This window comes from Malaya genurostris, chromosome 1 (genome assembly GCF_030247185.1).
Source record: "Malaya genurostris strain Urasoe2022 chromosome 1, Malgen_1.1, whole genome shotgun sequence".
NCBI lineage: Eukaryota > Metazoa > Arthropoda > Insecta > Diptera > Culicidae > Malaya > Malaya genurostris.
The window spans coordinates 78,755,820-78,827,908 of NC_080570.1; the positions used below are offsets into that span (position 1 = coordinate 78,755,820).

General features: G+C 36.2%; 2 protein-coding genes across 3 annotated transcripts; one reads left to right on the top strand and one right to left on the bottom strand.

Annotated features, from left to right (window-relative positions):
* The first annotated feature begins 16,432 nt into the window (after positions 1 to 16,432).
* On the top strand, positions 16,433 to 18,281 carry LOC131440556 (uncharacterized). 2 transcript variants are annotated; one of them, XM_058611937.1, is made up of 5 exons: positions 16,433 to 16,646; positions 16,736 to 16,983; positions 17,045 to 17,308; positions 17,361 to 17,648; positions 17,712 to 18,281. In XM_058611937.1, exons 2-5 carry the CDS (start codon positions 16,737 to 16,739, stop codon positions 18,188 to 18,190), a joined length of 1,278 nt encoding a protein of 425 aa, XP_058467920.1. In that variant the 5' UTR covers positions 16,433 to 16,646; position 16,736; the 3' UTR covers positions 18,191 to 18,281. The 2 variants fall into 2 exon arrangements, with proteins under 2 accessions (XP_058467920.1, XP_058467919.1); XM_058611936.1 differs by having other exon boundaries at positions 16,434 to 16,983.
* Positions 18,282 to 26,296: 8,015 nt separating this feature from the next.
* LOC131440557 (isocitrate dehydrogenase [NADP], mitochondrial-like) lies at positions 26,297 to 55,608 on the bottom strand. Its single transcript, XM_058611938.1, has 4 exons — positions 55,348 to 55,608; positions 27,008 to 27,704; positions 26,697 to 26,948; positions 26,297 to 26,640 (listed from the first exon to the last, which is right to left on the bottom strand). Exons 1-4 carry the CDS (start codon positions 55,439 to 55,441, stop codon positions 26,355 to 26,357), a joined length of 1,329 nt encoding a protein of 442 aa, XP_058467921.1. The 5' UTR covers positions 55,442 to 55,608; the 3' UTR covers positions 26,297 to 26,354.
* Positions 55,609 to 72,089: the final 16,481 nt, after the last annotated feature.

A 72,089-nucleotide genomic window follows, 5' to 3' on the forward strand; every position in this document is an offset into this window, starting at 1 on the left:
TGATTAGTCGATGAACTGTTGGTTGGTCTTTGAAAAGCATGCAAATTTTACCACTTTCCTTTTATATCCACTGAATAAATCAACATGAAAAAAGTTTCGCCCATTTTCACTCTGTTTACTTTTATGCTTCCTGCCTGAATTATGAAGTTACACCCTTGCGCACTTTTCGTGAAATTGGTTCGTTTTCGCGACTACGACAAATCTGCGGGTAACTTTATCGTCTCATTTACGATTTTCAGTAGTAGAAGGTTCGGAAACCATCTAAAATAAAGAAAATAAGTAGTTTCGCCCTTCCTTACTAGCAATTGTAGTATCGCACTGTTTGTTGGCATGAAACACGAAGGGCGAAACTTACGTAAACAAACGGAATGACAGTTTCGCCGTTTATAGTTCTTTGTATTACTAAGATTGAGATTTTTGTAGAATCCGAATTTTTAGACGAAATTGCAGGATTTTAAAGCATTTATTGGTAGGTGAGAGAAACTCGATTTGTTTATTTTTGTAAGATTCGCCCTTCTTTGAAAAACAGCTGATTTATGTAAAAATCTAGGACCAAGCAAGGATGCCAGGTCATTTTTTTAAAAATTTGTGATCGAACACACTTCCCATAACATCATTGCTGATCGAAATCGTTTTGGCGAGCAAACAAAAAGCTACACTGAAAGAAAACGCCAGCCGCATTTTGGATGAAACTTCATTCAATACGATATATCAGCTGTTTTTCAAAGAAGGACGAATCTTACAAAAGTAAACAAATCGAGTTTATCTCTCCTATCACTGAATGCTTAAAAAACCTACAATTTTTCCTAAGAATTCAGATTCTAAAGAAATCTCAATCTTAGTAATACAAAAAACTATAAAGGGCGAAACTGTCATTACATTTGTTTACATAAGTTTCGCCCTCCGTGTTCCATGCAAACAAACAGAGCGATTCTTTTTTTGTTAGTTTTAATTGGCATATTGTCGCAAAATTGAAATGTAGAGGCGCTGCTTGTTTAGCAATGATACTTTCAGCAAGAGCTGTCAAATCGGTAGGAAAATTTAATTGTGCGAAATCTATCTTTTATTCAGAAAAAAGCATTAAACTTGGTTTGATATTATTTTTCAAATACCTGGAAATAACAAATAAAGTATCCAAAATAAATAGTACGCGATCGCTATACATTCTAGTACTCGAGAAATCAACTGGTTTCTTTAAAAAAAATGTTGATCCGAAAAAACCTAACCTTACCAAATTTTACACATTTCTGATGATTTTCTATGTTTAATCGTAGTTTACACAAAAAAAAAGTAGTAGTAATCACTCCGAGTGTACTTTTATTTCTGATATCTATTTGTACTATTGAATAAACGATAAAAATGTTGCAACTACTGCCGATATGGAAATTTCCGAAAGAATCCTCCTTTTCGTGGTTCCATTTTTCATTGACAGGTGTCGCTACCGGTAAATCAGCTTTGCGACAATGTGCCAATTATACAGGCTTCAACATTAATGTCATTCACCTCTTCGGGCCAGAAAAACTTTCTGACCCTATGTGCGGAGTTGGGAATCGAACCCAGGCGGGCTGCGTGTAAGGCATCGACTTACCCATCACGCTATACACGTCCCCAGGGCGATTCTTCAATTGTTAGTAAGGAAGGGCGAAACTATTTTTTCTTTATTTTAGATGGTTTCCGAACCTTTTACCACTGGAAATAGTAAATGAGACGATAAAATTACCCGCAGATTTGTCTAAGTCGCGAAAACCAGTCATTTTCACGAAAAATGCGCAAGGGCCTATCTGTATAATTCACACAGGAAGCATATAAGTAAATAAATCGAAAAGGGCGAAACTCTTTTTTGTTGATTTATTCAGTGAATATAGAAGTAAAGTGGTGAAATTTGCATGCCTTTTGAAGATAAACTAACAATTTATCGACTAATCATAATTTGATCTGAGAATATACGATAATTTCTAAATACGATTCGAAACCAAAGTTGAAACATTCATCGATGTTTTTCTCCATTTGCTGTCAATGTTTGATTCGCCTTTCTTTAAAAAAACAGCTGGTATATTTTTTTCATTTTCCAGCAGAGTTGCCATTCATACAGAATTACCTGCGTAATGTATTGATTTGTATCAACGTTGTCAGGTATACCGATTTCTCGGTATTTATTACAGATTTTTGACCTCTATATCGCAATACAGATATGTACTCCCAAAATACTGATAATTCACGAATCATATAGTTAAGGTGAAATGTAGCGGAATGCGAAAATCGCGTTTGGGATCAATTATTCAAAAACTAGACCGATTTTCGAAAAACCAAAAACACTTAAGTTTTCGAAATCAAATTTATCGTAACTAAGTATTCTTAGAATTTTGAAATTTTGCTTTGCCGAGCCCTAATTGGTTTTTGAAATGAATAAACGGTCACTGTTCCGTCCCACGGGGATGATTATAGAACTGAAAAGTAGTGTTTGTAGCAGAATTTCACAAAGAATCTGAAAATGCAACTCAAAATTATAAAATTTTAGCTAAAACAACTGAAAGTTGAAAAAGTTTACATACACTTTTCTGCATTTTTTTTATTGCTTGCGCGCTGCTGTTTCGTATTGAGGTGGTGTGATAAATGCACGGTGATCACGGCGGCATTATATCGTGAGCAATAATTCAATATCAAATAATGACGCGAATTTATGGAGCACTGGGTTTTGTGTTGAAATAAAACGAGTTGAATACAATTAAATGAGTATTGTAAGAAATCGTTTATTTTCTAAGTAGCTGTCATTTATAATGCTAATAATGTCCAACTCTGTTGAGTTGAGTTGAGCATTGATGTTGCTGAAGCAATAACGCTTGGCTGTGTAATATCGTAAAACAGGTATTATATTAGTTTGTAGCAATTTTTATAGTAAAACTAAAACTTCAACATTGACAAGCTACTGAATGAAACGAATACAAGCCAAATATTAACCTGATATACAAACAAAGTGATAAACATTGAGGGTCAGCTTCGAGCCAGTCAGCATGGAAAACTTATTGGAATTCATTGGTTTTTCAATTATTATGAATACAATGAATCAACGCTTGATTTTGCTTTCAAAATCGATTGAATAATAAGGAACTACGAAATAACTTTATATTCAATTTCGTGCCCCAAATATGTGCCTGAGAAAAGATTCACTAAATAATTTTAACTGCATGGTATGATGAACTTTTATTTATAATTGGAATGTATTCCAATAATGTAATCTAGAAAATTATTAAACCATTGATGATTTCTGGCACCGGAGGCCAGAGGCTGTTTGGTCTTCAGATCGTTATCGTTGAAACAGACATTTCTAGATTCATCATGCTATATAATTCCGAAAGTCGCTTCCGAAAAAAAGTTAATGGTGAATACTTTTACGTAAATTCTATCTTATCGGCGGGAAGGGTCTGGTGAACGACTGGCAAAGATATCGAAAATACTTGAATGTTCTCTTGTCTTCAATCGTTCTTTTGTAGGAGAAACCATGCTTGCTACTAAACTCAGGCATATACATGTTTAGCAAGTTAGTCAATACATATACATATAACCTAATGTTAATCATTCATAATTACTCATGATTTATAGCTCTAATAATCTAAGAGTAATCACTAACAATAATGAATAATGAATTAGCATATATTCAAAGTATGAAGAATTCAAAAATCCATTACGTCCAGTCTTTTTTACAAGCCAATATAACGAGAGGTAAGCCCACTGCGCTCAATCATTGAAAAATGTTCTTGTTTCTATGTGTCCGTTTTTCCTGGTACGCTTTGTGCGACGGTTCGTTCAACTGAAGCGGATAAAATTTTGCGCGCATTTTATGACGCTACATTTCACCTTAAGGTAGCGCTTCGCCGTGGTCACGGGAGTTCGCTGCCTATCCCGGGGTTTCACGCACTTTACCCAAACTTGTGAGAAAACGGAGAAGAAAAGAGAAATTCCAAGAACATACGATTCTAGATAATTAATTTTTCTATCGATTCGTATATAAATTGTGCCTGATAAACGTTTTTATCGAAAGATTTCGGGCGAGTTTTAAAAATTAAATGAGTTTTTCCTTATTCTTTCGCACGCACACAATGTCAATGCATGCATTGGGGTGTGTAAAATGCCACATGCGGTAGACGCTAAGAACATTTCTTTTGTTTTCGTTGTCCGTTCTCTCTGCGTAAACGTTGAATATAGATGAGTAGAAAATGTAACTAAGTGTTACTACTTTCTAAAATAATTTCTATTCATGTTTCAGTAGAACCAGAAATCAGTAATGATTTTCATCGCTACTAGCTTTGACGCTTTGTTGAAAACGTAGCACATCCCTACATATGCGAGTTGTTTATAGCGAGAAAAGGAAAAAAGAAAACAAAATGTTTAACAAAACTCGAACGAAATCTCGCGAAAGAAAAGCTTTCTAGCTGGTATTTTTCGCCAAATGCATAGTAAGATCATTCACCTACAATCGTATGTTTTTGATTTTTCGTGAATCGGGCTAGTATTGGAGAAATTTGCAATTTTGCGTGAAATTTCGGCGACAAAGCAAGAGGAAGCAGTGAGTTGTCTCGCTTCGACCTGACCACGGCGAAGCGCTACCTTAAGTACCGATTTTGGTTTTTAGCTTGAATAGACATGAAAAAAGTTTGTCCTGGGACCTTTTTTACTCACCTTTTGGAGACGTTTTCTACTACTTATATAGAAGAGATTCTGATACCGATATGGTACAGATAGATTTTTGCGCCGAATACAGATTTTTGGACAAATGACCTGGCAACGCTGGTATCGAGTCCAAAAAATTCAGCCTCCTGCTATGACGTAATGAAACTGAGGCCAGCATCATTCTGCAAAAACCAAAACAATGAAGAAGAACGGCTAACAAAAAATTGGACGGAAATGTCAATCTGAGTGTCGACGGTAATAATAAAAAATAGTAAAGCTATACACAAAACAACCGTTCTGAACGAAATGGAAGATGGCGTCCAGCTTTAAAAAGTCCTAGTGCGAGTAGAAAATTTTTATCAACATTGTTTGTGAAATTACTCTAAAATATCGAAAAAGTGTGAAATACGATAGCCCCACAGGAAAAGTTTTATTCGCGACAATTATCGGACCCATGAGATGTGGGAAATCGGAGTGATTAGCGATTCTTTTTTGACGACGCCAATAAAAAAGCAGGAAAATTCTCATTACTGGTGTGCGTGAGAGTTCAACAACGTATAATAAAAAGGAGAAAAATTGAATTACATATACATATATATATATATATATATATATATATATATATATATATATATATATATATATATATATATATATATATATATATATATATATATATATATATATATATATATATATATATTTATATATGTATACATATATATATATATATATATATATATATATATATATATATATATATATATATATATATATATATATATATATATATATATATATATATATATATATATATATATATATATATATATATATATATATATATATATATATATATATATATATATATATATATATGTATATACGAAGTAAATTTGAAATTAATAATTTTTGAAGATAAAATCGAGGAGGAAAACAAAAAACTGGGTGAGTACTGTCAGAGACGTAACTGGATGTCGTGAATACTAATAAAATTGACACACTTCCGAATATCAGTCAGTTGATCGATTGTGTGAATTTTACAAGCATTCCTTTTCTTCACTACTAGAATTTGAAACGATGCACCTACACTGAAGTACGGATAAGTTACATCAAACATTCTGCCACACTGGTTGTCTGTGGATGAGATACTGAGAGGCTTGGCGTAGGTATACCGTTCACAACCGTTTAGAAAAGTTTAATTTCGAGTTATTTGAGATTATGTCACACAACTGAAAATTTTATCATAAAATCCGATGGAATGTAGCAAAAATTATGGCGATACGTAAGATACAACAAGAGATATTCGCCCCATAGTAAAGTAAGTCGTATTCACGACAAAAATAGACGGAAATGACGAAAGATACTAAAATACAGAGAATAATCGAGAGTCGAAAAATTACCGGAAGAATAACGAGAACACAAACAAGAAAAAAACAAACTAATGATCAAAACTTACAAAATGATAAAACAGGACAGGAAAAAGAAGATGAAAACCTAGATGTTATCATGGAACTGAAGGACCCGAATGGCACCTTCCCATCACACCCTGTGCATGTCGGAAGATTGTTAAGAGAAGCGGGAATAACAAACTTCAAAGATATTACAATGATTCGAAAGTTCAGGTATAAAATAACAGCAGAAAGTAAGATAGAAAAGGAAAAAATCAGAAAACTAAATATCGAACATCAGAACTTAAAAGTTTACGAACCCAAAAGAAAGAATATTACAATCTGCTTTGTCAAAGAAGTTCCAACCAACCTCGAAGAACAAGAAATTTTGAACAACGTGGATAGCAATGTTGAACCGCTGAAAGTAGAAAGGATAAAAAGACGAACAAAAGACAACAAACTACAGGATACAGAAAATATTAAACTTACAGTGAAAGGAATAAATATTCCAGAAAGAGTGAAAATATATGGATGCTGGTTCAAAACGGAGTTGTACATATTCCCGTCAAACAATGCAGTCAATGCTGGAGATTCGGACATAGAAATAAGCAATGTCGATCGAGACAGAGATGCAAGAAATGTGGAGGAGGGCATCAAGAAATGGAATGTAATTCAATGGAAAAATGTGTAAACTGCGAAAGGAAACATGACGCTAGTTCAAGAGACTGTCCGGAAAGAACTAGAAGATGGAATATATGAAAAAAAATGAAAGAGGGGAAAACATATCAAGAAGCAGAAAATACATACCCTAAAACACAAAAAGAGGAAGGAAAGACGAAAGAAAAATGCGAAGAATTGAAATAGAAGGAACCCAATATTTACAAACAACAGCACAGAATTTGGGAGAGATAAAAATAACGTATGCAACACTTGCGAGAGGAACCCATACAACGTAACGGAATTCGAGAGGTTCGTGGACATACTAAGGAAGCAATTCCTTACAGAGACGAGAGCAAGGAAATGGATAGACCCTCTAAAAGCAATCCACGAAAAAATAGTAATAGGAACGATAACAGAAAAAAACGAGCTAGAAACAGACAGATTATTGATAGAAATAGCAAGAGAAATACAAGAACTCATCAACATCAATACTGAAAACGATCAAAGTGTGGAACCAGTAGTCAACAGAATAAATTATTCTAGCCACAGTGTCGTGTAGAAAAATGTAATATTTTTACAAAATAACGTCCAAAGCATCAGACCTACAGAGACAAGAGAAGAACTACAATACTACTTAAAGGAGAATGATATAGACGTTGCGATATTGCAGGAAATATGGTGGAAAAAGGAAGAGCATTTCATGATACCAAATTACAAAATGGAGTCAAATAGAAGAAACGCAGGATATGGAGGGATAGCAATATTAATAAAAGAAAACCTATATCACGCAAAAATTGATTTGGGATGCTTTCTACCAGTTGAAGTGGTTGCTGTAAAAATAATAAATAAGTTCTATCCAATCACACTAATCTCCGTCTATGTACCACCGGACTACGACCTAATTCAGGAAATAAAAATAAAAATAAAGCATACACCTGGCAATTCTCATTGAAATTGACATAAATATACCAATAGTCAGAAAAACGACAAGCAAGATAAATATAAAAAAAGTGGCGGAACTGATTAACACAATACAACCACAATATATCTATGACCCCCATGACAATGACTTTCATTTTTGATGAAAGCGTAGGACAAGCAAAATACATAATAAAGAATAAAAAAGGAAATTGGCTAAAGAAATGGTGGACGCATGACATAAACATCGCATACAAAGAAAAAAGAGCATCTTTAAGAAACTACAACAGGGAAAAATCATTACAAAACTGGCTAAAACTCCAAAATAGAAGGGCGGTGCTAAAAAGGCTAATAAGGAGAGAGAAAAGAAGATATTACCAGGAAATAAGCGAAAAAATAAATGAAGATACCCCAAGCAGACAACTTTGGAACATAATCCGAGGTTTAGAACAGCACTAACAAAATCTGTGGAGTACAAAGCGAAAATTAATATGGAAGATGGAACCAATTTTATGGCACACTACTTCAAGGACAAATACAAAATATTGTATGTACCGAACGTGGAAACAAATTCGGATTTAGAAGGATTCGAAATGGTTTTAGAGGAGAACGAGATTCTAAGGAATCTGAAAAAAAAAAAGAAAACACATTCAACACCTGGACAAGATGGAATGTCGTATGCCATTCTAAAACTAATAAAACCGGAGATACTTGGAAAAATATGCGAAATGCTTAATGAAGTTTTCATTACAGAACAAATTCCTGAAAAATGGAAATATACGGAAGTAAAACCTATACCGAAACCAAAAAACACGGGTGGGTAATGTCAGAGACATAACTGGATGTCGTGAATACGAAAACAACTGACATGTTCCTAAACACTTCCGAATATCAATTAGTTGATCAATTGTATGAATTATGCAAGCATTTCCCTTTTCCACATTTTTCGCAAAAACAAAGAAGGCTTCACTTGATCTCGATTGCTGTGAATTTCACACAGCGAAAAGTGCACAAATCTAACCAAACTGTTCTAGATTTGCACTAAACTGAGGATATTTCCTTTCGATTTGCGAACAACAAATCCTAATAGTTCTTTAGAAAACTTTTAGAGCCATTAGAACGGCTGATTTTGTGTAATGCTCTCCACCGTTGCTATTTCACCAATGGAAATGACTGGCATCTGTGACGAAATCGCTCTTGTCGGAATCGAAACTAGTTTTGCAAACGACACAAAATACATCTGCTCGCAGTGGCGATAGAATCCCAACTGATTCAATTTTTGTTGAGAGGCTTGTTTTTACCTGATTTCGTTTGTAGCTTTTTCACTAATGGGCGGTCCTAACGGCTATAAAAATAGCCGCATACAGAATTTTAATTTCGATTATTTTATTTCGGATTTGCATAATTTATTGAAAGAAACTACCCGAATGCTGTACGGGATTCATTCCTGCCTTTCAGAAGGACCAAGTTGTGGAACTCACTACGATATTAAACACTTTTCGGAACATTTTTCTCGAACGATTTGTTGTACAGCAGCAGATATTTTGTTCTCTTCCTCAGAACGCGTTCTGATTGGTTGGTGTTGACATGGGTCAAATGAGACAGGTTTTTCAATAGTGTACTATTGAAATACTTTAATGCTTTTGCTATACACGTTTAAGTTGAAAAATTTCGATTCTATTGGTAGTTAGATTATATAAATCCTTTCACATATCACTGAGCTATAAGCTTTAAAAATACGAGAAAGGCAAACGCGCCTTATGGATTATCCCCTTTGATACTCGTTTATACCAAACGTTTCAGAAAAGTTTAATTTTGAATTATTTGAGATTATGTCACAAAACTGAAAATTTTATCATAAAATTGTGATCATATTTCCGATGGCATGTAGCAAAAATTATGTTGATTCGTTAGATACAACAAGAGATATTCACGATCAAAAACTTATCACTCTCTAGAAGGTAAATTTTGAAAAGGCACCCCATAGTAAAGTAAGTCGTATTCACGACAAAAAGGATCCAAGCCTTCCAACATCACAAAGACCAATTTGTCTTTAAAATGTGTGCCTGAAGCTGATAAATGGAACGGTGAAAGACAGAATAGAGGAAATCACCGAAATAAAACATCTTATACCAAGTAACTCCTTCGGTTTTAGAAAACACTGCTCAGCGACCACATGTGTAAACTTTATCGTCAACAAGATCCATGAAGCTCAAGATAAAGGGATGCTGATAGTTGCTGTCTTCATGGATATATCGTAGGCATTTGATTCAGTAAATACCCAAAAACTACTGAACGAAACGGCAAACATGGGCATTCAAAAAAAATTATTTCATGGTTACACACTTACCTGCAAGAAAGGATAATATGTTGTGATACAACGGAGGGGAATATAGAAATTAAAATCAGCGAAGGCCTACCGCAAGGTTGCCCGCTATCGCCCACGTTATTTAATATCTACACCGCTCAGCTACACTCGATCAAAGAAGATGAATGCGAACTTATACAATTCGCGGATGACTTCACCCTGATGGTAGAAGGGGAAACCCTAGAAGAAATAGAGACCACAGCGAACAGTTTCTTAGAAAAGTTCGTGAATAAACTGCAGGACCTGGAACTAAAAATAAACCCCCAAAAGTGCGCTGCGGTGCCTTTTACCTTAAAACACACCAACCAACTGAAAATAAAAATAAAGAGTACAAAAATCGACATCAACAATACACACAAAGTCTTAGGAATAACTCTAGACAGAACGCTTACATTCAGAAAGCACATCGAAGACATCAAGAAACGAGGAATAGAGAAACTCAAAATTATAAAAAATTCTCAGCAGAAGAAATACAAGAGCAAACAGTGAAACACTATTAAAGGTCGGAAATTCAGTTGTAGGAAGTAAACTGCTGTACGGAGACCAAATTTTCGGAGGAGCAGCCAGTACTAACATACAAAAATTACAAACCGTACAGAACGCGTACCTAAGATATGCAATGGGATACCTAAAAACAACACCAATTCATGTAATACATGCTGAAACAAGACAACTACCAATCAAGGAAAGGATAGAATTGCTCACCCTGAGAGAAGTCATAAAAAGTTCTTTTTATCAAAACCAAATACAGCCATTCATCGAGAAAACGCTAATGCAAGAAGAGGGAAATGGATCATACCTAACGGCCATCGCAGCTAAACATATAGATGTTATTCACCAAACACACCCAAAAGACAACAGCATGACATACCTCAACAGAAAGCAGTACGCTGATAGATATGTCACTTACCGAATAGAGCCTAAGATAGCAGACGAGCAAGCAAGCAAAGCAAACTGGAATGCCACTGTGTGGAAACAACACTTTTTACAGATACAACAAAAACACAAAAACTACACAGAAATATATACGGATGCCTCAAAAAGAAAAGAAGGAACAGCTGTAGGCATAACAGATCTCAAAGGTGAAATCTGCAGAAACGACAAAATCAACGACAAATACACAATTACAAATGCAGAACTGTTAGCTATTGATAAGGCTATAAAGTTGATAAAAGTAAAAAAAATACAAAAAGGCTATCATCTATACTGACTCCAAGAGTGCTTGCCAAATACTCTTGAACAAATCAAGTGTAGAAGAAAATTTCATAGCCTGGAATCCCAAGTAACATTTTTAATATTATTAAATACTTGTAGCTGTCTTCAATCAAAGACATCATATTAACAAGATATCCAGCTCTCACTTTTCCCGAACAAATCATTTGCAACATCCTTTTTCGCGATCATGGTGCCCTCAGGCGAGTCCGCATCGAATCGTGTACATAGAAGCAGGGGAGAGAAATGTCAAATTCGTGCGCGCCAAAATAGCAGCACTGCGCACCCATACAATTGACATGATATATTGAATGTGATGCCGTGCGATGGCGTTGTTGAACTGAAGATTGATTTCGCTCCAAGCTGACAGGGTCTGCTTCAATGCTACATAATAAATCTTGCAATAAAACTTTAAACTCCACGAAAACCTACTGAAAACCTCTATAAGAGCATGTTTCTGCAAAGTGGACCATTCTTCATAAGGTTTGTAAATCAAAATGAAGAATCAGCATAAACCTGCTTTAAAACTCCAAATTCAAGAAAATTTTGAAACCAGCTTTACGATCAACATTAAATTTCTTTGGATGGAATGAATTCCGCTATGAATAAACTGTCGTTTTGATGATATTTTTCTTGACTATGTGTTTCATGTCTACTTTGAATACAATCAGTAAGAATATATTATATTTTAATTACGAGTTTGAGACCTTTTCCGAACGTAAAAACTTTATGCGCTTTTATTTTTATCGTGAATGTAAGGATAAAAATAAGAATTATAACTAATCGCCTTGAAATAAATGCGGTTTTTGCGAAAGTCTCCATGATTTATGAAAATTCTTTTTTGTGATTCATCGTCATTTTTGTATAAAACTATTCTGTAACGATAAAACTTGTGCATACGATCTGAAAATGAATCATGAAAGTCCAACATATTTCCTCGTTTTTTGCATTTCGAAGTTTATTTGATGTCAATAAATGCTACGGTATACACTCAAAATAATAATCATGTTATAGTTACGTGAAAAGTTATGTGAATATTTTCCACCCTACTTTTCACGTAGATTTTAATGGACTGGCAATTAAAAACTGTTTAATGAATAATCCAGTAAAAGCTACGTGTTTCATAGGTAAAATATAATGTACTGCTCATATCACATTTACCTATCAGTTCATGTAAAATTTAGATACCAGAGAATTACTATTTTATATGCTGGTTGAAGTCAAAAGTGAGATAGATATTTATATAAATCTAGGAAATGAAAAATGCCATGAGAAATAAAACATTTATTTCAGAAAATTAGCATAGAATTTTAACGGCTGAAAATAAAAAGCAACTAATAACGTCGTAGGATCTCGAATCGACAAGTCTCCAGAAATCGTTTTGTTGTCACTGCCATCCAACCGAAGTCGAGATCCGAGAACTCCCACAACACTACCGATGCAGGTTGAGTTCGCATTACATGGGTCCAATGTCTCTAGCTTCATACCGATTCTGAACTCGTTTTTCGGTGGACCAACGGCCTGTTTGAAGCATTCAACAGGAGCGGGCACACTTCCGGACTCACACAGACACTCGGTCCAGTCGAACACATGGAAACTTTCATACTGGAATGGTCCGGTCGATGTAGTAAAAAATTGTGATTAAATATCATTTCTCGCACTTTGAGGGCCACTGTTCGCCATTTTCGAAATCGAGTTTTTCACACTGGAAATTCACGTAGATTGTTTGACGTTTGGTCGATTCACGTAAATCTTATGTGATGACTCTATTCATTTTAGGGGATGTTCGTGTAACATTCATTTTCGTCACGTAAAACATTCAATTTGACATTTGAAACCAGTTTACGTGATTTTTCAAGTGAATCGAATGTGAATTTTTATTTGAGTGTAGAACATCATAATGGCGGCCATGAAATTCCTTTTAATGCAAATTACACTTAACCTAAGAAGCAATAAATCAAATAGCCTACAACTAATGTGTCATAAATGTACTTTAGAACCCTCAAATTTACTCTGAGTGAAATTGTCATAGAATGAACACGCACACACACAAAATTAGATTTATGAAAGAATTTAACTGGCAATAATGTTTTAAAGAAAATGTTTGAATGCAATATTAAGAGTGTTTGCATGGTTTTATTCTAGTGCGAATTGTTTTATTTTTATTTTATTTTTAGTGTTGGTAAAGGGTTTTATAGAAGCTTTGAAAACTATGATATTACTGGTTAAAAGAGACACTTATTATAGTTGGCATAAAACAGGTAGTGATTGAAAAATCAATTACAAAACTCCCATAAATTATAATCAAAACCATAAGGCATTCGAATTGTTACTTGGGATATCATAAAAGAACTAAAACGAGTAGAAAATCCATATATAAAAATACAGTGGGTTCCAAGCCATCAAGGAATAGAGGGTAATGAAAAGGCGGATAAAATAGCGAAAGAAACCACGTATGGGAATCAAACAGACTTTACTGCGTTAGTGTTATCAGACGCTCTAACACTGGCAAAAGAAGAAATATGGCAAATATGGAAAACTAGATACGAAAACATATCTACACAAAAAGGAACAAAGCATTTCGAAATAATGAAGGAACCGGGAAAATTATATGGTCCAAAGGACTAATATTAACATCAACAGAAAAAAGAATCCTAAATAGAATACGATCGGGACACACATTAACAAAGGATAGACAATACCAGTGGGGATGGGAACTGGAGAAAGAATGTGCTATCTGCGAAGAAACAGAAGACCTGGAGCGACGACACGACCAGACACTCCGAAGAAAAATCGGAATAAAAAGTGTTCGTGAGCGATTTACCACCAGTTACCATAAATATAGCGACCCCTTGAAAATGACAAAAACTAACTTTTCGAGCAACACTGTTTAGGTTGCTATGAACTAGTTACCAAGGAGCACCAGAATAAATAAACAAACAGTTTAAAATTGTTGTGGAATAATTCCACCGATTTTATTTTTGTGTCTTTTCCGGTTATTTAGTGAATTCCGGAGAGCAACTAAATAATTTTAATCATCATCGATGCAAATTATGATGAAGCTGAGTGCAGGTGAGTGCTTGAATTTTATTATTAAATAAAAAATTTCTATTTGCAGTTAACATTCTTTCGCCGACTTCGAAAATGCTTCTGGACATGGGCAAAAAAATAGAGCAGTTTAACAAGTCATTATCCTGCAGTTCCTCGGTTACCAAACCAGCCAGAGTGAGGAAATGCGACATTTTGCACGGAAACTAAAGCGATTTCAAGATGATTACGTCCACTGTTTTTGTTATTATATACAATTAATAATTACTATGTAGGTTTTGATTGTATACCGTAATTACCGTATCTATGTAGAAAATATATTTACATTTTCTAAATTATACAATGATCTTGTGATATTATACACAGAAGTCCGAATATTCATGATTCTTTTTGTAGCGTAATCTTCTAGTTTGTTGACTAGTTGCTATGTGATAGTTACCATGTTTTTACAGATCATTTCTTTCATTTTTAAATATGAATTTTGTTAGTCATAGAGAATTACAGTGGCAGCATGCAATGATTAGTTTTGATAGGTCAGGAAAACATTTTCGATAATGGGAAGACATTGTTGCGTTGCTGGGTGTTTCAGTAGTGAAGGAGATCCAGTATCTTTCTATTCGTTTCCTACGAACAGTAATATGTAAATTTAAGCCAGATATACATAATTTAGTTGATTGTTCACTTCATTTCTGAAAAACGATCGTAAGACATGTCCACGGAATACCTAACGAAATTAACAATAAATTGCAGTGAGAAACACTTTCGACTTCTCAAAAACGCTAGTGGTAATAAAAAAAATTAAGATATTCTTGAATTATTTTCAAAATATATGTATTTTTATTTCAAGCCTTAATAACTTTTGCTTTTAAATAATTATTTTCATTTTGATTTTGTCAGAAAAAGACAACCGATTCTTTCAATATCATGTTATTTTTATTTTCGTTTGTATGCCCTTTTATTACGAGTAAACTTCATTCAATTAAAAACATTATTTACGATAGTTGCATAAAACAATTTTTTTATGTTCCTAATTCGCATTATTTTGAGATCCAAACACAGTTGCGCGCTGTAAATGTACCCATAGGCAAATCATTCACTACCACCCGACAATACAACTTTCTAGCTATGAATATGAAATGATAAAAGCCTTCCTCTCTGTGGCAGCGACGAAATTGTTCCAGTTCATTAAAAAAAAAGATACAAATTAAAAAAAAATAAGCCAAAATGACTCAAAACTCTCTGAAATAATAAATTTAATACCTGCCAGCGGGCCAACTAAACTCAGTGGTTTCGTTTTAAGTGAGAATCTCTTGTTTTTGTTTACATTCCTTATGTAGTTACCAAGGCTACTGGTAACTGTTTTTCAAAATCAATAATTTACCAACTTGTGTTGCCAGTTCCAACATTTTTTCAAGCGATTTCGTTTTGACATTACCAGTTACTGAGGGGTAGTTAAATTTGCGATACAGTTTTAATAGTCGAGTCGTCGCCTGGAGCATATTCTATATAACTGCACGAAATTTAATACCGAGAGAAACCAATTCCCTATATTGGAATATTGCAAACCACTCAAATCCATCTTTAACAGTAATGATGAAATGGATATGAAACAAATCGTACCATTCTTAAAAACAATTAAAGCACATATATGAGAAAATCAACATGCGACAACATAAATCTAAATAAAACACAATTAATGAAAAATACAAGAAACACAAACAAGACAACATTGGCGAGATGGACCGTTAGCGGTTTCAGCCGTCTGTAAACAGACAAAGCAAAAAAAAATTGGACATTACAAACTAATTGTTTATTCAGTACCCTTTACCGCACTTCCCCGCAAATTATCGATCAGAATATCATTACTACGATAAGGAAATAAAAATTTCACTCGATTTGAAATGCTCGAATGTTTGTTTACCAAACTCTGAGCGCTCTGATTGCCAGAGATGACAGTTTTGCGTACACCCAAACCTCCATTTACGAACCTTATATATGTATGTATGTATGCTTACACACTCACTCGTTTGCGTATATGTGTATATATTTATACATATAAATGATCGCTTTTACTTCACGAATATTTATATGTATTAAGAAATACAAATATATGCACACATGCGTACGTATATTAATACATATATACATATATAAGTTACGTAAATGGAGGTTTGGGTGTATCATACTTTATAGAGAAACTGCTGCCAGCAAGACACAACACAACAGATTGAACATTATTTTTCGGATTTACAGACTTTTTCCACCAAGTCTGCTGATATTCGAAACTTTTACCTGGCATCTCTGATCGAGGGACAAGTACAAACAAAAAAAAATGATCAGTCGGTGAAAATTGAAACAGTTATCCTGGCTTCCTGGTTTCGGTTGTAAAAATTGTTATTGCTGTATACCTAATAATAATTCTATCGATAGAAGTGGTTTCGTAAACATAATAAGATTTTTTATTCTGAAGCATGATGGATACGGTTTCGTCTAGTACTGACAGAAGCTTACAGCAAAATCCTGCAGTAAGGCGACGCCAAATGCGACAAAAGGTGCTGAACAGAATTAGAAAAGTGAATATTAAAAACAAAGGTGCAAAAAGTTTCTACTATTTTATTTACGAATCTGGGGAAGTTGAACGGGAACGAGACTCTCCAATTTCTACTTATTTCTTTAACGGTGAACCCTGCGAAGGTGATGAACAATTTCTCAAGCAAAGTAAGAAACTTAGGTATATACTAAAATAGTGAATAATTAACACTGATTTTTCGTTTTTCAGTGAAGCATAGTATTTTTGTTAGCAATTTAGCTGCAGGAACGAAAAAAACTGAGATTAAGGAACTTTTCGAACGCTGCGGTAGAATTAGTAGCATTCAACTTAAAACCAGAAATGGTCAAACTATTGTTGGTTTGCAGCATATTTCTCCCTATAGTCCTATTGTGGCTATAATTAAGTTCAGCAAAAAAGAGGAAGCAGTTGAAGTTTGCAACGTGAAGGGAGGAAAGTTTCATCTTAAATTGATTGACCCAAGTTTACAATATGGTGAGGTATTTTTTTATTCAATATTACAAAAACTAATATCATTGACTTCTAGAGAAACAGAACTGCATTCGTGTTGATAATGTTGACCCTAAAATTTCGAAATTCGAGTTACTACAGTACTTCAAAGATTTTGGAACTATTATTGATATTACATTGGAGACTAACGATGGTTCAGTGATACTCACAGACAAAGAGTACCAAAAATTGAACTGTGTTTGTTGTTATGTTCGCTTTACCCACAGAAACGAAGCAAAGGTTGCTAAAGAGATGAATGGATTTATATTTAAGGATAGAAAACTACGAGTCGAACTTGCTTATCAGAAGCATTGTGATCCAAATAGTATGTTACTACTTTAATGTATTTTATCTTGTTTTGATATATTCCTATTTCTTTTTTGTGCAGAAATTAGTAACAACGCACTTCGCATGTTTTTCCAATCTGTTGGAGATGTAATTGCTTTGGACCAAATTCCGCAACAGCACATGGGTTATGTATGCTACAAAAACCCTCTTCCCATGGAAATCATAAAACGGCTCAGTCAGCGTATATACCGAAATAAGAAAATTCATTTAGAAAAACTCGACACAGGAAATATTGTGAAGGGGCAAAAGTTGATTAAGGCCAGTAATGAACCTGGAAACGGTGATATTGCTACCAGTAGCGCTGCGGACACTATAGTTCTGACTTCATTAGCAAAAAACAGCGGGGCGGTATCTAAAAAAGCAAAACTGAAGACTGTTCAGAAAAAATCTGGTTCTAGCGAATTTATGGGAGCCACGGGTATGACGAAAAAAAAGTTACCCCGAAAGAACGCAGCCATTGGGACGAAAGTAAAACCTATTGAAAAAGCTCTCAAATTGCCAAAAGAGGAATTATGTTGATTCAATTGATCTATTTTTGTATACATATGTAATATGACGAACGTGGTGTCAATAATAATAAAACTTGATACTACTGGAGATAATTACTAAATTGATATTTATGTTATAGAAGACAAACATCGCAAACTGTCTAATATGAAAACTACTATGATAACGGCTCCAGTAGTCATCTCATAAACGAAAACTATTAGAGTGATATCTGCTGGCTTCGTTCTTTAGATTGACCTTAAGGGTAAGATTAAAATAGGTGCATTTGCTTCGATTTTTCGCGTCCCTATAACAGCAGTATTGAAAATTTTATTTTTTTCTGTGGTATTGATTCTTAGAGCTGGAGCAAAGATGTAGTATCCGATTTTTTCACTATTCGTTGATTGAATGTCGAGTAATCGGAAATGCAACTCTACTAATGAGATGACTATTGGTACGATAACCCTACTTCTTGCCCTCCCATTGGTTGGTGGGCTTGACGGTATTGCAAACATCATCACATACAATCAGTTAGCGTTACAATTTGATAAAGATACGCGTTACAGCTTATAATTCCATAATTGAATTAAATGAATAAGATGTTGATTGCATTACTCTCCAACATCCGGGATTGGAGAGGCCGGTAGGGCTTAACTGAGCTCTTTTTTATGTTTTATTTTCATACTACCGGAACTTATTATTGGGTTTCACACGATGACAACAAATGAACGGTAAATCGAGTTTATATTTGACGTTTATTGGTGATTTGTGTACAATGGATTACTGTGGAATGAGATAGAATATTGTAGAATAGAACGAAATAATAATGACTTAACCAATGAGCAAACCACTGATAGCTGTCGAATGATGTTCATCCAGTTTGTATTGTGAGGATGTATCGTCAGGCCTTCCGAATGCTCATGCGTGCACAAATGCGACAGCGAGAGCGCACCGAAAATGTGTGTGTCGCATATATATCCTATGAGCGTGAGCGCCGACTAAAAGAGCAAACCAAAAGCGTGTACGAGACGCGTAGGGAGCACATAGAAACGGGATGCGCTGCTTGAAATTTCAGAGCATCGCATTTTCTTCTGCGCGCGACTCGTGCGCTTTGGTCTCACGAGACAGCGCACGAGATTTTTTATGAGCGCAGCTTGTGTGCTATGTGAGCCACAGTAAAAGCTGCTGTTATTATTATTTGTTCGTGCCTAGAGCGGTTCGTGCGACTTGTGTCCTATCCTAAAGAAAGAGATGAAGAGGATGAAAATAACATACAAACCTCTCGTAGATCGCATGAAACGAGCGCGCCGCGCTATCTCATGCGACGATAGCGCTTGAGCCTCGCTCTTGGCAGAATGCGATGAGACTTTACAACGAAGCGTGCATCAGTTTCTGGTGCGGTACGTAAATGTGCCAAAGAGTTCTCTTGAGAGCGGCAAAAGTACGTCGCATGCGCGTGGTTGTCTTATGAGAATGAGAATTAAGTTGTCTCAGCGCAAAATAAAGAGCGCGCGTGCATAAGGCCAGGTATCGTTTAGGACCTGATGGGTGAGATGATGTGTGAGTGAAATGTAAGTAAGTGCATGCAAGAATGGTAATAAAGGCCACCGTTTCAGCTCAGGACTAACGATCGACCATTAGAAGAGATAGAAATTGGGTAACGGTACCCCCATTCATCTCAAATCCATTAGTCATTTTATATACGAGAACCATTTGTTATAGTGAGATCTGTTATTATTGAGTTGGGAGCCAAATGAAAAACCGTGTTAACAGGTGAACGGTTATATTAAGAAGGAAAAAATCTTACATCACTATGAACAACTATGATGATGAATAATCAACTGCTCCTTCGATCTATATCTTCAACACCCCCTCTCAGTTGATATCATCCAAACCAAGTTTTCTGCGAAATTCAATGAACTGAGGCGCAGGCAGTGACTTTGTTAGCATATCCGCTTCTTGCTGTTTAGTCGGTATGTATACCAATTCAATTTTACCTTCGGCTACGTTGTCACGAATAAAATGAAATTTGATGTCAATATGTTTAGCCCTTTTCGTTTCCTCTTTGTTTACCATCGATATTGCATCTTGATTGTCCTCCAGAACTGGTATTGGAAAAACATTGTCAGTGTTAAGATCGAGCATCAATCCTCCAAGCCAGATTGCTTCACTTATACAGCAACTCATAGCAATGTATTCTGCTTCGGTTGATGACATTGCTACTACACCTTGCTTTCGAGAAGACCAAGCAACTGTAGCATTAAATATCTTCAATATTAAACCTGATACACATTTCCTGTCTACTTCGTCATTTGAAAAGTCTGCATCCACAAAACCCATCACCGGAGCTGCATACAAGTCTCGTTTGTATACCAGCTTCACATTCGTTGTCCCTCTAATGTACCTTAAAACTCGCTTTGCATGTTTCCAGTGTTCCGGTCCTGCCTTATCCTGGAATCTTGCTAAATAGGCAACAATGTAGCACAGGTCCGGTCTTGTTCCCAACATCAGATACATTAGGCTGCCAATTAGTTCTCTATACGGAAACTCAAACATCCGTAAATGGTAGAAGCTGCAACTTCACTTCAGCTGGTGTTGAGCATGGGTTGCTACAACGCATATCAAAACGAGCCAGTATTTTTTTCCAACAGACCGATTTGCGAAAGCTTCAGGGTTCGCCCACTCGATCGCGTTCCACTTTTATTCCAAGAAAGTTGTGCAATTCACCCATGTCGGCCATGTCAAATTCGTCCTTTAGTATTTTCTTTATCGTGTCCATCTATTTCAAACCGTACAGTGATCGCTTCAGGAGGCATACTTCATTTGGTTTAGCTCGAACGCCTTCGGGGACATCCATGTACACTTCTTCATTCAATACACCATTCAGAAAAGCTGTACATACGTTCATCTGATGAATCTCATAGTCCCTGACATTTGCCAAAGCCAGTATTGTCCGGATTGTCACCAACTTTGCCACAGGAGCAAAAGTTTCCTCATAGTCGATGTGCTTCTTCTGCATGAAACCTTTCGCCACCAACCGAGCTTTGTATCGAATTGGCTTTCCATCAGCGTTCATTTTTACCGTGAGCACCCACTTGCAGGGAACGGTTGTCGACGTGTCTGGCCGCTTCACAACAACCCAGGTGTGATTTTTCTCTAACGCCAGCAATTCCTTCTCAATAGCCTGCATCCAAAAACGTCTATTTCGATGCCCAGCGACTTCAGCGTAGCATGATGGAACCTGAGAATCGTCAACAGCAGAAATTGCTCCGTATGAAGTAATAAAATCTTTGAACCAACCTGGTTTTCTGCACTCCCGACCACTGGGCCTCGGAGTAGTTCTCCACGGGAATTGCTAGCTCCTGTATTTTGTGGTGGGAGTGCCAACGGTACTGCCACTGTTTCGTCGTCTTCAGCTAGGGAAAATTCATCTTCCCCCTCTTGCTCCAGTACATCCTTGTCTGCTGCTTGAGTATCTGAGGTACTGCTACCGACGAGAGCTGAAGATATCTCGTCTACCTCTGTCTGATCCGTTCCAGGAAGCACAATTGGAATGGTGACATGCGATGAACTCTGTTGATCTTTGTTTTTGAATGGAAAAACCAACTCGTTACATTTAACATCTCTAGCCACGATCAGTTTTCTTGTTTCAAGGCACCACAACCGGTAACCGCATGGTGCGTAACCCAACATCACGCATCGTTGACCCGTAGCATCCAACTTTCCACGCTTCTGTTTTGGAATCCACGAGTAGGCCAGGCTTCCAAATACCTTCAGTTTAGCTACATCCGGTTTCTTCTCATGCCATATTTCCGCTGGAGTCTTACCTTTGAGTTTCTCTGTCGTACTTCGGTTTGCTACATAAGCTTCTCCCCAGAAACGTTTCGGTGTTCCAGAACCGATCAGCATACACCTCATTTTCTCCGCAATCGTCCGATTCAGTCGTTCAGCCACTCCATTATGTTGTGGTGTGTAGCCGACAGTCGACTCAACTAGAATGCCTTGCTTCTGAAACTATAGCTGGTCGCTACTAAAATACTCACTCCCCATGTCGCACCGCAACGCTGCAATTTTTACTCCAAATTGCGCACATGCCATAGCTTCATATACCTAGTATTGGAACACCTGGTCCTTGCTCTTTATCAGGCACACAACCGAAAAATGGGTGTAGTCGTCCACAAAAGAAACGAAATACTGAAACCCATCGTGAGTTGCCGGAGTAATCTTGCCGCAAACGTCTGTGTGTATTCGCTCCAGTGGTCTTGTAGTAGCGGGCCTGCTACCTTTAACGTCATAGAAGCTTCCTTCACCATCTAGTTTATCCAAACCTTCAACCATTTTCGAACTTTGCAACTGTTTCAAATTTCGGTAACATAAATGTTCGTAGCGTTGGTGCCACAATTCTAGGTTACTGTTTGACTTTTCTACAGCTAGTGCTGTTCCAGTAATAACGAACATTTTCAGGTAGAATAAATTTTCCTTCATTTCAGCTTCACCTATCAGTTCATTATTCTTTTTCAGTACAGCACGGCCTGGCGTGAACTGGACATCAACTCCAACCTTCAATAAAGCAGCAACCGACAAAAGATTGAACTTTAATTTCGGAACGTAGAGTACATTTCTAACACTCCATATGATTCCTCCTTCCTTCGTTTGAACTTTTCCTCTAACTGTGCCTTCTTTTACACCAGCCATGCTTTGTCTTTAGCGCTTTCGATGACCACGGACAAGCTCAGCAAGCTGACTTCTGAGAGGAGTTTTTCTTCACTCACCATATGCCGGCTGGCTCCGGAATCCAGTATCCATTCAACTGAATCACTGCTACTTGATGATCCGATCGGACTGACCATCGCCACCTGACGATCAACTGGAACTTCTGCTGCCTGTGCTCGAACATTTTTACGCTTTTCCTTCGGGCAAGACGATCGCTTGTGCCCAAATGATCCACAGCCATAGCATTTTCCGGAAAACTTTGCTGGTACCCCTGATTTTCGTCCTTGTTTCATGGCCAAAACCATGCTGTCGGATCCATTTGTTGCATTTTGACTACAATTTTCACGCCCATTCCTTTTCTGCTCTTCTGCCAACAAACGAGCTTTGACGGTTGCCAAACGAAGCTCGTCGTCATGGAGGTTTTCCATGGCCGTTGTCACAACATCGTATGACGCAGATAGCGAGATGAAAAGTTGGCTCACCTGGTCGAGTTCCGCCAACACGGCACCTGCGTCTTTAAGCTGCCGAACAAGTTCGTCGAATCGCCGGAAATGGTCTTTCAGTAGTGTTCCTTCTTCCATTTTCAGCAGGGCGAGGGATCTACGGATGTATGTTTGAGCCGCAAACCCCTTTTTCGCAAAAGTGTTGCCTAGTGACGTCCACATTTTCTTCGCCGTTGTCTTGTCCCGGACATACTCCAAATGACTATCCGCTTTGAAAGCCACTAGGAACGCTTTCGCTTTTTCATCCATTTCTTTGAACGCCTTCTTCGTATCGGCAGATGCCGTTTCCGGCGGTGCATTCTCTTCCAAAACCTTCCGAACTCCGTGAGCCGAAAGCTGCGTTTCGACCCGAAACTTCCAGGTGTCGAAACCAATTATTTCAATTTTTTTTCTGCTTCCTAGCGATTCTTCCCCGTTCACAGCGCTTCTGGGCCCATAACCTATTGAGTTGGGAGCCAAATGAAAAACCGTGTTAACTGGTGAACGGTTATATTAAGAATGAAAAAATCTTACATCACTATGAACAACTATGATGATGAATAATCAACTGCTCCTTCGATCTATATCTTCAACAGTTATCTCTGTTTGATAGATTAATTTCAGAAGTAACATGAAATTTAGAGCATTTTGCTTCGCTAAAACAGCAGTATTGAACCACTTCCGAACTACTGCTATGCGGTATTGCTTCTTAGAGACGAGGCAAAGACTTTGTGTTCGATTTTATCACAATTCATTTATTGAAAGTCGAGTGATCGCTAGAATGCATGTGTGTGTGCCTGTGTGTATGTATGTATGTATGTGTTTTTGTGTGTATGTACAATATACATTTTACCATGCCTTTGGGTGCGTTGTATCAAATTGGCAGTGATGCATTTCGATTGTGAGTTGTACACCAGATGCCCAAAAGTGCCTGAGCGGATGGTAACACTGTCAAGGATCAACCGAAGATAACGAAATGTGAACATGCTGTAGTAATACTTATGGGACCCAAGTGTCAATATGATTTAAATAAAAACGCATGTCCTCAGTTCTTTTCCGTTAAACCATCATGACCGGCCTTACAAAGATATTATTAATAAACACTAATCTATTTTTTTTCGGAAAGGGATGACTGAGATTGAAGAAAGAGAAGAATGAAGACTGAGAGAAGAAAGCTGAAAAATTGGAAAATAATTTAATTAACACTCTTAGGAAATCTTAGATACATAAGAAAAAAAACACATACAACTAACTTTTACATTTAAGAAAATAAAATAACAGCAGCAGAAGTACGGAATGGAAATAAAATAGAATGACAACAAAAGACACTTACGAAACACAATTGAATACAACTACTGGAATTAAGGTAAAACAGAATATAAACTATGACCAAAGGTAAGAAAACCAACATAAATAAATAATAAAAACTGTTGGGTAATAATATAATTTCCTCATATTGAAAGAGGCGTTTATATGGCGCGCATGCGATCATTCGGCCTGATACAAACTAACGGGGAGGGAAACACATTTTGGACAGGGCTGTAAAGCTGATTTGAACCCTTTCCCCACCAAAATGCGATATAAGGAAACTATAAGGATAACCCTACTTCTTCTTCCGTTTATTTTTACATTACTAGTTCACTCGGAAAAAGGTTATCTTTTCCTGTAAATAGCTTATAGGTTATGAATTTATAGCTCATTAGCCTTTATTCAGTAACCGACGACTGAACAACACTGGAGAATAAATGAATATCGGTGGGAAGAAGTCTCATTCAAAAAATTCTAAATTCAACTAAAAATTAATGGAGTTTGTAGTTTATGTTAGTTGAATTACTGTTTCGGAAGTATCTGCAATAGTAGAACTCACTTCGTTTTCTCAGATATGGCACAACAAACTTTATTTTATCTTTCAAGAATCCAATAAAATAATTTTGAAGATTTCTACTATATTATATTGGAGAATATAAGAAAGGCAACATTACTCCACTAGATGGATTGATAATTATTTAGATTTTCTTTTTGTCATTCAGGGTTTAGCCTAATTTTGTGCTTTGGGCACATAACCGTTTTGAATTTTGTTTATGTTTAGTCTTAGACTCATCAGTGCATAGCTGTTCAAATTGGACCGCTAAGCAGACGTAAAGTTTCTGCTATTTGCAGAACACTTTTTGTTTAGCACTGAAGTGCCATGTCTAAACTGGCGTGCCGAACGAAAACGGATTTTCGACATTAGCTAGCCGATTCAGGGGATCACAACGTAAACAGTAATACGAATTTGACATACTTTCGAACGTATCGCATACGGCCGTAAACAAGAATGAGGGTGATTACCAAGATATCTAGCTCTCACAATTCAAGGACAAATCACAAGCAACATACTTTTCTGCGAGCAAGGTACCCACAGGTAATTCCGCATCGAATCTCATACATAGAAGTAGAGGAGAGAAATATCAAATATGTGGGCTCCAAAATAACAGAATTGCTCATATATTCAATGTGATGCTGTGCGATGGCGTGGTTGAACTGACGACTGATTTCTCTGTACGATGTCAGGGTCTGCTTAGACTTAGCAACACTACTGAATATGGGAATAATTTATAATGTCATTTTCGCTTGAGAAAACTGAAATTGACACAGGGTAGTTTCATTAAACAAACACTTTTCACGAAACTTTTCAAGCAACGGGGGTTTAAGCAAACCTGATATAACAACCAGGTTCGAAACTGACTCAATTTTCAGTTCAACAACGTTGAAACTAGCTTCAAACAAACGGTTTGACAGCAGTTAGGGTGGAAACTGGGTTAGGTTTGGTATCAAGCGAAAACGACATAAGTTTATTCAACTTCAAAAATGACGCTTGAATCTATCGGTCTCAGAAGACGTAATTTTTTTCGATTTCGTTCTGAGGGCAGACATAATTTGAGTTAAAGAAGATGTTAGTAAATGTTTTGTGGTATATCTCGATTTATTTATGTAATTAAGTAATCATCTTAATGATATTCTCATTTTTTCCATGATTTTTCTAGCTGCTTAGCAATCGCTTCTAAGAAGTCCTGTGTGTTCAAATACATGCCTTCCTTTGTGTTTTTCATGCCATGAATACAAATTGCTAAATCTTTCGTCATGTTCCCAGATTCAACACAGTCAATGCAAGCGCGCTCTAGAGCAGTAGCAAAGCGACCCAGTTCAGGAGTACTATCCAACTTCGCACGATGTTCTAATCCTCGAGTCCAGGCAAAGATAGATGCAATCGGGTTTGTCGATGTCGGTCGGCCTTTCTGATGTTCTCTGTTGATAATCATTGTATATACAAGCTAATATTAATGTTTATTTTGAGTTTCAACCTGTAATGACGCGTGACTGTTCCGTGAGCAGCCTCGGATTCAATAGTTTTACCGTCTGGACACACCAGAACAGAAGTCATAAGTCCAAGCGATCCATAACCTTGGGCTATAATATCTGACTGGACGTCTCCGTCGTAGTTTTTACAGGACCACACAAAAGCTCCATCCGATTTCAAGGCTTGGGCTACCATATCGTCGATTAAACGATGTTCGTACCAAATTTTGGCATCATCAAATTGCTTTTTGTAGTGTCTGAAATAAATTGAAAATGAAATGAAATATAAAATTGAAATAATTTACAAATTTCATACTTTTCATAAATTTCTTGAAAGATATCTTTGAACCGACCATCGTATCGCTTTAAGATCGTGTTTTTAGTGGATAAATATAGCGGCCACTTTTTAGATAGTGCGATTTGGAATGATGAGTGTGCAAAGGACGTAATAGACTCGTCGGTGTTGTACATTCCCATCGCAACGCCTCCTCCCTTATATTTGAATAGCTGATGTTCTTCGGACGTTCCATCATCGCCATTGAAGACAAGTTTCACTGTACCCGGTTTAGTTACGACAAAGTCTTGTGCCTTGTATTGGTCACCATGAGCGTGACGACCAATAATGATAGGTCTAGTCCAACCGGGCACAAGACGCGGAATGTTTTTGCATAAAATTGGCTCACGAAACACAGTACCACCAAGAATGTTACGAATAGTTCCGTTGGGGCTAAGCCACATTTTCTTTAGATCGAATTCTTTTACGCGTTGCTCATCCGGGGTAATCGTCGCGCATTTGATCCCAACATTGTGTTTTAAAACTGCATTTGCAGCATCGATCGTCACCTGATCGTTAGTTTGATCTCTGTACGGTAGACCAAGATCGTAGTAGAGACACTCGACCTTAACGTAGGGGAAGATAAGTTTCTCTTTAATGAATTGCCAAATTATTCTCGTCATTTCATCACCATCCATCTCGACGACTGGATTGATGGCTTGTATTCTAGCATCGGAGGCTGAAAAAAAGGAAAAATAAGATGAATCAAATAGAAAACGAAAACGTTCTGTTCATATATGTGTGTTGAAATCACGTTACAACACACAAATGATAAAACCTCTTATTGTACTTAATGTAACAACATAGATTTTTGTACCATGTCATATGAAATATGATCAGTAGTTTCCGATAAATTTTTAATAGTATGAGTTTACCACAAAAAACTCAAAATTAAAGGTTTTGCCTTTTCTCGTATATAAAGGCTATGCAATCACTGTGAAAACCGACTTTTCAACCGAGTTACGCGGTATTATATACAAATTAATGAAAAAAAGGCGGATGTGTAATGTCAGAGACATAACCGGATTGACGTGAGTACGAATAACAGTGGCGTGCTGAAACTCAAACTGTGCTTTAATAAAACACGATATCAATAGGTCAAAATCAATATGAAATATGATTACACACAATGAAAGTATAGGAAATATTAGAAATATTTCTTTACAATAACGCATGCGATATTCAATATAATGAACATTTACACTAGAGTTGTTTTACAAAGCAGTGGAAATAGTCTGTAAAGAATAGGGGAAAGGCGGGTAATAGTGCGCGGCACATATTAGTGCGCATCTCATTGTGTTAATGCTTATCACTGTTTTTATGCAATAAGCATTGATATTTGGTCCTATCAACTTTATTCGGCTACATTTCACCTTCCCTTTTAATTTCATACCAATACAGCTCACGTAAATATAAAATCTGTCATTCTCTTAGCGTTTTTGGGTCGTAGGAAATAAGATTTATATCGTTTATTTCTCATAGAATCACGTTTTCCTTGGTTTAGTAACAACTAAGTCCCCTGGTTCTCCGTTGATAAATTCAAAATTCCGTAGAAAAAATCCAATTTCCGAAAAATTATGAGTGGAATAGATCAAGTAGAAAAGTATAGTAGCAAACTAACCAATTAGGAGATAACAAATATCTTGTTTTGTTATTTAAAGAAACATTATTTACAGTTTTGAATTAGATTTTCTGTTATCAGTATTTCTATAAATTGAATCGTTGTGATAAGCCCAAGTTTAGTTATTTCGGCAATTTTCTTCTCTGCGTGTACAAGTGAGAGCGATGACATAATGACAATGTATTTCCGGCAAACCACTTTTTTGCTCACGAAAATGATACCGTTGTGCTGTGTTTTTTTTGTGGGAAGAGGACACAGATTTTGGCATCCTTGCTCATGAACGAATTGTTTGTTTCGAGCAGATTGGAGGAAAATTACGAATTGAAGTGTTTTTTTTTAATATTTAAAAAATAGTGTGGCATGTGGGCATAAACTTCAATCGGAACGTTATCGTGGGTTTAAAATGCAAATTATAACACATACCATTTTGTGGCTTTTATGCTCGTAAGCAAGATAATAATTGTAATCTTTCTTTTGAGGTTATTGTAAAGCAAGGTAGTTTCCGTAGGTGTGTTTTCGATTTTGACAAAAGTAATATTTCATTTGTAATATCTATAAAATCTTAGGTGCGCACTTGTCGCCACCTCTCCCCTACTATTCCTTTTATGTACAACCTAGAATCGTGACCTCTACCAATTATATAAATTCGTTTATGTTCCAATTACTGCATTTTTATTGTCATCGCAATCGGTTGTGTCTTGTAAAAGTCTTGACGTTACATTCCTTTTGTGGAATTAGGCCTTTCTGTTTTAACAGACTTTGCAGCCGATTCATAGTGTACAGAATCTTTACATGGCTAGTACTTCGACCCTACTGACGTTTTGAATGATTCCAGGACGGGGCTTGAACATATGACAACTGGCTTGTAAGGCCAGCATCCTACATATTGAACCGCCAAACCGTGTTTTGTACACAAGCCTGTAATTGTTTAAATAGTCTAATATGATTAAGATGATCGCTTGGTGGATTTTAGCATCCATCAGCAATAAAATTCAAAGAAAGCAGGGTAGTTACCAATTTTCATCTAATACTATAATGGAGATATTGCATCAGTGTGAGATTATAGTGTTACTTACGGGAAATCAAATTTCATCTCTGTATAGGTATAGTGTATCAGGGAATTCGGTTGTTTATGATTTTCTTGAATAAAACATTATTTTATTATAAACTAAAAATGTAGATTCGGAGTGCATGAATCGAGTATAAGAAAATTCTGTCCTTTCGCACGGCATAGTTTTGAACGACACCCATACTACACAGATAAAAATATTTTGTGAATTTACATTAATTTTCATGCACATATTTGGAGCAGGCAATTGAATGGAAATTTACATTACAAAACGAAGCGGTTTGTAAATATACAGTCTTGTTCAATGAAAAACTAAATGAATTTTAATGTAATTTTACATCAATCATGGTTTTAAATCAGATTTTCGTTTCAACTGATGTCTTTTTCATAGTACTATCGGTTTACATGTCGTGTAAGTTTCATCTTTTCTTTCTGTGTAGTACTAGTTCCCAGTGCTTTCACCATTCACTCAAATGAAAGATCTTATGATCCCATAGATCGCTATTGAATTTTATCCCGATCCGACTTATGGTTCCGGGATTAAAGGGTGATATGCACAAAAAAATGAAAAAAAAATTTCACTCACATTTCTCAGAGATGGTGTGCCCGATTTTCACAAACTTAGATTCAAACGAAAGGACTAAATAAATAAAAAAAAACGAAAGTACTTATAGTCCCATAGATCGCTATTGAGTTTTATCTTTAACCGACTTCCGGTTCCGGAACTACAAGGCAATATGACAATGACAGAACTTGTTAGTTGGTGGATATATAAATCTACTTTGGGACTACTAGTGCCCTGTTTCCGCTTCCGAACGCACCGATAATAGTGAAGAAAAGCTCCAAAAACGATTCACTCACTTCGATTTGTCAGCAACGGGTAAACCGATTTTCACAAATCATGATTCAATTAAAGCTCTCATTACCTTAAAAAGATACTGTGCAATTTCATCCAGATTCGACTTCCAGTTCCGACAATATTGGGCCATAAGTATCAAAACTTTCAAACTGTCATACAAAATGATGCAAACCGGTACGTGCTGGTGCGGAAGAAGAAGAAGAAAACGCACCCGCCTAGCGCACAGCGTGCTTTGCTCAATTTTGTATTGCGTGCAGGGTTGCCACATTAAAATCTATATTAACTTAACATAACTGTTTACAAATTGAAAAGGTGATGGTAGTTTTTTTTTTTTTTTTGTTTCGATTATAGAGACTTTAACATCTTAGGTCATTCGCCTCTTCGGACCAGAAAAACTTTCTGACCCTATGTGCGGGGTTGGGAATCGAACCCAGGCGGGCTGCGTTAAAGACATCGACTATCCCATCACGCTATACCCGTCCCCAGATGGTAGTTTATATAGAAGAAAGTTTTTGATTTTGTTCAAAGGGGCTGGGGTCCACTAGGAGATTGATAGTACCTATTAGCTCTCTCCGGACAGTACCAGCCTAGATGCCGTGTGGAATCCGGCGGGAAAAAATGAACCAAGAATAGATCCACTGGGTTCCTGCTTCCATGTCGTAAAAGGCGACAATTGCAGGAGTTTCTTTTTCCTTTCAATTATCAGATATTTTCAATATTTCACTTCTGATGACTCTATTTTACTAAATTATCTCTTCATTCAACCTATCAATTTCCGTCTAGCTACGGAGAAAAGTTTTATTTAGAATGTTTTCTTTTCCCATGTTATTGATTGTCTTTCAGGATTATAAATTGAATGATAAAAATCAACTATTGCACGAATCGGTTGATATTACAAGTTAATAACAGAGATAACATATATCGGTATATTGAATACATAGTAAAAAACACTTGATATTAATATTTCAAACAATAAATTAATATTTTTCTCGGTAGCCGGCTGCCCAGATCAACCAATATAACCATTTGATAATTTTAATAAATAATTAAAATAATAAAGCGGAAATAATACAGAATTAAAACGCGCGTGAAATCTGTTGACCTTTATTTGGTGATTTAAAATGATTTTATAACAACTGTTTAGAACAGGGGTTCCCAAAGTGGTCGATATAGACCCCTTGGGGTCGATATATTTTTTGCGGGAGTCGACGAAAACGAAAACTGACTATGGGGGTCGACGAGGTCTAGAAATCGACCTCTATTGTTTGATATACGTTGTTATTTGAAATATTTAAGCTAAAAAGTTGTGTTAGTTTGACCATCCCCAAAAATTTGAAGTATTTTACATCAATATTAAAAAAGCAAGAAATTAAATTTTCAAAGGAATTTGTTGATGGGGGTCTGAGGCCTAAGTTAATTTTAGTAAAGGGGTCCATGACTCAAAATAGTTTGGGAACCCCTGGTTTAGAATATGTCAATGCAATGAATCAACTATTTTGTCTAAATCCTATTCACTCGTTTATTTTGTATCACGTAATTTCATTTATAAAAATAGGAAAGTTTTTATTCTTTACGCGGTAGTATTGCAATTTTTCTTCAGTTTCCTCGAATAAGAGCTATGAATCAAGACTTGCCGGGACTTCAATATAGGATATTGTTGAAACGTTCACTCGGGAGTGAAGTGAGTTTAGTGGTGCATCCGAGCATCTTGAAACCGGAACATACTGAGTCGCGCGCGAATAATACCAATACTGAAATTTTTACTAACAAATATCCTTCTCCCGTGACACTTGTGGAGTGCGCAGTAGTATATACGGCCTCTAGTAACAACAAGTGTCGGACTAACATCCCTTCCCATTCCTTAGACGATCTACGTTCGGGCCTGGCCGGCGCCGGTACTGATCAATGATTTCTGGGATTACCAGAAGATGTACATTGAAGGATGATTTACCAGTCCCAGGTCGGATCATCTAAAAACTCCCTGTACAATTTCAGCTAATCCCGATCAGTAACGGAGTAGCAACCAGGGGTGGTCGATCAAGCTCAAGCTCAAGCTCAAGAAAGTTTTTGATTTTGTTCAATTATTAAAAAAAAAACTTGACGGAATCTTCTAGTGATGTTTTTGAGACTATAAGTAATATGAGAAAGGCATCATTACATCACTAGGGTTTTCGATATATATATATATATATATATATATATATATATATATATATATATATATATATATATATATATATATATATATATATATATATATATATATATATATATATATATATATATATATATATATACACTGAAGTCTTTTTTTATGCGAATTTACGTACCGCATAAAAAAAACCGCATAAAAAAAAACCGCATAACTCTGAAAATTCGCATAAAAAAACCGCATAACTCTGAAAATTCGCATAAAAAAAACCGCATAACTCTGAAACTTCGCATAAAAAAAGACCGCAGAAGGGCAAACCGCATAACTCTGAAAATTCGCATAAAAAAAAACCGCATAACTCTGAAACTTCGCATAAAAAAAACCGCATAACTCTGAAAATTCGCATAAAAAAGTCGCGTAAAAAAAACCGCATAAAAAAAGACCGCATAAAAAAAGACCGCATAAAAAAAGACCTCAGTGTATATATATATATATATATATATCAAAGAAGAGAAGGTAGATCGAAACAGGTTTTAGTAATTTTGTTCGAAATTTTTTTAACTATAAACAATATGCTTATTCTTATCTTTTGTAGTTTAGCTGGTCCCATGCTTTAAAGGTGCGGAGTCCAGTTCGGTAGAAGGTAAATCATTCGGCTGATCAACTTACAATAAGTCTATCTCCATTATACAGATGCTGATAAGGATGTTTATTTTATAGTGATGGCTAAACTTTGAGTTTTGATTGTGCAATCCTTCATTCTTGAAGCGATTCTGGTTATACTAATATGGTGAAAGGTTAACTGGCATAACATGAATGCAAATGGAAATAGTTCGCTCTATATACACTTTGGGGCCCGTTGAAACAATAATAAAATCTATTTCAAATGCGATAAGTAATCTCTCCAAGTACTCGATTTTCCGGCCTACTATCAGGTAGACAAGTAACTCACGCGGACCATAACGAAACTCATGAGGACAAATTGATGCGAAAGGAGTATGCAGAAATTATTTTACGGTTTGTTATTCAAACATTCCTCGTCGTGAAATTTTGAAATAGGAAGTCGGATCCGGATAAAATTGTACAGTCTTCTATGGGATTGTAACACCTTCTTTCGATCTACGGTTTCTGAAGTGACTTTATTTGGTCATCGACAAACCAGAGAAATTTAAGACCGTTTATTAAAATATGGCCAATTAAGAAAATATATACTCTTGATTTTATCTTACAGGAATCGGTAATAATAGTAGTTCAAAATTACTACCGATTTTGAGTGACGGAAGATCAGTATTGGTCGATGTGATTCAAAGATCACTGATCAACTGATCTTAACCCTTTATAACCCAGGGGTTCCCAAATTTGAACCAAATGAGCAGATATCATCAATACCATCATATTTTGTGTTGAAGATGTTGGACAATGTTAAATCCCTATTAAAAATCTTTTCCAAACTAAATTATCCTATGTATGTAATATCATACGCTGGGACAATACAGTAGCAACAAAATTATAAGAGATATGCTTATATTTTGAGAGTGGTATTTATATACGATTCAATTTCTTTCAAATAGTACCGGTAGAAGTACTATCGGAGATGAAGGTACAATATAATTAGAAATATTTGGTGCATTTTGTTCAAAATACATCTTCGTTTCGGTTTTTAGCGGATTGTTATTGATAATATAATTATTTGTATATATTGTATTGTAAGCTGCAATAAACAACTTTATTTGTCGATGCCTTTCATTCAGCCTACCTGGGTTCGATTCCCAACCCCGCACACAGGGTCAGAAGGTTTTTCTGGCCCGAAGTGGTGAATGAATTTAAGGTTAAAATCTGTCTAATCGAAAATAAAAAAAAACTTCACTTGTTTCCATTTCTTCATTTTTAAGAAAATGGATTACCTATTTGTATTTGTATCATGTTTGAGATGTTTGTACGATTTGTTGGGAGTATCATAAGCTCATTTGATAGTGTTTCCAATGCATAATATGTCTTGTAGATATTCATACTTACTTTTCTAAGTTAGCGTTCTACTCAATATTCACGTGCTCGTCAAAACTTTAAGGGTCCCTATCCTTATCACACTTTATGCAGCCATGTTTTTGAATATTCCACATTTCGAAGATAAAACAAAATGAATTTGATTTGCTGATGGCAAGAGATTTCCGAAAGACTTCAACTAATCATAAAATTTTGTTGCTCGAGTTTATCGGCTAACGATATGCTTTGGAAAAAAATACTACTGTATTATCCCACCGTATGATATATCATACGTTCAAATGTTAACAACATTTTTTTTATTGTTTAACATATATTTTTCGAGTTTCACTGCTGAAATAACTAATTTGTACCTTTGGCAATGGTTTGTCAAAAGATGGAAGTATTATCTATGGTTTCGAACATAAGATTCACACGAATATGTTGCTTACTTTTCCTTGGTGATTTGTGAGAACTTTGCAAGGTTATAAAACAAATTAAAAGTTGATACTTGAAAACAATTTTAATATACAAAGAAATTAGAAGTGTAAACTATCAACTAGTGCTCTAGTAAAGCTGTTAGGTAATAAACTTCTAAAGTTAACATGCATTAAAATATAGGAAATTTTGCGTATGATATATCATACGCTAGGGCATAATGGGTTAAAAAATCAGATCTATGTTGATATTCATTGGGAAAGATCACAAGCGATCATCTTCGATAGTGATAATCATTTGATGATTTTTTATCTTGATTTTCAAGCCCTGTTGTGAACATAACTAGTAAAACACTTTTTTGAAGAAATTTGTAATTTTACAACTAGGTTAACTGTAACCCATTCATCTCAACTCCAGTAGTTAACTCACATACGACAACCCTTGGTTATAGTGAGATCTGCGGTATCTGTTCGATAGATTGACTTTAAGGCAAAGACATCATATTAACAGGATATCCAGCTTTCACATTTCCCAAACAAATCATTGGCAATATCCTTTTTTGCGAGCATGGCGTAGGGGAGAGAAATGTCAAATTCGAGCACGCTCAAATAGCAGTACTGCGCACCCATAAAATTGACATGATATGTAGAATGTGTTGCCGTGCGATGGTGCTGCTGAACTGAACATTGATTTCGCTCCAAGCTGACAGGGTCTGCTGTAAGAGTAAGATGATAATAGGTGCATTCACTTCGAGTTTTCGCGTCGCTGTAACAGTAGTATTGCATAGTTTTCGGATTATTTGTTCTGCGATATTTCTTCTTAGAGCCTAAGCAAATTCACTGTATCCGATCTTATCACAACTCGTTGAAAGTCTTGTAATATTTGAACAATTTTTACGATGTTTGGTACTGTCACCTTCTATGACGGTTAAATTTTTAAAAACTCACCACTCTGTAATTCCAGAATCGGTAGTCGGAATCCGATAAAATTCAGTAATTGTATAAAACTATGAGTCTTTTTGTTTGAATTTTTGTTTATGAAATTTAGTTTTTCGTTGTTTGAGAAAACGATTGAGCTCCTCTATTCCCGGAATTCGAGAACCGGTGTAGCCGAAGTCGGTAAAAATTTAACGGTGATCTAAGGCAGAGATAAATACATGATTTGGCCAAAAAAGCAGGAACGAGTGTCGGAATGATCCAGGGTATCAAGAGGCGAAATCACATGAAGACCTACAAGAAGCAGAAAGTCTCGAAACAAAGTGTAGAACAGAAGGAGCGAGCAGCAACAAGGGCCCGGAAATTGTATTCGTCTTTTGCAGTGTGCGGATGCATGCGTTTTGATGGACGATGAGACTTATGTAAAGGAGGACTCAAAAACCCTTCCAGGTTCCGATACTTTACTGTCGTCGTTGGCGAGGATGTGAGCGATGCGAACAGGTCGATTCAAGTGGCGAAATTCGGTCTAAAGGTACTGGTATGGCAAGCAATATGTTCCTGTGGTTTGAAGTCAACGCTGTTAATTCTAACATATGTTATGCTTTGGTGAAATTAATATTCATTTTGATTGTTTATTTGATCGAAAATTCAAAGTGTTCGATTTTGTTATAAATACAGTCTTACTTTTTCAAAAGATATGCTAAACGATGAAAATTGTAAATGAAATTCAGACGAATATTCGAAATATGCAAAAAACTCTACGCCCTTGCGAGCGGCCTTTCTGCAGTTAATAAGAAAATTTGCCATGGCGGACGAAAACATGCCTTTCTTCAACTTTCATATTTATCAATTCGTTTTCAGCTTTTGCGACATCATTGTTGGAGTAGATCTTACGTTTCAGGTTGGCCCAGTTTCGTACTATAAATTTTCCAGTTCACGGCCAGTCCGGAGCAAAATAAGAGCTGCGTTGACATCCCCTTCTTGCTGATTGTCAGTCACAGCTGCACTTTTTTGGGGAACTTGGTGTGTGAAATGAACTTGCTATGACCGAATTTGGCGTTGGTCTACTACTCGATGTGATCGTTGAAGGAGAAGGAGCGGTTGAATATTGATGTGGCACTTCAGTTGACGAATCCTGTATTTTTAATACAAACGTTAGTTCGAAAATGGTGCAATCCTGCTGTTATAGCAACGCGAAAACACGACGTGAATGCACCTATTTTTATCTTAGTATTAGAGCCAGTGAATCGAAATGAGACAGGAGATGGTTTTTATATATGAGTGCAGGCTTTCTCAAGAAAAATCCGAGATCACCCTGTATCTCCTGAACCTGAAGTTGGATCCGAATAAATGGTGGAAATCAGTGACATAATTTTTATTTTTAAACACATACCGCCTTGTAATTCCGGAACCGGAGATCGGATCCAAATAATCCAAATCTTTCAATTTGAATGCATGTTCATGAAAATTGGTTCAGCCATTAACCTGTTAAAGTAACAAAGCATCATTCTGAAGGTACCAAATTCCATTGCAAGAACAAGTAGATTCAGGTGAGCTATTGACCCATTTAACGGTATAACAATTTCATGAAAACAGGACGCTGCTGAAGCATTTCAAAGTTAACTTCTCAAGCTTGCGCTAATTTTATCAAACAATACGGTGGATATTCACACCGACGGTAGAATCGAGTAAGGTGCCTTTGCATATCGGAACACATATGTTCCATAGAGAAAATTCGTATCGTATGACGTAGAAGCCACACGAAGAAACTGCTCGAGACCGGGTGAAACTTCAGATATGGTCAACATTAATTCCGAAGTTCTTATTTCTGCAAATTCTGAATTCAGCTGTTTAGGACGCTTCTCTTTACGCAACCGCCGGGTAAGCCGTAATCAAACTCATGAATAGACAGTAATTAGGGCAAAGGAATTGACGGCAGAGGTACGAAGTTATGTAAACCAAATGTTACAAAAATCATCATCATGAAACTTAAGAAAAAAACCTTCTTTAATCCACCTAGTGGTGTAGTGATGCCTCTTTCATATCACTTATATTTTCATAAACATCACTAGAAGATTCTGTGAAGTTTCTTTTTTTGGAACTAGAATAAAATCAAAAATTTTCTTCGCCACCAAATTTTTGCCACCACCTTTTCAATTTTTGAACAGTTATGTCAAGTTACTAAAGATTTAAATGGGGGAACCCTGTACGCTATACAAAATTGAACAAAGCACGCTGTGTGCTAGGCGAGTGCGTTTTCTTCTTCTTATTCTGTACCAGTACGTACCGTTGCGTACCGATTTTGCAACATTTTGTATGGCAGTTTGAAAGTTTTGATACTCATTGCCCTATAATTCCGGAACCGGAAGTCGGATCGGGATGAAATTCAGTAGCGATCTATGGGACCATAAGATTTTTCATTTGAATCTGAGTTCGTGAAAATCAGTTCAGCCATCTCTGAGAAAATCGAGCGACATTATTTGACACACACACATTCATACATACATACACACACAGACATTTGCTCAGTTCGTCGAGCTGAGTCGAATGGTATATGACATGGTTCAAAAGTCGGTTTTCACAGTGATTGTATAGCCTTTCTATATGAGAAAGGCAAAAACGGAATTAAAAGCCTTTTTTAATCCACCTAGTGGTGTAATTATGCCTTTCTCATATTACTTATAGTCTCAAAAACATCACTAGAAGATTCCGTCAAGTTTCTCTTTTGAAACTTGAATAAAATCAAAAACTTTCTTCGATATAAATTACCATCACCTTTTCAATTTGTAAACAGTTATACCAAGTTAATAAAGATTTTAATGTGGCAACCCTGCACGCTATACAAAATTGAACAAAGCACACTGTGTGCTAGGCGAGAGCATTTTCTTCTTCTTCTTCCGTAGTATCTTTCACGACAATGAGAGCTCTAATTTGTATAATAATGTTGCTAAGAAATCGAAGTGAGTTCCATTTTTGGAGTTTTTCTTTACTATTATCGGTGCGTTCGGAAGCGGAAACCGAGTACTAATAGTCCCAAAGTAGATTTGCATATCCACTAACTAACAAGGTGTGTCAACTAGATGAATTTACCAATAAATTTTATAAAAATGTGCACCTCGTTTCCGAGATCGAAAAAAAAGTTTGATGCCAAAAGGCTTAGGATTGCATGAAACGTCGAGATTTAGTGTCATCTCGAAAAAAATTTTCTTTTTAAATCGACCTTTTGGGACTGAGAGAAAATATAAAAATTTTCTCAGAAAGTTAATTTTGTCAAAAAAATTTTTTTTTTTAGATGTCACTAAATCTCGACGTTTTGAGACGTTTGGCATCAAAAAAAATTCTCGATTTTGGAAATTTCATGTACTTCACCCTATGGTGCTTTTTCAAGATCGAAAATTGTCAATCCTTTACCACCGGGCAGCACTCCTTACGCATGTCCGATTTAGCTCAAATTTTGCATGAGGACATTTTTCGAGGTGCTTAAACTTTTGAGTACTAGAGCTTTACGAAAATAGAGGTGATCCCAAAATTTTGGCACCCTTATATATATAAAAGTGGTAAAAATCAACGTGTTTTGTCGGTTAAGTCCCTTATATCATTATATCTCCGCAACCAAAAGTCACAGCCATTTGGTCTTCGAACTTGATCAATGGTCCGATAGTAGCTTTCAAACGAGCCTAAGTTTGTTAAAATCGGTTGAGCCATCTCCGAGAATCTTGCGCGGTAAAAACACAACGCGTTTTTTCAGTTGCGTCACTTATACCATCATATCTCCGGAACCAAAAGTCACAGCCATTTGATCTTTGAACTTGATCAATGGCCTAACAATAGCTTTCAAACGGGCTAGACTTGTAAAAATCGGTCCAGCCATCTCCGAGAAACTTGCGCGGTAAAAAAACACGTTTTGTCGGTTACGTCATTTATACCATCATATCTCCGGAATCAAAAGTCACAGCCATTTGATCTTCGAACTTGATCAATGGCCCGACAGTAGCTTTCAAACGAGCATAGGTTTGTTAAAATCGGTTCAGCCTCTGAGAAAATTGAATCTCAAAATTTGTGACCTACCGTTAAGCATGGAGGAGGAAGCGTAATGATGTGGGGCTCGATGGCGGCCAGTGGAACTGGTACTATGGAGTTTATTGAAACGATTATGAACAAAATGGGTTATCTAAACATCCTAAAACGCAATATTTATCCTTCGGTGGAAAAATTAAAATTACCTCAGGGTTTACTTCCAGCAAGACAATGAACTCAAGCATACCTCCTACGTAGTACGTGAGTGGTTGCTGTATACTGTGCCGAAGCAGCTCAAAACTCTTCCTCAATCGCCCGATTTGAATCCCATTGAGCATTTCTGGTGTAAGGTGAAGAACAGGCTAAAAATGTTACACCAACAAATAAGAAAAACCTCAAAACGGCAATTCAAAATATTTGGGAAAATATTCCACTAACAGTGACCAAAAATCTGGTGGAATCGATGCCACGTCGCTTACAAGCCGTGATACATGCCAAAAGAGCGCACCATATACTGAATAAGATTTTTATAACTAGCGGCATTCAAACTTGTTTTTATTAACAATAAGTTAACTGCGCACTCAATTTTAAAAGATCAGCACCAAAGATTTTGCTTTCATATAACGAATTTCTAATAAATTTCATTGTTTCTATTCTTTATTCATATGAAAATAAAAATATGGCAAACTATAATTAATGCCATTTAATTTCTTGTAAATCTTTTTAAAATGAAAATTACTAAAGGAACTATATGTGTGCACTCTATTTGGCGACTGACTGTACATATTTGCTGATCTCGACGAACTGATTCGAATGGTGTACAACACTAGTCCCTACGAGCCTCGGTTAAAGAATTGTTTTTACTGTAATTGCATAACCTGTATGAGAAAAGCAAACAGTATAGTAAAGTGTGGAAAATTATAGGTTGTATGGTCAACATTCCAAAACAAAGTCGCAAAATAAAAACATATTTGCAACATCCTTCGTCCATGTAAGGTTTCCGGGTAGATGCAAATAACAAACAACGATTAAAATAATAACAAATACCTAGACGCCGGCTTTTGAACCTAGACGCTGGCGACTTTGACTCCGAGTAAAACGAACACGTGGTACGCGCCCTAAACAACAACTCATGAAAAAAAGAAAAAATAAACAAACTTGCATGGATGCGTGCGATCCGAGAAAATTTTCAGAGCGAAACTACGCGATTGGAGTCCGATCTAGAGCGACCGCAGGTTGCTAAAAAAAACATATCAAACGTGTTTGGGCGACTCTGCCCGCATAGCGTTTTGGCTACCTGGGCAGCCATGGCCACCAGACGGCTACCAAAATTGATTCAGTGACGGTTGTCAAATCCAATTTAACAAAACAAAGCAGGCCGGAAGCTGACCCACCCGCATGCGCATGGCTGCCAGATGACTGACTAAACGCTGCCAGCTGGAAAAATATGGCTGGCAGACATTCTGGTGACCGACTGCCTCACCGCTGCCAGATATACAACTCAAATGATACACCGAATCCACCAGGATTTTTCCACATTGAAATCTTTGACATTTTCAGGGAAGGTGAGAAGATGAAAACGCTCAGCTAACTTAGATACAGGCGACTTTGTTTTGTCAAAATGGATTTGACAACCGTCACTGAATCATTTTGGTAGCCATCTGGTGGTCATGGCTGCCCAGGTAGATAAAAAGCTATGCGGGTCTGATCAATATACGAAAATTACGGTCATTACGGTTAGACCCTACTTTTCACGTAGATTTTAATGGACTGCCATTTTAAACCTGTTTAATACACAATCCAGTAAAAATTATTTGATTCGTATATAAAATGTAGTGTAGTACTCATATCACATTCAGATACCTGAAAACTGTTATTTTAAATATTGGTTGGAGATTTTCAAAGTTTTCATATACATCATTAGGAATCTGATCATAAAAACATGAACATTTATTTCAGAAAATCTGCATAGAAGTTCTTCTTATTCTTCACTTCTGGATGGTGTCACCTCACTTGAAATGACGTCGATTGATGGCACAGCAAGTTGGGCTATATTGCAAGTTAATTTTCGTTTCTTTTCACTGGACTACAAGTGAAAATATCAATGCGTGATTTTTCACCGTGTTCACTCGTGGAGGGTTCCGGAGGTGGCACAGAAGCTCAATGGCTGTAAAAACCACTGTTTCGTAAAAACCATACCTACCCAAAATTGAATACAACGGGTATTACGACATTTTGGGTAAATATGCTTCTCGAAAAATTTGAGTAGATATTACTCCCTTTTGTTGATATTTGTAAAAGAGTATAAAGTACCAAAGACATTGGAAATCTATTCATGCTTCACAGTGTATTCATATGTTTAAATGTAAACAAGCATTTTAATGTATTTTACTTACCACCTAGAGTCTGATACGGCTCGCTATCTAAAACACTTTATTTTTTCCATCCTAAATTTTGGTAAAATTTTCACTACTCATTCGGGTCGGGTACGAGTACAGGTAATTTTTAATCAGGTACGGGTCCGGTACGGGTAAAATTTTTTATTTTTTATCGGATACGGATAATTTTTTTTATTATTGATCGGGTACGGGTAATTTTTTAAATTTATTATCGGGTACAGGTCGGGTACGGGTTATTTTTTTTGCTGATCACTCGGGTACGGGTCGGGTTCGGGTATAAGAATTTCTATACCTGTCCATCTCTAGTAGGAAACACTACTGCCACCTACTCGACTGTTCGCCGCGATCTTTCAAAACGTACCGGAACGATAACAAAATCCTCCTGCCTGTTACAGAAATATTCCAACTACAACAATTTTAACACTTATCACACGATTTCCCTTAGTGTTAAACACAACTTTATTTTTATGTCGCATAGATCACACGAGAATTCGATCGGAATAAAATGAAAATAAACTTGTAATTTTAACCAACAGCAAAATCTAGCGTGAAGTGAATGTTGCACCAAAATATTGTGGCTCATGTGAAAGTGGCACCCAAATCGCGGTGGCACCTTGTGTCGATCGTGGTGACTTCTGCAAGTGTTCACCAAGCTGATTGTGCAAATTTTACACACAGTTCGCATGTTATCTGTGGTTTGTCCATAAACTAGTATAACCTATAGAGTGAAACAGTACTCAGATCGGTTAGGCCATCTCTGAGGAAACGATTCCGAAACCGGAATCTGGGAACCGGTATAATCGAAGTTGGTTCGAGTAAAGTGACTGGGATTCATTTTTGAGTCTATGGATACAATCTTGGTCAAAAACCAAAGAACAAGGAAAGCCAAATTAATGTTTGGCCGTCTACTGACCATGACTACCGATTGGAATTATTTTACTTTTTATTTCAGGTGCTTCTGGAATCAGAAACCAAAAACCAGCAAAGCCGGAATCGAGTTGTTTAGCAATTTTGATACGTGTTTTGTTTCGCCGCTTCAAGTGACGGTATCCATTTTTTTAATAATTCCGGAACCGGAAGTCGGACCCGGATGAAATTTTTATATGATACCTTCCATTTGAATTTAAGTTCGTTGAAATCGAACACGCCACCAATGAGAAAAGTGAGGAAGTAATTCGAATTAGAAATTTTTTTACTAATCTCACTGTAACTCCGGAACCTGAAGTCGGATCAATATAAAACTCAGGAGCTTTGTAAAGGACAATTGTACCTTTCATTTGAATCTAAGTTTGTACGAATCGGTTCAGCCGTATCTGAGAAAAGTAAGTTCACTTTTCATTTGAATCTGAGTTCGTGAAAATCAGTTCAGCCATCTCTGAGAAAATCGAGCGACATTATTTGACACACACACATTCATACATACATACACACACAGACATTTGCTCAGTTCGTCGAGCTGAGTCGAATGGTATATGACATGGTTCAAAAGTCGGTTTTCACAGTGATTGTATAGCCTTTCTATATGAGAAAGGCAAAAACGGAATTAAAAGCCTTTTTTAATCCACCTAGTGGTGTAATTATGCCTTTCTCATATTACTTATAGTCTCAAAAACATCACTAGAAGATTCCGTCAAGTTTCTCTTTTGAAACTTGAATAAAATCAAAAACTTTCTTCGATATAAATTACCATCACCTTTTCAATTTGTAAACAGTTATACCAAGTTAATAAAGATTTTAATGTGGCAACCCTGCACGCTATACAAAATTGAACAAAGCACACTGTGTGCTAGGCGAGAGCATTTTCTTCTTCTTCTTCCGTAGTATCTTTCACGACAATGAGAGCTCTAATTTGTATAATAATGTTGCTAAGAAATCGAAGTGAGTTCCGTTTTTGGAGTTTTTCTTTGCTATTATCGGTGCGTTCGGAAGCGGAAACCGAGTACTAATAGTCCCAAAGTAGATTTGCATATCCACTAACTAACAAGGTGTGTCAACTAGATGAATTTACCAATAAATTTTATAAAAATGTGCACCTCGTTTCCGAGATCGAAAAAAAAGTTTGATGCCAAAAGGCTTAGGATTGCATGAAACGTCGAGATTTAGTGTCATCTCGAAAAAAATTTTCTTTTTAAATCGACCTTTTGGGACTGAGAGAAAATATAAAAATTTTCTCAGAAAGTTAATTTTGTCAAAAAAATTTTTTTTTTTAGATGTCACTAAATCTCGACGTTTTGAGACGTTTGGCATCAAAAAAAATTCTCGATTTTGGAAATTTCATGTACTTCACCCTATGGTGCTTTTTCAAGATCGAAAATTGTCAATCCTTTACCACCGGGCAGCACTCCTTACGCATGTCCGATTTAGCTCAAATTTTGCATGAGGACATTTTTCGAGGTGCTTAAACTTTTGAGTACTAGAGCTTTACGAAAATAGAGGTGATCCCAAAATTTTGGCACCCTTATATATATAAAAGTGGTAAAAATCAACGTGTTTTGTCGGTTAAGTCCCTTATATCATTATATCTCCGCAACCAAAAGTCACAGCCATTTGGTCTTCGAACTTGATCAATGGTCCGATAGTAGCTTTCAAACGAGCCTAAGTTTGTTAAAATCGGTTGAGCCATCTCCGAGAATCTTGCGCGGTAAAAACACAACGCGTTTTTTCAGTTGCGTCACTTATACCATCATATCTCCGGAACCAAAAGTCACAGCCATTTGATCTTTGAACTTGATCAATGGCCTAACAATAGCTTTCAAACGGGCTAGACTTGTAAAAATCGGTCCAGCCATCTCCGAGAAACTTGCGCGGTAAAAAAACACGTTTTGTCGGTTACGTCATTTATACCATCATATCTCCGGAATCAAAAGTCACAGCCATTTGATCTTCGAACTTGATCAATGGCCCGACAGTAGCTTTCAAACGAGCATAGGTTTGTTAAAATCGGTTCAGCCTCTGAGAAAATTGAATCTCAAAATTTGTGACCTACCGTTAAGCATGGAGGAGGAAGCGTAATGATGTGGGGCTCGATGGCGGCCAGTGGAACTGGTACTATGGAGTTTATTGAAACGATTATGAACAAAATGGGTTATCTAAACATCCTAAAACGCAATATTTATCCTTCGGTGGAGAAATTAAAATTACCTCAGGGTTTACTTCCAGCAAGACAATGAACTCAAGCATACCTCCTACGTAGTACGTGAGTGGTTGCTGTATACTGTGCCGAAGCAGCTCAAAACTCTTCCTCAATCGCCCGATTTGAATCCCATTGAGCATTTCTGGTGTAAGGTGAAGAACAGGCTAAAAATGTTACACCAACAAATAAGAAAAACCTCAAAACGGCAATTCAAAATATTTGGGAAAATATTCCACTAACAGTGACCAAAAATCTGGTGGAATCGATGCCACGTCGCTTACAAGCCGTGATACATGCCAAAAGAGCGCACCATATACTGAATAAGATTTTTATAACTAGCGGCATTCAAACTTGTTTTTATTAACAATAAGTTAACTGCGCACTCAATTTTAAAAGATCAGCACCAAAGATTTTGCTTTCATATAACGAATTTCTAATAAATTTCATTGTTTCTATTCTTTATTCATATGAAAATAAAAATATGGCAAACTATAATTAATGCCATTTAATTTCTTGTAAATCTTTTTAAAATGAAAATTACTAAAGGAACTATATGTGTGCACTCTATTTGGCGACTGACTGTACATATTTGCTGATCTCGACGAACTGATTCGAATGGTGTACAACACTAGTCCCTACGAGCCTCGGTTAAAGAATTGTTTTTACTGTAATTGCATAACCTGTATGAGAAAAGCAAACAGTATAGTAAAGTGTGGAAAATTATAGGTTGTATGGTCAACATTCCAAAACAAAGTCGCAAAATAAAAACATATTTGCAACATCCTTCGTCCATGTAAGGTTTCCGGGTAGATGCAAATAACAAACAACGATTAAAATAATAACAAATACCTAGACGCCGGCTTTTGAACCTAGACGCTGGCGACTTTGACTCCGAGTAAAACGAACACGTGGTACGCGCCCTAAACAACAACTCATGAAAAAAAGAAAAAATAAACAAACTTGCATGGATGCGTGCGATCCGAGAAAATTTTCAGAGCGAAACTACGCGATTGGAGTCCGATCTAGAGCGACCGCAGGTTGCTAAAAAAAACATATCAAACGTGTTTGGGCGACTCTGCCCGCATAGCGTTTTGGCTACCTGGGCAGCCATGGCCACCAGACGGCTACCAAAATTGATTCAGTGACGGTTGTCAAATCCAATTTAACAAAACAAAGCAGGCCGGAAGCTGACCCACCCGCATGCGCATGGCTGCCAGATGACTGACTAAACGCTGCCAGCTGGAAAAATATGGCTGGCAGACATTCTGGTGACCGACTGCCTCCCCGCTGCCAGATATACAACTCAAATGATACACCGAATCCACCAGGATTTTTCCACATTGAAATCTTTGACATTTTCAGGGAAGGTGAGAAGATGAAAACGCTCAGCTAACTTAGATACAGGCGACTTTGTTTTGTCAAAATGGATTTGACAACCGTCACTGAATCATTTTGGTAGCCATCTGGTGGTCATGGCTGCCCAGGTAGATAAAAAGCTATGCGGGTCTGATCAATATACGAAAATTACGGTCATTACGGTTAGACCCTACTTTTCACGTAGATTTTAATGGACTGCCATTTTAAACCTGTTTAATACACAATCCAGTAAAAATTATTTGATTCGTATATAAAATGTAGTGTAGTACTCATATCACATTCAGATACCTGAAAACTGTTATTTTAAATATTGGTTGGAGATTTTCAAAGTTTTCATATACATCATTAGGAATCTGATCATAAAAACATGAACATTTATTTCAGAAAATCTGCATAGAAGTTCTTCTTATTCTTCACTTCTGGATGGTGTCACCTCACTTGAAATGACGTCGATTGATGGCACAGCAAGTTGGGCTATATTGCAAGTTAATTTTCGTTTCTTTTCACTGGACTACAAGTGAAAATATCAATGCGTGATTTTTCACCGTGTTCACTCGTGGAGGGTTCCGGAGGTGGCACAGAAGCTCAATGGCTGTAAAAACCACTGTTTCGTAAAAACCATACCTACCCAAAATTGAATACAACGGGTATTACGACATTTTGGGTAAATATGCTTCTCGAAAAATTTGAGTAGATATTACTCCCTTTTGTTGATATTTGTAAAAGAGTATAAAGTACCAAAGACATTGGAAATCTATTCATGCTTCACAGTGTATTCATATGTTTAAATGTAAACAAGCATTTTAATGTATTTTACTTACCACCTAGAGTCTGATACGGCTCGCTATCTAAAACACTTTATTTTTTCCATCCTAAATTTTGGTAAAATTTTCACTACTCATTCGGGTCGGGTACGAGTACAGGTAATTTTTAATCAGGTACGGGTCCGGTACGGGTAAAATTTTTTATTTTTTATCGGATACGGATAATTTTTTTTATTATTGATCGGGTACGGGTAATTTTTTAAATTTATTATCGGGTACAGGTCGGGTACGGGTTATTTTTTTTGCTGATCACTCGGGTACGGGTCGGGTTCGGGTATAAGAATTTCTATACCTGACCATCTCTAGTAGGAAACACTACTGCCACCTACTCGACTGTTCGCCGCGATCTTTCAAAACGTACCGGAACGATAACAAAATCCTCCTGCCTGTTACAGAAATATTCCAACTACAACAATTTTAACACTTATCACACGATTTCCCTTAGTGTTAAACACAACTTTATTTTTATGTCGCATAGATCACACGAGAATTCGATCGGAATAAAATGAAAATAAACTTGTAATTTTAACCAACAGCAAAATCTAGCGTGAAGTGAATGTTGCACCAAAATATTGTGGCTCATGTGAAAGTGGCACCCAAATCGCGGTGGCACCTTGTGTCGATCGTGGTGACTTCTGCAAGTGTTCACCAAGCTGATTGTGCAAATTTTACACACAGTTCGCATGTTATCTGTGGTTTGTCCATAAACTAGTATAACCTATAGAGTGAAACAGTACTCAGATCGGTTAGGCCATCTCTGAGGAAACGATTCCGAAACCGGAATCTGGGAACCGGTATAATCGAAGTTGGTTCGAGTAAAGTGACTGGGATTCATTTTTGAGTCTATGGATACAATCTTGGTCAAAAACCAAAGAACAAGGAAAGCCAAATTAATGTTTGGCCGTCTACTGACCATGACTACCGATTGGAATTATTTTACTTTTTATTTCAGGTGCTTCTGGAATCAGAAACCAAAAACCAGCAAAGCCGGAATCGAGTTGTTTAGCAATTTTGATACGTGTTTTGTTTCGCCGCTTCAAGTGACGGTATCCATTTTTTTAATAATTCCGGAACCGGAAGTCGGACCCGGATGAAATTTTTATATGATACCTTCCATTTGAATTTAAGTTCGTTGAAATCGAACACGCCACCAATGAGAAAAGTGAGGAAGTAATTCGAATTAGAAATTTTTTTACTAATCTCACTGTAACTCCGGAACCTGAAGTCGGATCAATATAAAACTCAGGAGCTTTGTAAAGGACAATTGTACCTTTCATTTGAATCTAAGTTTGTACGAATCGGTTCAGCCGTATCTGAGAAAAGTAAGTTCACTTTTCATTTTTTTTGCACATATCACCCTGTTATTCCGGAACCGGAAGTCGGATTCGAATAAAATTCAGGAACTTTGTGTGGGGAACACACACACATACAGACATTTTGCGTACTCTAAGAATGATACAGTGCTTTGCTCGCGTAGGTCATCCTTAAGAAAACGAAGTGGGTATTATATGCACTTCCAGCACCGGAACCCGAGAACCGGTATAATCGAAGTCGGTTCGTACGGCCACCAACTAACACGAAGTATTGAAGTTTTTATACGATTTTGCCATTGTACTATAAACGACGGTTTAAATTTTTGTTCAATCCTAAATTATGCAGTAATTTTTGGTAGGACTATGAGACCTATCATTTGACCTTAAGATTGAAAATATCGGTTTTGCAAACTTTGAAAAAGTGAGTGAGATCCATTTTTGAGCATATGATTATTTTCTCCAGTCGTTAATTGAAAACCGGGAACCAGGATAGTCAGAATCGGTTTATTTAGCTGCCTACTGATAATGGCCATCGATTTGTGTAGTTTTGAGTCCAGTTTTGAAATTTTAGGTGACGATGTACAATATTCAACACACTTTACCCTATAACTCCGGAACCGGAAGTTGCATCTCGATGAAATTCATGAATTTTGTATAGCACCGTGAGACCTTTCATTTGAATTTAAGTTTGTGGAAATCGGTCAAACCATCGCTGAGAAAAGTGAGTGAGATCCATTTTGGAATATATAACCACTATTTCCTGTGCTTCCGGAACCGAAGACCGGGAGCCAGGATAGCCAGAATCGGTATATTTAGTTGCCTACAAATAATGGCTATCAATTTGTGGAGTTTTGAGTCCAGTTTGAAATTTTTTTTGCGGTTTCTGTTTCGCCGGTTTAAGTTACGGTGTACAATATTTAACACATTTAACCGCATAACTCCGGAACTGGAAGTGGGACCCAGGTGAAATTCCGGAATTCCGTAGGGGACCGTGAGGCCCTTCATTTGAATGTAAGTTTGTCAAAATCGGTTCAGCCATCTCCGAGAAAACCTAGATTATTTGATACATACACACACATACGTACACACATACGTACACACATACATACACACAGACATTGTCCAGTTGGATGAGCTGAGTCGAATGGTATATCACGCTTGGCCCTTCGGACCAATTTTTACTAGTCGATTTTTCAAGAGATTGCATAACCGTTCCATATGAGAACCCATCCCTGAAAATGAAATTTTTATACCTATCAGTCGATAAATAAAGTCGGATAAAGTTTAGTAGGATTAAACGGAGTTGTAAGACCTTTCATTGGATCCTACGTTTGTAAAAATTGGATGACCGGTCTCTGAGAAAATCGATTGCACGGTTTTTAGTTCATTTTGCACTTTTTACCCCATAACTCCCGAACCGGAAGTCGGATCCAGATGAAATTCATTAGCAACCTATGATTTAATTTAAATCTTAGTTCAACAAGGGATTTAATTTAAATCTTAGTTCAAGAAATTCGGTTGAGTGGTCTCTGAGCAAATCGAGTGCACATTTTATTCATTTTTTTGCACATTTTACACCGTTACTCCCGAACCAGGAGTCCAATCTGGGTAAAATTCAATAGCACCCTATGGGATCAAGAGACTTTTCATTTGAATCTAAGTTTGTGAAAATCGGACCAGCCATATCCAAGAAAATTGAGTGCATATTTGTTACATACACATACATACACACATACAGATACACACACGTATTTGCTCAGTTCGACGAGCTGAGTCGAATGGTATATGACATTCGGCCCTCCAGGCCTCGGTTAAAAATGGGTAATGTCAGAGACATAACTGGATGTCGTGAATACGAAAACAACTAACATGTTCCTTAACACTTCCGAATATCAATTAATTGATCAATTGTATGCATTATGCAAGCATTTCCCTTTTTCACATTTTTCGCAAAAGCAAAGAAGGCTCCACTTGATCTCGATTACTGTGAATTTCACACAACGAAAAGTGCACAAATCTAATCAAACAGTTCTAGATTTGCACTAAACTGAGGATATTTACCTTCGATTTGCGAAGATGAAATCCTAACAGTTTTTTAGAAAACTTTTAGAGCCATTAGAACGGCTGATTTTGAGTGATGCTCCTCACCGTTGTCCTCTTTTCGTTGTTTTTTCACCAATGCAAACAACTTACAGCTGTGACGCAATCGTTCTTGTCGGAAGCGAAACTAGCTTTGCAAACGACCAGCGTTGCCAGGTTGCCAGATTTGTCTGGCAAATGCCAGATTTTCCTCGCTTCGCCAGATACTCTAACTAACCAGATCTTTTGCCAGATTTTCCAAATTTTCCCAGACTTTCCAAGTTTTCCTAGAATTTGTCAGATCTCGCTAGATTTTTACGGAATTGGCTTCTATACGATAGGTGACCTTTTTTTGAGAGACCTTTTTTTTGCTCACTGAATATGAAACCCGGCAAAAATATCCTTGTATATAGTAGACCCAGACAAATCCAGATAAATGTTTGAGTTAAGACAGATTTTTAAAAAAATAACCTGGCAACTCTGCAAACGACACACAATACGTCTGCTTGCAGTGGCGATAGAATCCAAACTGATCCAATTTTTGTTAAGAGGTTTCTTTTTACGTGATTTCGTTTGTAGCTTTTTCACTAATGGGCGGTCCTAACGGCTATAAAAATAACCGAATACAAAATTTTAATGTCGATTATTTCATTTTGGATTTGCATTTCATTGAAAGAAACTATCACGATGCTGTACGGGATTCATTCCTGCCTTTCAGAAGGACCAAATTGTGGAACACACTACGATATTAAGCACTGTTCGGAACATTGTTCTCTTCCTCAGAACGCGTTCTGATTGGCTGGTGTTGACATGGGTCAAATGAGACAGGTTTTTTCACGTTTAAGTTGAAAAATTTCGTTTCTATTGGTAGTTAGATTATATAAAGTGATCTGTGAAAGACAGATCTCTTCGATACTCGTTTATACCAAACATTTCAGAAAAGTTTAATTTTGAATCATTTGAGATTATGTCACACAACTGAAAATTTTATCATAAAATTGTGATCATATTTCCGATGGCATGTAGCAAAAATCATGTTGATTCGTTAGATACAACAAGAGATTTTTACTTAAGCAGTCTGCCTTTAAATATGTTATTATTGAAAAAAAAACAAGAGATTTTCACGATCAAAAACTTATCACTCAGGGTAAATTTTGAAAAGGCACCCCATAGTAAAGTAAGTCGTATTCACGACAAAAAAAAGTCGGCCCTGGGGGTCATTTGAACAAAATTATTTTTCATAAAAATTTCATAAATCACCCTAAATCAATAAATGTATAATCATTGAAATCTATCAAACCGTTTTTACCTTTTTTATATACAAAAAATAGGTATAGAATTCGCGACTTTTTCCCCTATTCCAACAGTAGAAGTTTTGAGCGCTGTCTGGCAAAGAAATGCTTGGGAGCAACATAAAACACGATTTTTTATACTGTCACATACATTTGTTTCTAAGTACCCAAAAGACTGTGTACAGCATGATATTTTACTTCGGACCGATTTTAGCACGGTTCGTTTTTGGCAACATAATCGTTCGAATATACCATATGTTAACCAGATGATGGCAGAATTTTCGATTAGAATGCAATTCCATAATTATATTGATTTAAACTACTTTCAGCAATAAGTGCTACCCAAAAATTTATTTCGCACTACGATTCCTCAAAGATGTCTACATTGATTTTCAAACATTTTGAAACAAATGTAAACTATACTGATACTCAGGTCAATTTGTCTGACTTCGGCTACACCGAATTTCGAAGTCCGGTTCCAATATCGAATCGTTTCTTAAGGCTCAATCGTTTTCTCAAAAAAAAATAGTCAAATCGAATTGTAGAAGAAAAAGTTCAAATTAAACTAAATCCAATTTTATCCAATTCTGACTTCCGCTTCTTGAATTGTATTATGATGAATTTTTAAAATTCAAAGCGATATGGAAGATGACAATCTCGAAAAGCTTTAAACTTGGACTCAGAAATATAGCAATTTATACGTCATATGGCCATACGAATCGGTTTGGGTTATGCTGGTTCCTGAATACCGGCTCTGGAAGTGCCTTAAATTACCCTAAACTCTAAAGTGGAAATTACTTCGACATATCATGGAATGTTTAATTGATTGTTACACTTTTAGATTCAAATTCGATCCGATTTGCAGTTTCGACATTATAGAGTAATGAGTGATTAAAATCTCAAATTGTCATTTAAAACGACGGACATTAGAATAATGTCATGAAAAGAGAAAAACCGAAGAATATTCATGCAAAAAATACATGCGGATTGATAAAAAAAGGTATCATCTCACTGCTAGGTGGATTAAGCACGTTTTTATTATAGCATTTTTCGAAATTTTTCTTGGGACACCCTGTGTCTCCGAAACAGGAAGTTACAACCGTTTCATTTTCAAACTTGATGCACAGTTCTAAAGTAGCTTTCATATCAGCCTGGAGATGTTGAAATCGGCTCATCTCTGAGAAAATTGAGCGGTACAAAACAGCGCGTTTGTTGGTTACATCGCTTATATATATTATATCGTCGGAACCAGATGTAACAGCCATTTGATCTTTTAATTTGATGCACAACCCAATAGTAGCTTTCAAACGAGCCTAAGTTCGTTATCATCGGTTCAGCCATCTCGGAGAAAATTGAGGGGCGAAAAAATAAATGCTTTTTGTCGGTTACACCACTGTATAATATCTCCTGAACCGGAAGTGACAGTCAATGTATCTTCAAACGATTCACAACACAATGGTGGCTTTTGAAACGATCCTCAGTTTTCTATAACTGGTTAAGTCATCTCGGAGAAAATTGAGCGGAGAAAAAATAACCCATATTCAAGAAAATTGAGCGTGTAGACAAAAAAATGCGGTTTGTCGTTTACGTTACTTCTACGATCATATCTCCGGAACCGGAAGTGTCACCCACTTTATCTTCGAACTTGATCCATAATCCAGTGGTAACTTTCAAATGAGTATAAGCTTGTTGAAACCGTTGTTGTTGTATTGTTGTTTTCACACTTCGCAACGTGCACACACACACATACACACAGAGACTAAATTTGTATATACGAGACAGTTGTTAAGATATTTCATTTATTAGCTAAATATTTAAATTTTTAATTTTTACAACGCCCTAGATTTTTACCGCAGTCACTGCGAAACCCGAAGTTTCAACCAAAGCTTAGATTAGAAACTTAGATTCAAATGAAAGGTCTAAATGTTTCATATATGATGTGCACCAAAAACGTGAAAATTATTTGTCTCAGATTTCTAGGAGATGGCTAAACCGATTTTCACTAACATATGTTTAAATAAAAGGTCTTTCATTTGTTCATTTAAAATCGTCAGTGCGTTTTGTAATGATTTAAGGAGATTCTGAACAGTATTTTGGATTTAATTAATATTACAGGTTTCAATTTCGTTAAGACAAAATATTAAATTGATTTTTTTTTATTATTATTGAAATACATTATTCGATACTACACAAGATTCCCAAGTTTGATCAAGATCTGGTGGTGACCATTCGGAGTAGCGAATTTTTTGAAATTGGATAATAAATTTCTCTAGTTAGCAGATAATGACAGTCTATAACCAAATGGTTTTGGTTATACTGGTTATCAACGTTATTTATTTCAACCGTTATTTAAATCGAAGATGCAGAAAATATAGAAATGATTTGAAATTGGGCTCAAAACTGTTCAATTTGTAGTGTATATTAGTTACACATTTTTGTTAGAATATATAAAAAAGCTTATTTTCCAACACGTCATGATTACTTAGTTATGTTGCCCGGTTTTTATTTCCTACGAAATAGAATTAACTTCCTCAACATATAGATTTGGCGCTATATTCGATATATCTATAGATAAATGTAGGTTAGAATATATATACTACGATTAAGAATGCTCATTTCTACTTCTTTATTCCAGAAAAGTATTTATTTTCTTTCAAACAATTCATTTGCAACAGATCTCTTAGTCTATAATTTTCACGTGAAATTATGTCAAAATCAATTCAGTATTAAAGATTCTTTGATCAAGGCGATATAAGATCAATAACCGGTGACTTTACACTTGGCGTCGCGTCATTATCTCATGTTAATGTGTTGAATTAAAAGGATATACTTACACTTATTTCGAACTGATGTCACCGAAAGCGGCACTACATTGTTGGTGTAGTTTGAACCGACAAATTTTGCCAACCTCATCAGGGCGCGAGCCATTTTCGAAGTTTAAAAAAAAGGGCAAATGTTGAAGTAAATTCAAAACCAGAACAAAAATCCAAAAGAATCACTATAGATCAACGAAAGAATAACATAAAAATCGGTGAACGAGCAGACACTGATAACCGAAACCGCTCGTGAGCAACAATAAACGTAGACTGACTAAGTGGACGCGATGGCAATCGTAGCATTTCAATGAGGTCTGCGGCAAATCTGAGATTGTGATAGACAATGCAAAGTATGTGGTAGTGTAGTATGAGCCGCATATATCGGCGTCGGTCGCTCTGCTGAGAGAGAAATTTACGCACGAAACTAACACATATGGCAGTGGTGTTTGAAATATTTACTATCATAGTTGTACATTTTTTTCAAAAACGATAAGAATACTACTAAGTGTGTAGTTTCCGAAAGGCATATTAATACATGTACAGAATACATTTTCATATATACCTTAGCTCACAAAAAACTCTACTTGATGAAGATACGAGCTGATGTGAAAACTTTCCTTGTAAAGCATAATTAATAAGTTTTAATTAATTGACGAACGACGAAAACTTTTCATTAGATAAATAAATACTTTGTTATTCGGTTTCAGTTGAACGAATAATATACTTCAATAATAATAAAAACAATCAATTTAATATTGAGTAGTCTTAACGAAATGAAAACCTGTCATATTAATTAAACCCAAAATACTGTTCAGAATCTCCTTAAGGCGTTACAAAACGCCCTGACGGTTTTAAATGAACATTACTAACTCATGATAGTATTTTATTATGTTTTGGATTTCTCCTGCAGAAAGGATATGCAATCACCGACAGCATGCCGAAAGTCATTTACCGTTCAAATCAGCTAGTCGAGATCGCAAAATATCCGTAGGTGTGTAAAAAAAACCTGCACCTGATTTTCTCGGATATAGCCGGTTTTCATGAACTTAAGGGCAAATAGAAGGTCTCATTTTTGATTCACAAAATAACAGTCAGAGAAGTGTGAAAATTTGCAAAGAAAATTTCCGATTCTAAAATTCCATTGAAATTTTTAAATTTGATGAGCGTTGAGTGAAAAGAACTTCAAATTTAGAAATTAGCATTTTTGAAGAAGATGCCAAAAAGATGAGTGAATTTCTGAAAAATTGTTATTAAATTCCTGTAGTTTACGATCACAAAAACTTACATAAATTAACACCCACATAAATTCAAAGAGGGCCGGAGGGCCGAGTATCATATACCATTCGACTCAGTTGGTCGAGATCACAAAATGTCTGTCTGCGTGTATATGTGTATGTATGTTTGTGTGACAAATAATGTCGCTCGATTTTCTCTGAGATTACTGAACCGATCTTCACAAACTCAGATTCAAATGAAAGGTCTTATGGTCTAATAGATTGATATTAAATTTTATCCTGAACAGATTTCCGGTTCCGGAATTACAGATATGCACTAAAAAAAAAGAAAAAAATTGTCACACACGTTTCTTAGAGATGGCTGAATCGATTCTCACAAACTTAGATTCAAATGAAAGGTCTTATAGTCTCATACAATTTTCCTGAATTTCATTTGGATCCGACTTCCGGTTCTGGAATTAAAAGGAAATATGTACAAATTTATGAAAAAATTCGCAAACAATTTTCCCTTAAATTTACAAACTAAGAAGAAAATAAAAGGTGTTAAAATTCTTTAAAAAGTCCCCGAAAAGTTGATCCAGATCCGACTTCTGGTTTCGGTATTATAGTGCGATTAGTGAAAATTTTCAATTTCATGAGTCTTTTTCACAAGCGATGATGAAACGAGGTGCACATTTTTATAAAACTTACTACAAATTCAACTAATTGTCAGATCTTGTTAGTTAGTGAAAAGTTCATACAATCACTTGAAAAATTGACTAGTGGAAAGGCTAAGTGTTCTATATCATTCGAGCTGAGCAATGTATGTGACTGTATGTGTATATGTGTGAGTATGTGTGAGTATGTATGTGTAACTATAAATAAAAAATCTCGTAGTCCGATAGGTTGCTATTGAATTTCACACCGTCATTTAGAGCGACGAAGAGTGAAATTCTTCTAGATTTGGCTTAAAACTGATTCGATTTGTAGCCTATATTAGTTACTTACTAAACGAACCGACTTCGGCTATAATGATTCCAAGTTCCTGGTTCCAGAAGTATCGGAAATAGTAGTCAACAAGTTTAAAACGAGATTCATTAAATTTTCTCAGAGATTATTTGATCGATTCCCACAAACCGGCTCTATGAATAGTTTCTATAGTCTCATAGGTTGCTATTTAATTTCATCTGAATCCGACTTCCAATTCCAGAAGTATAGGGCAAAGATTTTTCAATCATTTAGTGCAACGATGCAAAATAAAGAAAAATTCTTATTAACTTGACACAACTGTCAAGTTTGAAAAGGTTTTGTTAGTTTATAAATTTTTTTTGATGCCGAAACTCTTAAAACTGCATGAAACATCGAAATTTAGTGTCACATCAAAAAAATTTTTTTTAAAGAATCAACTTTCTGGGAAATTTTGATGTTTTTTCTAAGTCCCAAAACGTCGATTTTTTCAAAATTTTTTTTTTCGAGATGACACTAAATCTCGACGTTTCATGCAATTCTAAGTCTTTTGGCATCAAAATTTTTTTTTCGATTTCGAAAATTTCATGTACTTCCCCATATGGTATTTTTTCAAGATATATGAAAATTCCACTAAGTGGACTGAGAAGGGTTTTTGCCTTTCTCTATAGAAAGGTATTAGAATTGCTGGAAAAACCGACTTTCGAACGGAGCCTCGAAGACCCATAGTGTTATATACCATTCGACTCAGTTCGACGAGATAGGAAAATGTGTGTGTGTGTGCACTTTTCGAAAATATTTATACGCGCTCAATTTTCTCAGAGATGGCTGACCCGTTTTGAATAAACTTATGCTTGTTTAAAAGCTACTGGGTGCCAATATTTTGGGATCACTTCTAATTTCGTAATCAAAAATTTAAGCACTTCGAAAAATGTCCGCATTCTAAATTTGAGCTAAATCGGACATGCGTAAGAGGTGCTGCCCGGCGGTAAAAGTTTGAAAATTTTCGATCTTGAAAAAGCACCATAGGGGGGAGTACATGAAATTTCCAAAATCGAAAATTTTTTTTGATGCCGAAACACTTGAAACTGCATGAAAAGTCAAGATTTAGTGGCATCAAAAAATTTTTTTTTGAAAATATCAACTTTCTGTTTTTTGATATTTTTTCTAAGTGTCAAAAAGTCGATTTAAAAAAAAACGATTTCGAGATGACACTAAATCTCGACGTTTCATGCAATTCTAAACCTTTTGGCATCAACATTATTCTTTCGATTTCGAAAATTTCAAAAAAAAATTCAAAAAAGAGAAAGGCATTATCACACCCCTAGGTGGATTAAGAAGGGTTTTGAAAATATCTTTTCTCAAATTGTGAAATTTCGTGAACGTAAACTAATCGTTATATGAATCTCCGTACTCTATAACACAAGTTGTGAAAGTTTCAGAACCGGGTCATTTCGGACTTTTTATTTGAAGGTTTTATTACAGGTTTTATTACAGCTATACTTAAAAATAATCCTTATTTATAATGATAAAAATTATTAGTACATACATGTAATAAAAAAGTCAATACAGTGAGGAGCTATCAATATATGAAAAGAAATCTATTCAAGAGAAAAGTTTATTCCTTACTTGAATCGTCACCAATAAATTAAAACGATAAATTTGATATTGAACACCATACAGAATTTAGTCTTATAATTGAATTTAGTATTATAACTTATGCTAAGAATAAGAGCAAGTATACCTGGAAATGCGGGTTCTATTTCTCATGCTTCAGGATACATGTTAAAAAAATTAAAGACAACTGGCAACAGGTAGAAATATGTACACTGAAAATCATTTCCACCTATTTTTACTTTTTTTATATGTATAAAAAATAGGTATAGAATTCCGAATGTTATAACCAATCGATTCAGCTCGACGAACTGAGCAAATGTACGTGTGTGTGGGTCTATATGTGTGTTGTCAATAAAGAGGTCGAGATCTCAGAGATAGCTGAACCGATTTTGACCAAAGGTCTCCCCGTCACCCATAACGTTATTGAATGGTTTTAAGATCGAATGTTTACTTTTTAAATTATACGAAGTTTTATTAACTTCAATGCAATAAGACAAATAATGTTATTTACATACAGTTTTATAAAGAGTTGGATGTAATTATATTCGCAAAAGACAATAACAATGTGCACTATGTGGAGCACGAGAACATTAAATACAACATTCCAGTATATATGGAAGATAGTGCTATAGAAGTGCGTGTGCATGATCTTTCCTCAAGCGTCACCGATTCATATATTCGCAAAACTATGTCCCAATACGTAGAGATTCTCTCTATCGAAAAAGAAAAATGGAAGAACTTTTTCTCCGGTATTCTAAATGGCGTACGTTTATTACGCATACACTTGAAGAAGGCTATACCTTCTTATGTGATTTTCGGTCAAGATACAAGAATTCCGTGCAAATCACTTGTTACCTATGACAATCAGATAGCCACATGTCAATATTGCCAAAAAGCTGTTCACTATGGTAAGCCATGTGATAAACTGGACAAGGAGACAACTACACCAAAGGACAACGGTGCTTCCTTCACACCAACCCCAAGCAACCCTAGTACACCTGTGACAGCCACCAACAATAATGAAGCATCCCCTTCAACGAATCCATCATCATCCCCTATAGAACAAAGTACACCAGCTGCAGTTAACAACTTACCCTCAAACCAATCAGTAATTGCATCCAATGTACAACAAGGTGCATCTACAGCAACTAGCAACGAAAAGAAGACGGAAATCGACAACAATACCATCGATGCGGCAATGGATGACGAGACGAACCACGAACGAAGTGCCCCTTAATCCTCGCAGGAGGGAAATGGAAGCTCCTCTCCCCCTAGAAAAAGGGTGACTACGAGATTCAATACAAAAAGAAAAATTATCTAATAACTCAGCTCAATCGGCCACGTAAAGCTTGTACGCAAATAGGCCTGAATAAAAATATCTTTTAAATAATTAATTTTATCCAATTCTGACATCCGATTATGGAATTACAAGATGATGAATTTTTGAAAATTCAAACCGATATAGAAGACGACAATCCTGAAAAGCTTTAAGGTTTGACTCAAAACTATTGCAATTTATTCGTCCATATGACCATACGAATCGGTTTGGGTTATGCTGGTTCCTGAATACCGGCACTGGAAGTACCATAAGTAACCGTAAACTCTAAAGTGGAACTTACTTAAACATTTCACGGAATGTTCAATCGATTATCACACTTTTTGATTCAAATTCGATCTTATTTTCAGCTTCGACATTACAGGGTTACATAATGTTCATAATGAAAAATAAGGATAATGTGGATACTTCTGTTGAATTTCTAAAAAAATTCAGAATAAGTATTAAAATTTTTTGGTAAATGTAACATCGGGAAGATGTTCATAAAATTCTTAGGAGCTTTCATGATAGCCCTAATTCCATCGGTAATGTCATTTTGAGATAATACTTGTGCTGTAGTACTGATATTGATTTTAATTTGAATCACAAAATCTGAAAAGTTGTCGACTTTGACCATCTCCACCGTTTGCAGTATTTAATTTGCTTCTTTAAGACCTGCAATTGGTTTCTGTGGACTAGTACAGAACCTTAGAAAGGCTTAGAATATGGTTTGATTTGTACTGCGAACCTATGTTTTAATTTTTAATATAGAACTAGTTGAGTCAATCATTGTTTTGTTTCAGTCTGTTTTTTTAATCATTTACCAACAAATGTGAAATTGTCTTTTTTCTATTGGTTCATTTAACCCCGGCTTTAACCGATTGGTTATTCGCTAGGGGTCGACATCGATCTGTTAGAGCCAGCTCAATTGTTAAAGGATGGTTGAAAGAAGATAAACTAGTTAGGCTATTTGGAAATAAAATTGAATAGAAACCAGCGGAGAATGATTTGGATTTGATTCAATGGGAATTGAAAATATTTTGCCTGACAGGACATTGCCAATAATTGAATTTGTGGTTTCCATCACAATCAGAGCATCAAAATTCATCTGAGGGTTTCGTTCATTGAACAGTGTATATGCAAGCGACTCGCCGCAATTTAAACAGGTTGTGTTTGGTTCGCTGTGCCATCATGACGTTTATGATTCTCCAATCGAACTGAAATTTTTACTTTGACTTCTGGAAGGAACGAAACATAGTTCTCCTCGACTCCTTGTTTGAATAAGTCTTAAGGAAGACTGATTTTCCAGATAGCCTTAATACGACTGATTTAGTGGTTACAAAAGAAAATGATTATTTGAGTAAAAAGTCTTTAACAATGTAGATTATTTATTAGGTTTGGAATTGATAGATGGTATTTCTGGAAACCTTTGAAAAGGCTGTTAAAATCGGAGTAACTCTAGGTAGTAACAAATATTTCCATTTCACCAAAAATAATCGAATTTTGTGCGAAACCTGCGTTTAAGAGAATTATTCAATTCGACTCAGTTCGTCGAGTACGCAAAATGTCTGTGTGTGTATGTGCGTATTCAGATTCAAATGAAAGGTCGTGTGGTTCCATACAAAATTCCTGGATGTAATTTGGATCCCACTTCCGGTTCCCGAGTTATGGGGTAAAATGCGGAAAAAAATGAAAATATGTTTTCTAACTTATCTCTTAGATGGCGCAATTGTAATTTCTGAATTTCATCCGGATCCGGAAATATAGGGTAAAGTGTGTTAAACTTTTTTTTTACCATCACTGAAAGGGGCGAAAAATCGTAAAAAGTTTTCTAAATCGACCTCAAATCTTCTCCAATTGATAGTTTTTATCAGTAGACGGTCAATCAAACTGATTTCGATTATTCTTTTAAGAATCGAAGAAAACTATTTTGAAGAATACCACACTATTATATATGATAGTATGATTGATATGAGAAAGGCATCATTACACCACTAGGTGGATTAAAACAGGTTTTTTATATTGGTGTTCCTCTAATCGTGTATTGAGTTGTTTTATTTCGTTATCAAGGTCATTCCATATTCAACTGTGTCTGCATTAGTGCGGTCGAGTGATAATTCGAATTAATCCGTTCTCAAGGCCGACTGTGAGCTTGTGTAAAGCAGCAATGCGTGTGGTACCGTTAGCCAGCGCCCGCTGGGTGATGCTGGTATATCGTTTACATATACATTAGAAACAGTGATCGCTGGGGATGGAACTAAGACCTATACCTCATCAGACTCTTATCGGATACCTGTTCGCCTGTTTGTACCGCGGGTCATGAACTGCACCAATTGGAAACAATTGGGACATACAGCATCCCATTTTTACAATAAATTTCATTTTATTAAGTGTGGAGGGAGTCATGCGGATAACTCCTGCAGTGGAAACATTGCAAAGTGCTTCTACTCTAAGGAGGGACCGCAAGACCCCTTGGCATGCTCCGCGTACAAACTGCGCAAGAACAACATTCCAAGCATTCCTTTGCTGAAATGTTGAAGAGTGCTACACCTCCAGTGAATCTTTTCGCTTGTTTGTCAACTGACGAGAGCGATGCTGACGATCCCCTTGAAGGTACATCTTCGGTGGTTCCTCATAGCCTTAGAAAGAGAAAAAATAAATCCTCTAGTAAGTTCCCTAGTAAGGGTTCGAAGGTGTCTTTTGGTGGGTCTCAAAAAATTAAAACAATTGGAAGTGATGATAAAAAAACGGAGAAAGAAGCTTAAATTCTGAGCAAGCATTTCCACCTCTTCCTGGGACTTTAAATCCCCCGAAAGTCCCTAAAGATCAATCAGAAAATTTACCAGATTCTGGGTTTCTTAAATTCTTTGATATCGTGGACTGGATCATGACTACCTGCAATATTCCAGAACCTCTTAAAAGTCTATTAATGGCTTTCATTCCTACAGTTAAAACATTCTTGAAGCAGTTGACTGCAAAATGGTCTCTTCTTTCAGCTATCGTATCCTTCGATGGTTAAGTCACCCACTGAAGTCACGGATACAATCACTGTTATTCAGTGGAATTGCAAAAGTATCATCCCAAAAATAGACGCTTTCAAGTTATGAGTAAACAATCTAAAATGTGACGCATTTTCATTGTGCGAAACTTGGCTAACTTCTGAAATACCCTCAAACTTCCACGACATCAGATCAAATAACATCAAATATTCTGCTACACAATTAGTTATTATGAAGTAATTTTCATAGTCATTTATAATAAATAATGGTGGTTTTAAAAGGAACCTTTTCTGAAGGCATTCGTGTTGGGGAGTGATGAGTTCAATTCGAATTCCGATGGGTCCACTGACTGACGTCATCTATTTCCAAGCTCACCGGTTGTCCGTTGATGAGATACTGATATGGTTGGCGTAGGTATACCTTTCACAACCGATTATAATCTTCCACTGAAGAATACATTAATTCGCTGGGTTGATCAATGATATAATAGGCCTATGATATGAAAAGTATGAAATATATCTACGGCTTGCTACATTGATATTTCTAGCAAATACGAGATCCATACATGAGCGTAGCGTAGTAGCTATTATCTTGTTTTGAAGCATCTTCATTAAAATCCCTCACAACTATCATCGACGTATTTTACCAAAAATATAAAATTGCCAGCAACAGCGAATTTATTTTTCAATACAACTAGCCGAGAAAAAATTTCTAATTTTTTCTAATTAGAACCTATTAGACTGTAGACTTACACTTTGCTTCTATTTTCCAGTTAATTTATTCTAGATTATTTTGGCAGTATTTATTTCTAGATGCTTTCAATTTACTGTGTAAAACAGATGTGTTGAAGTCAGAACAGCCAATTTTTTTTTCCAAAATTTCTTAAAACAGATGTGTTGGAGTCAGAACTGCCAACAGTATGAACACCCTGTATGAACACCATTTGACGATTAACGGTAATTTGTTCACGTGTTCATTCATATTTGGAATAGGTTTTGCACGAAAATGACAGCCGAATGAACATCGTTTGAATAAAACACATACTTTCAACTTGTCATAAGATGCTTGTGTTCCAAGGTAAAATTTAGTTTGTGATTAGATATTATTGTACTTAATACCTTGTGATTTAATTATAACTACTATTACTACACAGTTAAAGTGGTCGTCAAATGGTGAGATAACTAAGTTCTCACAAGTTCCTATCTCATGCCTCCCCGTGTGTTGGTCAATAGAATGGCGTCGACTGGGTGCTATCACCTTCTGCGTTAGAAGCACAGTGAGAGGGTGCGAAATAGCTTAAAAGTTAAAGCCCATCCTGAAGTGTAATATTTATCAAAGTTTATTGCCACATATAATTCTGTTGTTTATTACAATATTTATTATGTATTGAATTGAATTATATTGTTATATTGTTCAATATATAATATAATTATATCATATTTCAAAAACCCAGACATAATTTATTTTCATTGCAAGCGTTGAATATTTGAGTTTGAATTAATATGCATTGATGAGCCGAAGAAGAAAAATAAAATAGGTCAATGACATATGCACTCTACAAATTACATATCAAGATTACTCAATATGAAATCATCTGAATGACTTGAGTTGTGCTACGAAGAAGTAAGGTTTCGATGAGCTAAACATATTTAATTGGTAGAATTGCGATCCAACATGAAGCCTGCTTTGAACTAACTATGATTACTGAATAAACGATTACAGAGACTAGTAATATAAAGTGTACAATTACTGATGTTAATTTAAGTTTACGTTTAGGTTTAAGATGTTAATACAATGTAATTGAAGTTGGAATTGTGTATCTCTGGTTCGAATAGAATAACAAACTTTTGAATTGATAACTAAACATAACTCAATGATCAGGTTATTTTGATCTAAATACGAGCATAAACTTATATCTTTATTGTTCTTGAACGAACATTGTGTAATGAGAATTTGATTAAATATTAAATCTAACGTACATTGTCGTCATTAAAAGTGCTTAATATCAATCAATACTAATTACTGGATTGAAGTCGGGCGAATCATCGAATTATAAATATTGTTTAAGATCATAGCATTTTTAATCTTTTCACAAGGATAATTGTGATTGCGCACATTATTTTGTTTCGTACTGTTCATTCAGAGTGAAGTCTTAGAAATTTTATTGAATCAGTAGCAAGCTCAGCCTTTCCTGTATTCTGCATATGCTAAATGTTACCATAATCTGAACGATCACATGATGATTATATGTTTCGATATCGCTTATTGTATTATCTATGAAATAATATTACCAATACAATCAAATAATAATAATACCTTGATAACAAGATAACCATTTGTCAACACACAGCCAGCTAAGACCTTTACGGATGTTACCGTTCACTGTGTTTTTGTTTTTCTATTGGGCACTAGAAATGTGTTATCAGTCCCCAGAAAGTCGAAAAAAAAATGAATGTTACGTAACATATCTAACACTCTGTTGATAAGTTTACTTATAATCTACTGAGAGTTTATTTACCTTTCCAGTTCCTTTTGCGTGTCACATTATTATCTTGGCAGGTAATTGACAGAGTTTTTGCGTAAATGCCCTCGTGATTCTGAAAAGATATTTGGCCGATTGTAACCCTATGCTTTATAATTATCGGAAAATAAATTGATAACGTTTTTTTTTATATTTTGTATCATAGATCAAAATCTTTTTGGAAAGTAAATTTACGTGTGTCAAAAGTTTCTTATATCTAACTGTGAGGAAATAGTGTGCAATATCTACTATTGTAAACTATAAGAGTGCACACTTAGAAACACATACCGGAAAATTTCGATGGATCGTCGATTCAGCTACAATGTCGGATGCAAAAAAATTGTCCACACAAGACGAGGCTGGAGAAAAGGAAGTTTTTCATGCTCAGCAGGAATTGAATGTGGAATTAATCCTATGCGACATGAATATATACCGAGAGATAATTTACTGCTCATAATCAGACAGCTTGAATGCGACAACAACCGAAAACAGCCATGATGGCATGCACTTTTATGCATTCCAAAATATGCTAGTCCAAACCAGCTGCTTTTTTCACAAAGATGTTATCTGTTCAATAAACAGAGAACTACACCAATAATGAGTTCATGGACGGAAATTAAAATAATAATATAAAAGTCCGCACCACTTTGTGAATATTGACTTCGAATATTAGCTGTTCATATAGCATTCAAAACTGTATACGACGTATAACACATGTCGTATACTGTAGTATTCTAACAGCTCAACAAAATACCTACGTACCTCTATGGAGATAACTATCGAGAACATTCTGTAAAATTTTTGAATCGATTTGTCAAGATTTACTTGACTTATGTCTCCGGCCGTCAAAATGCATCACTTTCGCGGAAATGCCGCCAAGCCGCCGTTTTGTTTTTCAATTTTTAAAACTGATCATTTTTCCCTTTCTCATATTGAAAGGTTATGCAATCACTGTGAAAACCAACTTTTGAACCAAGGCCCGGAGGACCGAGTGTCATGCACAGGGTCCGGCACTCGAAGTGTAACCAATTAAAAAGGCCATAAATTCAGTTTGGAAATTTACTTTTACTTAATTCAAAGTACAAAATGTGTAAAAATAATACAAAATTCAGAATCAATTCACTTTGCTCGGAGTTACTTCGTTTGGCCGAATGTGACTTGCAGGTATTTTGGCCCACTCGCGGACAATAACTTTTTTCAGCGCCTCGAGACTGGTGTATCTTTTAGTTCGGACTTTGCTCTCCAAAATGGCCCAAAGAGAATAATCCATTGGATTCGCATCTGGTGAATTCGAGAGCCATTGTGTATACATGATGAAGTTCGGAACGTTGTTTTTCAGCCATTCTTGGTTCACTCGAGCTTTGTGAGACGGTGCCGAGTCCTGCTGAAACGTCCATGGTCTGCCACCGAAATGTTTGTCTGCCCACGGCTTCAAAGCTGTTGAAATATACATTTCATCCGTGGTAGCGGTCAATTTGTCATTCTTGGCAATATGTGCTTGTGAATCGCTAACAGCACAAACAAAATACGGCGAGAGGATATCTCACCACAAGAAGTAAGAAGTGACGCAGAAAGCAAGCGGGGAACGCAAGCTTTCTGCGCACAATAAACAACAAGACAATAGTAGCTATCTCTCTTTGTGTGGATACGATACGCACTGCTGCTGAGCAATACCATATGATCGGCAGTGGCCGATCATTGTAGTATAGTTAAACATCGCTTGAGTAATATGTATTATATTAAGAACTAGGCTAAGCTTGTAAATAAAGTTACCTCAATTTAACCTGAAGTGAAGTACTCTGCTTTATTTTGTTCTATTCACTTCAACAAGGTTATGGGCCCAGGATTATAAGGTTCGAAGGTTATTCGGTTCCTTACATCTTGACAACCAAAATCGAAAGTTATTCGATTATTCGATCAAAGGTTATTTGATCATTTCTAGTAGGTGGTTAACCTACGGGACAGTACAATCGTAGAGATCGATTGAAGCAAACGGACAGTTTGTTTACTGTGCAAACGGACAGTTTACATAATCCAGCGCGGAGGCTATACTGGTGACAAGGATAACCTGATTCGTCAACCATGACTGACAACGGCAGCGAAGCAGGACAAGGTGGATCGCGAAGAACTGGTGCCTACGAGAGGGGAACTCTCGAGCGCACTATACCATTCCATGCAGTATTCTCCTCGCAGAGGCATTTAAACGTCTTTGATGGTGACGAAGCCAATTTCACAGCCTGGAAATGGCGTGTAGAGCATCATCTGGCAAAGATGAAGCTCTCACACATACTTCTTCGTACACCGGAGGAGGAAGATTACGCGAAGGAAGTCCCTGGGGAAACTGCAGCCGAAACCGAACAACGAAAATTGAAGCTAAAGCACAGAATAGATGAAGACGTCGACGCCATCGATGCCATTGTAATGATGGTATACAACACTGTGCTGAATAAACTGATCGGACTGCAATACCCGAAGGAGGCGATGGACACACTAGTGAGGACGTACCAAAAAGCCGGTACATCCGCGATGGTGAACATGCGGGATCGTTTGTATTCCATCAAACAGCGAAATCTTGGCAGCTTGTCAAGAATATTTGATGAATACGATCTCATCATTCGTGAACTAGAACGCATGGGATCGACACTAACAGTGGCAGAAAAGGTCCATGATTGCCATACCGGAAAGGTATAGGCATGTGAAAGGTGCTCTGATGGTGTTATCCAATGAGGAGTTATGTGCGAAGCCGATATTGGAAATTAAACGAATGTTCTATGATGCTGCTGCTGGGGAAGCTGAAAGGAAAGAGATTAAAAATGTAGCATTAGCTAGCAGGAAAAAGGACGTTAGATGTTTCGGGTGTAACGAAACCGGTCACTATAAAAACAAGTGTCCGTTAATGAAGAAGTTCATTGCTGCAGAGAAGGAGAAATCAAAGATACCGCAGAAGAAAAGAGTACACGCTATGATGGCTGGGTTTCCGAAAAACAAGAAGGTGAGATTCGTGGTTGATTCCGGCGCTTCTGATCACATGGTGAATGATGAATCCTTGCTGGAGGATGTGGAAGCATTAAATGTATCCATTACCACCGCAAAGTCTGGCCAAACTCTTCGGGCTACGAAGAAAGGAAACATGAAACTCTGTTCAGTTATTGGTAAAAATTAAGTAAATTATTTAAAATTGTACAACGTTCTCTTCGTTCCAAATTTGGAAGAAAACTTATTTTCGGTTAGAAAAGTGTTGTGGAAAAAGGGTTACTTTTATAGATAAAGAGGTCATCTTTGAATCCAATGAGGAAATCATTGCAATTGGAAGTCTCATTGAGAACTTATACTACCTTAATTTGATTGGAAATGAGTCGTCATTGGTGGATAAGAATCCAGCAGCGTATGTCGGGAAACAAGTCAGTCTTAAAACATGGCATGAAAGACTTGGACATTTGAGTTGGTTAAGAATCCAAAATACAAAGTTTCGGACAGAAACGAAGATCGACGAACAAAGAACTTTCGGACAGAAACTGGTAGTCGCATTATTCGGTTAGGATGAATATGGGTATTTCCTGGGGTGGAATCATGTAAGGTGATAAGTGACTATCACCTCCTGGTGATAACGAGGTGATCACCAGAATGTTTGGAATCACCGAAGGTGATCACTTTTCCTATCACCATCACCGGTGATTGAGCCAACTTCACTCCATTTATCACCTGTCAAGAAACGTCAATTTTTCAGGAGTAAAATATGAATGTGGCGTATACCGTTGATATTAGGAGGAGTAACATATGAAAGTGCCGTATACCCATATAATATTTTAAAATCTGAAGTTTTATTCCTTTAGTTTTCAATTTTTTTCATCAATTCGAGTCATGTTTATCAATGATGATTTGTATGGATCGAAGAGTAACGTTGAAAAAAATTACCTGCGCACAAACAAATAAAAAAAAATCACTTGTTGGTTTAATTTAGCGCCGATTTTTATTTTTCAATGGAAATCAATGTCACAGTCAATTCTTTGGGATAAATTTGCTAGCTTTGAAATGACACGAATTGTTAGATCTTCTTGATGTTTCACAACGGATGGCATTCCTCTCGAATGAGAAAGATCCGTTAAATAATTTCTTGTATAGTTTTCATTCACTTTACGATCATGGCATTTCACAGAGCTTTCAAATGCTACCTCCATTTTGGAAATTTTACCCACCGGTACTACGAATATCCACTATGATTAGCAGCAACTAATTGTCCAAAAATATTGCCTTATTTAGTTCAACTCACAAGAAGAAAATTAAGAACGCAGTTTAATCTTATTTACTCGTTCAGTTGAACGAGACTGATATGTCGCTTACTAAGTCACGGCCATCTAATTCTACTGAAAATGTTAGCATAGATTTTTTTATGTTACGTTATGTGCAACAGGAGATGTCTACATTCATAAACTTATCACTTTTCCAGAAAGCAATTTATCTTTGACTTTACGAATACCCCAATGATATTCCTTCAAATAATAATTAGAACATAAATGAATTGATTTAATTGATAAATACTACCGTTCATTCTATGAATTCTTTAAACTATATAAACTAAGTTACTTTTCATTTTGGTATTTAATTTTGACACAATATGAGTACGAATTTCATTAAAAAAATTATCCTCTCCGACCAATATTGGTAAGTTATTTTTATATCAGTGGCTTAAAATTCACCTAACGGACAATAATTTATAAAGCCACTTCTCAAAAAATCAAATCACTACTGAAAGTGATAACTAAATTGCTATCACCTCTATTTTGACATGAAGGTGATTAAATCGTGGTGACTATCACCTTACGTAATGCCAACGTTTGATAGTGATGTTAGCCTCTCAGCAGTGGTGACAGAACTTGGTGATTATCACCTTACGTGATTCCAAATTTTCAAAAGTGATAATCACTTGGTGATAATCACCTTACATGATTCCACCCCTGGTCAATATTGATTGTTGGAAAAACAATCGGTCGTATTATTAACTTCGGTTAGAAGTGGTAGGAAGCACCAGTACTTAGAAGGGGGATTCGGTAATTTCGGAAAGAAATTAAATTCGGATTGAATTGTTAGAGAAACAATCAGTCTTCTTATTTGCTTCGGTTAGAAGTGGGATTCGGTAGTTTGGAATTAAAACCGGTAGTTTCGGATAGAAACAGAATGTAATATACAAAATTTCGGATTGAAACGGGATCGTCAAGTAACGAAGTTTCGAGTATAAAGAGCGCTCGACAGGTTGTCGCAACAAGTTTGGAATCCGGTGAGGATAAGTCCAGAGTTCTACTGGCAATAAATAGATTGTTGGATAAGCAATCGGCGATAATAGTATTACTTCGGTTAGAAGTGGGAACAGTAGGAATTGCGAAGAAGCGCTAGAAACAGAAGAAAGCCTGAAAGGTTTTTCAGAGTACGTTGCTAAATTGACATTAGCCTATGATGATGAAATTCCACAAAACATTGAACATTTGAAAAAGCGGGATGATTGGCTAAATTGGAAAGCAACAATCAAAGAAGAGCTCAAATCTTTGCATCAAAACTAGGCATGGACAGTGGTTAACTGTGTGCCAGAAGGTTTTAGAGCAATTTATTCAAAGTGGATTTTCTCAATTAAGGAAGACGGCAGATATAATGCACGATTAGTCGCCAAAGGGTGTTCGCAACGTCCAGGATTTGATTTCAGTGAAACATTTGCACCTGTGGCCAAATTGGAAAGGGTTCGTGTAATCCTAGAACTCGCAAACGAACATAAAATGCATGTTCATCAGATGGATGTAAAAACAGCATTTCTCAATGGAGAATTGGAAGAGGAAATTTACATGAAATTACCTGCGAATGAAATCGGAAAAATTATTCCTGTCCGTCTACACAGAATTATGTATGGATTGAAGCAAGCAAGCAGATCATGGAATAAACGGTTTGACGATTAAATTAAGCAGCTTGAATTCATCGCATTAAAACGTGACTGCTGCATCTACATGGAAAAATCAAAAGAAATATTTCTGATTTTATATGTAGATGACATACTGTTGATTTCCAAGGATACTGGTAAAATTGACTGGATAAAAATCGAGCTTGGAAGGATATTCCAAATGAAAGATTTAAAAGAAGTGAAA

Excerpts from the sequence above, each read along its gene's own strand:
- LOC131440556 (XM_058611937.1), top strand. The coding sequence starts at position 16,737 with ATGATGGATACGGTTTCGTCTAGTACTGACAGAAGCTTACAGCAAAAT. Across the intron at positions 16,984-17,044 it reads TGAACAATTTCTCAAGCAAA|TGAAGCATAGTATTTTTGTT; the intron begins GTAAGAAACTTA and ends TTCGTTTTTCAG. Across the intron at positions 17,309-17,360 it reads TGACCCAAGTTTACAATATG|AGAAACAGAACTGCATTCGT; the intron begins GTGAGGTATTTT and ends ATTGACTTCTAG.
- LOC131440557 (XM_058611938.1), bottom strand. The coding sequence starts at position 55,441 with ATGGCTCGCGCCCTGATGAGGTTGGCAAAATTTGTCGGTTCAAACTAC. Across the intron at positions 26,949-27,007 it reads TTTCAAGAAATTTATGAAAA|ACACTACAAAAAGCAATTTG; the intron begins GTATGAAATTTG and ends AATTTATTTCAG. Across the intron at positions 26,641-26,696 it reads ACAGTCACGCGTCATTACAG|AGAACATCAGAAAGGCCGAC; the intron begins GTTGAAACTCAA and ends GATTATCAACAG.